The 60,948-nt window shown below is 36.9% G+C and overlaps 6 protein-coding genes, 1 non-coding gene and 3 pseudogenes across 9 annotated transcripts in view; 1 reads left to right on the top strand and 9 right to left on the bottom strand.

Annotated features, from left to right (window-relative positions):
* Positions 1 to 410: 410 nt before the first annotated feature.
* On the top strand, positions 411 to 2,344 carry LOC103332865 (putative xyloglucan galactosyltransferase GT17). Its single transcript, XM_008235633.3, has one exon. It carries the CDS (start codon positions 625 to 627, stop codon positions 2,095 to 2,097), a length of 1,473 nt encoding a protein of 490 aa, XP_008233855.2. The 5' UTR covers positions 411 to 624; the 3' UTR covers positions 2,098 to 2,344.
* Positions 2,345 to 2,730: 386 nt separating this feature from the next.
* Positions 2,731 to 3,360, bottom strand: LOC148920944 (protein CYSTEINE-RICH TRANSMEMBRANE MODULE 9 pseudogene; annotated as a pseudogene).
* Positions 3,361 to 11,072: 7,712 nt separating this feature from the next.
* Positions 11,073 to 11,541, bottom strand: LOC148920943 (protein CYSTEINE-RICH TRANSMEMBRANE MODULE 9 pseudogene; annotated as a pseudogene).
* A 4,598-nt stretch (positions 11,542 to 16,139) lies between these two features.
* On the bottom strand, positions 16,140 to 17,358 carry LOC148920942 (uncharacterized). The gene is made up of 2 exons (XM_089047505.1): positions 17,167 to 17,358; positions 16,140 to 17,057 (listed from the first exon to the last, which is right to left on the bottom strand). The coding sequence occupies exons 1-2, from the start codon at positions 17,356 to 17,358 to the stop codon at positions 16,140 to 16,142; spliced, it is 1,110 nt and encodes a 369-aa protein (XP_088903631.1).
* A 2,931-nt stretch (positions 17,359 to 20,289) lies between these two features.
* LOC148920941 (protein CYSTEINE-RICH TRANSMEMBRANE MODULE 9 pseudogene) lies at positions 20,290 to 20,685 on the bottom strand (annotated as a pseudogene).
* Positions 20,686 to 23,633: 2,948 nt separating this feature from the next.
* Positions 23,634 to 24,305, bottom strand: LOC148920940 (protein CYSTEINE-RICH TRANSMEMBRANE MODULE 6-like). Its single transcript, XM_089044093.1, has one exon. The coding sequence runs from the start codon at positions 24,086 to 24,088 to the stop codon at positions 23,864 to 23,866; it is 225 nt and encodes a 74-aa protein (XP_088900219.1). The 5' UTR covers positions 24,089 to 24,305; the 3' UTR covers positions 23,634 to 23,863.
* A 15,622-nt stretch (positions 24,306 to 39,927) lies between these two features.
* On the bottom strand, positions 39,928 to 45,386 carry LOC103332799 (uncharacterized). 3 transcript variants are annotated; one of them, XM_008235557.2, is made up of 4 exons: positions 45,100 to 45,386; positions 43,049 to 44,089; positions 41,612 to 42,527; positions 39,928 to 40,409 (listed from the first exon to the last, which is right to left on the bottom strand). In XM_008235557.2, exons 2-4 carry the CDS (start codon positions 44,039 to 44,041, stop codon positions 40,363 to 40,365), a joined length of 1,956 nt encoding a protein of 651 aa, XP_008233779.1. In that variant the 5' UTR covers positions 44,042 to 44,089; positions 45,100 to 45,386; the 3' UTR covers positions 39,928 to 40,362. The 3 variants fall into 3 exon arrangements, with proteins under 3 accessions (XP_008233779.1, XP_008233786.1, XP_088899157.1); XM_008235564.2 differs by having other exon boundaries at positions 39,928 to 40,383; positions 45,100 to 45,328; XM_089043031.1 differs by having other exon boundaries at positions 39,928 to 40,383; positions 43,049 to 43,983; positions 45,100 to 45,275.
* A 4,556-nt stretch (positions 45,387 to 49,942) lies between these two features.
* LOC103332789 (uncharacterized) lies at positions 49,943 to 51,811 on the bottom strand. The gene has a single exon (XM_008235545.3). It carries the CDS (start codon positions 51,504 to 51,506, stop codon positions 50,172 to 50,174), a length of 1,335 nt encoding a protein of 444 aa, XP_008233767.1. The 5' UTR covers positions 51,507 to 51,811; the 3' UTR covers positions 49,943 to 50,171.
* Positions 51,812 to 57,579: 5,768 nt separating this feature from the next.
* Positions 57,580 to 57,664, bottom strand: TRNAM-CAU (transfer RNA methionine (anticodon CAU)). The gene is given in 2 exon segments: positions 57,580 to 57,615; positions 57,627 to 57,664. It is a non-coding gene; the product is annotated as a tRNA-Met (tRNA).
* Positions 57,665 to 60,131: 2,467 nt separating this feature from the next.
* LOC148920938 (cysteine-rich receptor-like protein kinase 26) overlaps positions 60,132 to 60,948 on the bottom strand; it is a 1,030-nt gene continuing 213 nt past the window's right edge. The window contains exons 1-2 of the mRNA XM_089047490.1: positions 60,348 to 60,948; positions 60,132 to 60,139 (exon numbers count right to left, since the gene is read on the bottom strand). The exon at positions 60,348 to 60,948 is cut by the window's right edge and continues 213 nt beyond it. Coding sequence (XP_088903616.1) covers positions 60,132 to 60,139; positions 60,348 to 60,948 — 609 coding nt within the window. The remainder of the gene's footprint in view (positions 60,140 to 60,347) is intronic.

Raw genomic sequence — 60,948 nt, 5'->3', positions numbered from 1 at the left:
AGTAACCGCTCTCACAAGATTAGGACACGTAGACGCATGCATGTGCTTTAAGTCGTTGCCTTTTGTCTCATTCAAGTTGGTGCGTTATACCAAAGTTGGTGCTGCCACACCACAGCTTCTTAAAATTCTTCTATTGCGATAGGACATAAATGCCCTTGCACCACCGTCAAACACAATGTATGCTATGTATTGTGAAAGTAAACAATCACTTAAAAAAAAAAAAGTAAAAGAATTGTTTTACCATGAATAAAGGCGTTTTCCCAAGAAGGGTAAAATAGTGCCAAAATTTGAGGGTGTAGGCAACAAATTATATGTGTCTTTCTCTCTGACGGAAACGGAACAATAGAGAACCTTCATTGTCCGTTCGGCCCCGCCACTTGACCTTTCTTAATTAATTTCTTGCTAAATTTCTCACCAAGATTGCTGACCACTTTGCCACTTTGTGCCCATGCACCAAGCCAATCACATACCTCTGATGCTTCTCCTTCTTTTTTCCTTTTTCCTTTTCCTTTTATTTTATTGAAACGCAGTCTCTTCTCTCTCTCACTGCTACTTAGTATTCACCAAGTCTCTCTCTCTCTCTAAAATTCTAAGTATTGCCATACCTTGTTCTTCTTCTTCTTCATGTTTTCAAGAAAGCAAATCTCGCCTCCAAATACTCCATTGGAGGAGGAGAAAGACAAGTACTATTATTCAAAATATAAAGAAACCCAATTCTCCCTCAACAATCCCAATTTAAAGTTTGCTGCCTTAGTTTTTATCTTCCTATCTTCTTGGCTGCTTCTTCTTCTCTTTTGGTTCCCACGCAAAACCACAAACAATGTCGCTGTTCTCCATCTCGCTCACAAAACTCAAAACCCCGAAACCATCAATCTCACCACCGCCGCCGCCACAAAATCGCCGTTTGAGGTTCCCACGTGCGACCCAGGCGTCGCAGTTTACGTGTACCCTCTGCCGCCCAAGTTCAACACCGGGCTCTTGAGCCGCTGCAAAACCCTCAACGTGTACACCGACATGTGTCCCCACGTGGCAAATCGCGGCCTCGGCCAGCCCCTTCCCAAGCTTGGCTCCCCCGCCGACTGGTTCGCCACCCACCAGTTCATCGCCGAGATGATCTTCCACGCACGTGTGGAGAACCACCCCTGTCGCACCCTCGACCCCGCACGTGCCGCCCTCTTCTACGTCCCCTTCTACGGCGGCCTCCACGCCTCCAGCATGTTCAAGGAGGCCAACCTCACCGCCCGCGACGAGCTTGCCGTTGACCTCGTTGACCACCTCCAGGCGCAACCCTGGTGGGCGAGGAATAGCGGTAGGGACCACTTCATCGCCCTGGGGAGGACCGCGTGGGATTTCATGAGGGCCACCGACGGTCCGGATTTCGGCGCCAACTCCCTCCTCAACTTGCCAGCTGTCAAAAACATGTCGGTGCTGACCGTGGAGCGGCACCCCTGGCAAGGCTCAAACCAGCACGGCATACCCTACCCTTCCTACTTCCACCCCTCCACGTGGCAGGAGATGCTGACGTGGCAAAACAAAGTGCGGGAGATGAAGCGGCCAAACCTGTTCTCCTTCATCGGCGGGCCCCGCAAGGGGTTGGAGAAGGCGGCGATCCGGAACGAGTTCATACGGCAATGCGGCGAGTCGACTCGGTGTTTGCTCATGAACTGTGGGCCCAGTGGGGCCAGCAAGTGCCACGAGCCCGGCGAGGTCTTGAACGTTATGACCGAGTCGACGTTCTGCCTGCAGGCGCCCGGCGACTCGTTCACTCGTCGGTCAACGTTTGACTCGGTGTTGGCGGGCTGCATACCGGTGTTCTTTTCGCCGCACACGGCGTACACGCAGTATAAATGGTTTTTACCGGAGGAGGTAAAAACGTACTCAGTCTATATCGACGAGAAGAGCCCCGCGAGTAGAAAGATAGAGGACGAGTTGTTGAAGATATCGGGAGAGAAGGTGAAGGCGATGCGCGAGAAGCTCGTGGATTTGATACCGAGTCTTACCTACGCACATCCGAACGCCACAGATGTTGGGTTCGGAGACGCCGTCGACGTGGCGCTTGCGTCGCTGGCCAACCACGTGAGAAAAATGATGAATTAATTCAATTAAATTTTTGGAGCTGCGAATTGGATTGTGTGCGTGTTGAGTTTGGGAGAGATGAACAGTATTGGGACGTAGAAGGTGGAGGTTCAATGAATTAATTGCTTTATGAGTTGGACCATTAGACCTTCCTTTTTGGCCTGCCGACACTCCAGTTCTCCCTTACTCACCGTCTTTTTCTTATTTTGTAAAGAACATTTCTATTTATTTCTTCATAAATAAATAAAAAGAATTAATTTTTTTTTAATTAGTCACATATTTGTATTGATTGTGAGACACAATACTTTCTTATCAACCGATTATATTGTTGAAGTACAATTTTAGAGCTTGATCAAGCAATTATATTGTAGAAGTACAATTTTAATGACGAATTTGATGACATGACTTCGAGTGTCTGAATGTATTTTTCTTGAGCTACAAATCTTTTGCATTTGTTGTTTTCGTTTAGAAGCTAAGTGTTTGAATGTATTTTTCTTGAACAAAATGAGTCTGTTGGCATTCGGTCTATATTTGCATTTTGATAAATTATATTTACATATGTCCCAAACTGTGATTCGGAGAAAAAATGAATACTTGTTTATTGGGAAGGACTACGTGAAACAGTTAAAAAATTAGTAAGGGAATCAAGTGAAATACAGGAGGCAACAAATGAAGGTATTTTATTATAACAAAATAGTTATACGACAAAGAATTGGACGGTAGCTAGGATCTCTATTTTATCATACAAAATAAAAAGAATAATGGGCGGCGACAAACGTGGCCCCTCCCTTCCACATATAATAAACTAAAGTCAGAAATCGAAAAACGTGTGTAAAATATAATTCACAAATGAAAGAATATATATATATATATATATATGTGGATTATTCGGCTCGCAATTCAAGAATCTCCTGGATGATGTTCAAAATCAAAAACATGCATCCAAAACGCAACAGCAGCACAAGGCAGCACAGCATCCCTTCCAGAAGCCATCACCTTTTGACTTCGTTTCTACGGCTCCATGTCCATGGGGATTTGGGCCATCTCTTGTTGGATAACCAGCAGGTGGTGGGGCCTGCACATAATAAGGACCTCGAGCTGTGGAATGAGGTGGGGGAGGATACGCTGCGCCGGAGTTATTAGCTGATGAACTCATGATCTTTGAATAATAATATTCTAAGGCTCTTTGAAAAAAAACCGATCAGACAGAGAAGAAAATAATGAAATTAAGCTAGAGAAGTATTTGGGTTTTGGTTATTTGGGATGGATAGTTGATGAGATGAAGCGCAGTTTATATAGCCAGAAAAGCAGATGAGAATTGTTGGAGTGGTTGTTTCTTGGAAGCTCGATTGACACGGCGTAGCTTTGTTTATGTGGCGAAGAAAAATCACAGCACAAGATTGGCACACGGCAAAAGCCTACTATAAGGCTTCTAGAAGTATTCTGTGTTCATATTTGCCTTTTGGACAGGAAGGTCAAGGTACCTACGTAGGAAAGATGAGTACAGACACTTTCGGAAAACAAAAACGGATCCTAGCACTACATTTTGTACACAAGTTTTGACATTGATTTGATCAATCTGAGACAAGGCAAAGGGCTTTATTATAAAGCTACCACAACTATATTCTTGCTCAAATAGGTACCAACTCTTGAAAATAATGGAAATTGGGGTTTAACACAAGCATTTTTGTTAGATATCAAATGATGCCTACTCATGTGTATAGACTGTACAGAAGTTTAAAGTAGTAGTATACCTACCTACTTTACTACTTATACAGTTGGCAGATTTTCAAACCACACTCAAAAGTGTGCATGCTCTAGTTTTAGAGTAAGTGCAGCGGTAGGGCCCTGCCATGGCAACAAGGCCCGCCCCCTTCTCCCCCTCTCCTCGGGGGCCACAATTTTACAAACCCAGTCCGGGCAAGTCATGGGACCCATCAGCCTAGGCAAGTACGGGCAAAACTAGACTGGGCTCTTGCCCGAAGGCGCCGTTGACATCAACAATCCAAAATCAATTTTTTTTTTTTTATTTTTATCATTGACGCGTGAATTTGATTTTGGCTTGCTGACATTAGCATGACATCACGACTAACAGGCCTCAACGAGAAGATGTCACATGGCGCTTCTCGGATGCTCCAATCGAATTTTGTCCAGAAATCTGATGGCCTTTATTTTTTTGGCTTAAAAAATTTGAAAAACAAAAATAGAAATTTTTAAAACAAAATTATGGATTTTTTTCCCTATAAATACCTAACAATTTTATTCACTTTCCACACCAAATCTTCATATAAACTTTTCTCCTTCCAATATTTTTTACTTTTCACTCACATTTTTCTACTACTTTCCATTTATATAAAGAAAAAACAAATGGTCTCTTCCATCGAAGCCGGAGGGTCGTGGAAAAACGTTTGAAGAGATCAAAATCTTGGCGACGAGGTAGAAAAGAATTAATTGTTGTTTATTCAATTTAATGTATTTTAAAAAAATATATATATTTCTTGCATTTCCAATTTCATTTTTGTAATAGATTATTCAAGGCAAAAGAAAAAATAGGAAAACCATTACACATGGCTTCTCAAGTGAACAATGCTTGCAGTGATTCCAGTGGTGTGTTCCGTGTAAGAAATAATGGCACTATTACGTCCTCCGAAGGAAAATACTCTCCCATATCGTGATCCGGTGGAACCGCCTCCGCCAATGATTGAGTCGTTCTTGTACTCGATTGTGTTAGACTATGAGGACCGAGAGTATTTAAATTGTATGATGAGTGAGTAGGTATTTCAATCATATGATGAGTGAGATGTGAATTTTATAATAAATATGGACGCGTGGCAACAGAAAATTTAATTCGAAAATTTAATCTGAAAATGTTATCTGAAATTTTAGGTGAGAAATTTATAATAAATAGTGACACGTGGCAACCGAAAATATTATTTGAAAATCTTATCAAAATTAGTGGTTTAAGTATAAAAAATAGAAAATAAATTAAAGTGAATAGTATTTGCCCTTGCCCTTACCCTTTGGGGTGGAACCAAAAAAGGCAAGGCTGCCACTATTCACGTGAATAGTGTCAAACCTTGCCTTGCCTTTGCCTTGCCCTTGCCATTTGGGGTGGTTGTGCTCTTAAAGTGTAGTACTAGTCAATCCACATCCATGATGACCCACACAAGACTGAATAGGGACTATTTTTCAATCAAGGGAAGGAGATTCAAACTTAGGCCTTCTTTCAACTTTGAGAACATTGAAAAAATAGTGTTTGAATTAAATCCCTTCTTTTTGTGATTTAATTCATTTGTTCAGTTTGAATTTTTGACTTTATTGTATGGTCCATTAATTGCCACATAGGTGGTTGAAAATTTATCTATGGTTTGACAAGTCTCAAGCTTTTCTCTTAGAATAATGCTACTCTTATCATATTTGTATATCACATTCTCATACCAACTTATGTGGCAAATGAGATGGACAACTATATCAATTAAAATTAATTTAACATTTTCTTTTCTTTTATGATTTATTGACACTTTTTAATTGATGTGGTTGTACACTTCATCTACCAAGGAATGTGGTATACAAATATAGTAAGATTAGCATTATTCTTTCTCTTAAGAAAAGAATCTAAGAAATATCAAAATATATTTAAGGGCCATCTCCAACCTAGCATGTCAAACCTAAAATTCTAAATTTGAGCTCAATTCCTCTCCCAACCCAAGAAAAGTAAAGGGCTGAAATTTGGGAAAACTCAAAATCGAGGAGGAATACCAGTCTAGCTATTGCCTTGACTGGAATTTTTTTTTTTCGTGGAGCCCATTGAGCCATGACACAACCCATGTGTAAGGAGGAAACAATGGGGCATGTCGCGGTGTGCTGCAGAAGCTGTCACGCTACGTGTCTAAAGCTGGTGATATTGTTGTTGGAATCCAACGACACAATTCAAACATCTCCTTTATTTATTTATTTCAACAGTAACCCAAATCAATGATACATATTAAATCTAACTGTCAAAATAATATTTTTAATTAGTATAAATCAGATCCAACCCCAAAACTCACTCCGAACTCTATAAATACCCACCCATTTCTCAAATATTCTACCAAAAATATTTGTTCTATTTCTCAATTTATTTTTCCTTTCTCAATTTCATCTATCTCCTTTCATTCTTGTTGGAGATGTCCACAAAATCTATTTTCAAAGAGTACCATTGGTTTTCAAACACATCATCTTCTTCATTCTCATACTTTTCATCTCATTTCAAGCTTTCAATGGATAACCGTGGCAAGGTCATCTTTTTCCTTATGTTTGATGATGATTTCAATGATGAGGAACATCATCACAGAGTGATACAAGCTATTGTCCACCATATTTCACTAGAGAATGAAGCCGATCACCTCCCTAAACATGGTAGGTCAGTAGTCAGTCATGAGTATAAGAACCGTGAGAGGGAAGATCACCATTGCAGTCTAATATCCGACTACTTCATTGAAAGGCCACATTTACGGACTTTCGTAGGAAATTTTGAATGCCAAAAGAGTTGTTTTATTGCATCTTGAATGATGTTGTCAACCACTAGCCATACTTTCACTAGAAAAAGACAAGGGCTATCCCCTGAACAGAAGTTAACCGCTCTCTTTTGTATGCTTGCATAAGGATGCTTGGCTGACGCGACCGATGAGTACTGGAAATTGGGTGAAAGCACAGCTCTTGAATCACTCCATAAGTTTGTTTTGTTGCCATGTATGGTACCTCATGTCTCCAAATCTAGCTAACCTTTACAGACTCTTGCACAAGGCGAGCCGTCTAGGCTTCCTAGGCATGTTAGGAAGTCTTGCCTACGTGCATTGGGAATGGAAGAATTGTGCATGATGCTTGGGCATGCTAGTTTACCAGTCACAAAAAAATGCCCAATGTTGTGCTAGAGGTTGTGGCCTTGTATGAAACATGGATACAACATGCCTTTTTTGAAGTCGTTGAATCCAACAATGGTATCAACATTTTAGCTCGTTCCTCATTGTTCAATGATATGGTGCATGGAATGCTTCCCAGGTTGAATATATTGTCAATAGAAATCAATATCATTAAGGCTACTATTTGGCATATGGGATCTACCACCGTTGGGCTACTTTGGTGAAGACTATTTCTTCTCCTGATAACCCAAATAAGAGACTTTTTGTACAAATGCAAGAAGCATACATGAAGGATGTTGAAAGAGCATTTGGAATACTACATGCTCAATGGGCTATTGTTTGAGGCCCTGCACGTATGTGGTGCAAGGATAACCTCCACTCAATCATGACAATGTGCATAATTTTGCACAACATGATTGTGAATGATGAGTACAAATATATTGAAGAGGAATCTGATGATGGGGATACGTGTACCCAACGATCCATGAGGGTCAAGGCAAGATAATATGAGCTGGAGCCAAGCATTACATATGAGTACGACCAAGATATATACTCTTTCTTATTACAAGATTCATCATAATAGAGTTCGATCTCCATATGTGCACCTAAGTTTCCGACATGATTTGATCAATCACCTTTGGAGGAGGTTTGGAGATAGTGAATGAGGTCGACGGTTGTTTTAATCCTATTTTTTGTTTCAATTATGTTGTGTGTTTTCTTTTGGAATAAAATTATATTTGTGAAATTTCAAATTTTTTTAGGTCAAATTGTTCAAAAAAATAAATAAATTATGAAGTTATTTAAAAAGATTAATTGAAAAAAAGTTATCCATGAAAAAATATATATATACATTTAAACTATTTTTAAACAATTTAATAAAATTGCATACTTAAAATTTGAGTGTGGAAGTTTTGGGGAAAATACAGTTTGAGTGCGGGCAAAACCCAAATAGTTACTTTTTTAAGGGGGGGAATTTGGGTTTAGGACCAAATGGGTTAGAGAAGGCCTAAGTAACTTTTTCCCCCCTGTTTCATAAAGAAAGAAAAAAAAAGATATCTAAGTACTTGCACGGTAGATCTATGAGGGATGGCCCTGACTTTTGGGTGGCTCTAGGTGATAAATTAAATAGAAATTTAGATATATACCCAATCTTAGACATAGTCTTATAAAGAAACCCTATACTATTTAAAAACTATAAACATACCCAAAAAAAACCCAAAAATTGACTGTCAATTTTTTCAATTTAATAGCTGTTTTTTAGTTTATTTGTGTGTGTATATTGCCCTTGTATTATGTATTTGAGAGAGAAAAATCAGATCTGCCAAAAACCCAGATCTACCAAAAAAACCAAATCTGCAAAAAAAACCAAATCTGCCAAAAAACCAAATCAGATTTATTTTCTTCTTTCTTGTTGGTACTTTCTCTGGTGTTGGAGCAAGAGGAGCTTCCATTGAAGCCTAGTCTCAGGTCCAACTATATTCTTCATCTTAATCTACAATTTTCAATATTTCACCTTCGATTTCTTGTTCTAAAATCTCGCTTCTGTTCAAGACCTCGAACGAACCTTGATCAAATGCTCTTAGCTCTACTCCTCTTCGCCACGTCGTCGTCGTCATTGTCGTCATCATTGTCATCGTTGTTGTTTGGTTTGGACTTGAGATTTTTGATCTTTTGCTTCAATTATGTGTTTTTCTTTGGATTTTAGTTGATTTTCGAAATGTATTTTAAGATTTGATGATTGATTTATCTTTTATTACTATTTCAGTTATGGATCTTATTTTTGTTTAACAATGTACTTCTATGACAGAGTATTAACAATGTACTTCTATTACAGAGTATTAACAACATACTTCTATGACATAATAGTATTAACAATTTGGGCTCAACTCGTTTTGAGTTGGTCTGGTTTGTTCTTTCATCATTTTTTCTTTGTTGTACATGTATTAGAAATAGCAACATGACAAGCATTAATTAACATGATAGTAAAATTGCAGTGTTATTACTCTAGATTGGGACATTACAGGGGTAAACATGCATTAGAAATAGGATGTCATATGAAACTATCAGTGTTATTACCCTATACTGGAACATTACAAGGGTAGACATGCATTAGAAATAGGATGACATAGGAAACTAGTAATGTTATTACTCTAGACGAGAACATTACAGGGGTTAGACATACATTAGAAATAGAATTTCATAGGAAATTAGTAGTGTTATTATCCTAGACTAGAACATTACAGTCATTAATTAACATGACAGTAAACTAGTAATGTTATTACCATAGATTGGAACATTATAAAGGTATACATGCATTAGAAATAGGATGTCATATGAAACTAGAAGTTTTATTACCCTACACTGGAATATTATAGGAGTAGACCTGCATTAAAAATAAGATATCATAGGAAAATATCAGTGTTATTACACATTACAGTCATTAATCAATATGACAATAAAGGTGTGGAATATCACAGTCATTAATCAACATGACACATTAATGAAGTTATGGTTTTCAAGATGTTTTTTTTGTTAATGAATTGTTTAGTTTTTTTATTTTATAAAATTGGGCTGGGTTTGTTTTGGGTGCTATTTAAACTTTTTGTGTTGGACTTCTTTTTTAAGTTGATCAGTGGCAATCACATAATTTATAGAAACTTAAACACAAATTTCTTATGTAGTAAATGAGTTTTGGGTGTGTTTCTAAAGTGCATTCTATGTGAGATTTTTTTTTTTAATTTCAGCCCCTATTTTGGATATATTAGTGAAGCTCCCTAAATTAAATGAGGCCCCTTCCTTATTATACAATAAAGCTTAATATGAAAGGATGTTATTTTATTTTTGCTCATTCATTCTTTTTTATTTAAACATAGTAATGATCATTCTAATAAAGCAAAAGTACATGAATCATAAAAAAAAAAAATCATATTTGATAGCTTCTAACATTCAACAAAACAACTTATTCTTTGACAATAAGTTCTCAAGTGTCTTTTTTTTTTAGGGCCGAAAGGTTCTAATTAAACCAATAAAGAGAATTAACAAACCACCTAACAAAAGATAAAGGCCAAGCCACAACAACAAAAAGCAAGAACAAAATCCAACAGAGACCAGCATATAGGGTTTAGGGTGGGAAAAAATAGTTTGCTGGATAGGAAAAAAATATAAAGAAAAATTCATAAATATGATTACCTTTTTAAATTCTCATGTTCCTCTCCTCTTGATTACCATCAATCTCAAAGACGAAGATCAAAAAAGAAAAATTGTAAGCTTTTCAATGAGAGATCGATTCTTAAGATTACAATATGAAAAAAGAGGGATGAGAGAAACTGAAAATAATGGATGGATTGAAGAGAGATTGGAACATAAAATAATATAGTGGTGGATTAAATAGAGACTATGTTCTTCCATGGAGAAACTAGGAGTAGGCGCGTGGGAAAAGTGAAAGCGTGTTGGGATTTCTTCTCGGAAGACGAATTGTGTTTCCTCATTTAATTTCACCGTGTGTGTGTGTTTTTTTAAGTTGGACGCTTGTATAAAATATATACATACATATATAATGAGTGGTGATTTACTCCTTTTTCTCCTATTTTATCACTTACACTCCTTTATAACTAAAAAGGAGTGTAAGTGGATAAAATAGAGTGGGGAAATCATTGCCCTATATAATATATATAAAAATTTGGAGCCCCCTTAATTGGACGCTGATTACAATGCTACTTTTGGCTACAATTATGTTTTGTTTTTATTATGTACTTCAAGCAAGATACAAAAGCTCATATTTAAGCAAGGCATAGAACTTCCTAGAACAATAATTAAATGCTAACCACCAGCTGCTATCTAACTCTTAAACAAACATTAACATAGCAGATGTCTTTTCTAGAAATTTTAAAACTAGTTATGGAATTTTCAAAATTAATTATCAACACTCTATTGTGTTTGTTTATCAATTGTGGTATCGGATGATTGTATGCTCCCACATAATCAACTCATGACAATATGTATTTGCCATACAGCTAGCTTATACCAATTTGAACCATTCATCAACTGAATACAGGAATGCGCGGTGCTACATGTCAAGCTATTTAACACTTAATAAAACTTGAAGTTCTCTTTTTATTTGAACAAATGAAGGAATTTTACTATAAGAATAATTCACAAACGAATAAAGAAATATATGATTATTGGACTGAATTCAAGAAGAATCCCCTTGGGAAGATGATGTTCAAAAACAAGCATCCAAGAGACAACAACAACACAAGGCAGCACAGCATCCTTTCCAGAAGCCATCACCCTTGGACTTGGTTTCTACAGGTCCATGATGAGCAGCAGCAGGATTTGGAGCATCTCTTGTGGGATAACCAGCAGGTGGCGGAGCCTGCACGTAAGAAGTTCCCGGTGCCAGTGCTGTCGAATAAGGTTGGGGATGAGGGTATGCTGCTGCTGCTGCTGAATTAGTCGACGATCCCATCTTAGTTGAAAAATAAGCCAAATAATTGTAGTTTGGGTTTGGTTTTGTTGGATGGTTTAGTTTGATGAATGAAGCACCATTTTATAGATGAAGAAAAGCATATGGGAATTGGTTTCGTTTCCTAGAAGGTTAATAAGTCTAGTGTGTCTTAACGCGGGAAGCCACCCGCGTCAAATCCTATATGCATATGGAAAAGAAAAATACAAAATGTTCTTTGTTTTCGTTACTTTTGGACTTGGGGTAGGGTCGAATGGAAGCTACATAGGAAAGAGCACATTATATAGTCAATTCGTGAGACGATATCCAAGATATTATATAAAATTTAATTTTAAGTTTTTTTTGCCGTCGCATTTTTATCAGTAATTAATTTTATTCATGTTTTATAATTATCTAAGGTTCAGGAGAGTGAAAAAAGGATCTTGACTTACCCTGTGTGTTTTGATATTTTATTAGACGTATGTATACCTTATTAGGGTACCAAAATATCGAAGTGTGTATGAAGAACAAAAGCAAGACGTTCTGATAGAATATATTCTTTCTCAAATTAGGCCTTGTATATTTTGTAGGCAATTGAATATATCTAGGCCCATGTCTCCCCAGTTTCACATCAAACTAATCTGTACAACTTACATAAATACAAGTCCATTAGCTAGATCAATATACTTAGATTGGACCTAATTATTTATAGGACATCCAAATCACTTGCAACAGACAACCAGTAACTTCCAATCTCCCTTTAAACTGAAGAAAAAAAAAAAGAAAATAATATCAGTGGTATCTGGACCTGACCTCCTCCATAATACTAATACTCAGAGCCCCTGGCCCAGGCCCAAAACTGTGGGGGGCACAAAAATATGGTTTTTCAGCCTATATATTTGAAGTTTCGAGTTGAAGAAAAAAAATGCTCAAAATCCAAATTTTATTATTCTTTGTTCATTAGTTTTATTGTTATTGTTCGTGTTTTTATAAAAATTAAAAATTGTTACCTAATAAAATTAATTTGTTGATAAATTTTTTTTTGTAATTTTAGTTTTTAATTTGTCTAAAAGGGCACTCTCTAGAAATTTGCCCTAGGCCTTAGAAAACCCAGGACCAGCTCTGCTAATACTACAAAACATCCCAGCAGTGGAGAAGAAATAAAGGCACCAGAGTGTCGTGGTTGGGGTGAGGGATGGAACATCTTGGCCTAAAAACAAACATACCCCGAATGAAACTACCGAACAAGACATCTTCCAAATGAACCAGTCTCGTAGGGGATAAGGAGGATCTGATCGATATCGCAGGAGATCCCAGCCCCTACGCAGTCTGCTGTACTCCACAACTAAGTGAGAAATAAAAGTTAGGAAAGCACAAAGGATAAATAATGACAAATGGGTTCGAGATTGAAGGATTGACTGTATATGACATGCATGCAAGCATCAGCAGCCCGAAAAGGGATGCGCAGCAAGTTGTCCAGAAGAACTCATCAGTACTAGGCGGTGGAGGCTCTGTTAGTGTTTTTGTGAATCTGTGTGTGAGTTTTGATAAGAAGAGAAAAGAGAGAGAGAGCAAGATGAAATCAGAAATCTCCTCTGCTATACGTGTAGCAGAGAGAACACACTTCTTCTATTAGACTGCTAGCATTTTGTACAGTATCGCTCACACTCTTGGTGTGAGAGTATATCCGTTATACTGTGCCAGCTGGATGCATTACATCACAATGCAATCTCAGCCTTCCATTAAACTAACCAATCAATCTATGCCACTTGGATTAAAACCAGAAAATACAAATAAACAGAAAACTACTAATTATGAAATCAGCTTGAGCACTTATAATTCAACACTCCCCTTTAAGTCTTGAGCTGATTTCACTCCAAGCATCTCTCTGAGATAATTGAATCTATCTTTGGCCAAAGGTTTGGTGAATATGTCAGCCAGTTGCTCATTCGTGGGACAATATTCCAGATTAATAACTCCTTCTTGCAAAGCATCCTTTATGAAATGGTATCTCTTGTCAATGTGCTTTGTCTTCTGATGGAATACAGGATTCTTAGTGATTGCTATTGCTGAGATGTTATCACAATGCAATGGAGTAGCTTCAGTTTGAAGCTCTCCAAAATCCTCTAGCACAAATCGAAGCCAAATGGCTCGAGTAGTGGCTTCACCAGACCGATGTACTTTGGGACAGTGCAACAGTTCTGCTTCACGAGGCCCAAGAAAACACTCCACTTCCAAAAGTAAAAGCATACCTCGATGTGCTTTTGCTATCACCAACTGATCCTCCCCAATCACTATCACAGAGCCGATCGTAACTGATTTCCCTTTCACATACTCTGCCGTAGTCTAGAGTTCCTTGACATATCTCAAAACACGTTTAGCTGTTCCATAATGCCTGTTTGTAGGACAGTGCATGAATCTGGCTAGCAGACTTGAAACATACATGATGTCGGGTCTTGTAGCAGTTAAGTACAGCATACTACCAACAATGCTTCTGTAGTGTTCTTCATTTGCAGCTTCACTCCCATCATCCTTAGCTAGTTTCTCAGTGGCAACAAGAGGTGTGGTTACAGATTTGCATTCAGTCAAGCCAAATTTGTTCAACAAGGTGCTAGCATACTTCTTTTGATGTAGAAATATACTAGACTCAGATTGAATAACTCCCATGCCAAGAAAATGATGAAGTAGGCCCAAGTCAGTCATCTCATACTTAGCCATCATATCTTCTTTGAATTCAGCTAACAGTGTTTGACTGCTCCCTGTATACACAATATCGTCTACATAGATAGACACAATTAGGATCTCCGTATCTCCCTTACCTTGGTGTACAAGGTTGCTTCACTTAAGCTTCTCTCAAAACCACATTGAGAGAAATAGTTATCTATCTCTCCATACCAGGCCCTAGGTGCTTGTTTCAAACCATATAGAGCCTTATGTAGCTTATATACCTTGTCTTCTTGACCTTGAATCACAAAACCATCCGGCTGATCAATGTAGACTTCTTCTTGTAATACTCCATTAAGGAAAGCAGACTTCACATCAAGTTGGTACAATTTCCAGTTCTTTTGGGCAGCAAGAGTAATAAGTGTTCTGATGGTATCCAATCTAGCTACAGGTGCATATGTTTCATTGTAATCCAGTCCAGGCTTCTGAGCATATCCCTTGGCAACTAACCTTGCTTTATTCCTTTAAACTGAACCATCCAAATTTAGCTTTGTCTTGTAAACCCATTTAACTCCAATCACTGGTTTTTCAGATGGTCTTTCCACCAATTCCCATGTTCCATTCTTTTCAATCATGTACAATTCATCTTGCATTGCCTTAAGCCAAGATTCATCCTATGCAGCATCAGCATAGTTTTCTGGTTCCACGATGCACAAGTTACATTGTGCCAACACATCATCTAGTCTCCTCCACTTTAATGGAGAATGATCATAGGCTTGAGTTCTCCTTTCTTCACTGCTTATATCACTTGGAGTGTGATGAGTAGATGACAAATTTCCTTCTTGCAGATTCTGAGTTAGAGGTGTAGCTGCACCATTGTCACCTGAATTTCTAGAATTGACATCAAACTCTACTTGATTTTCAACTGAGTATGTTGGCATATCTGAACCATGGTTATCAGTCCAATTCCAAACACCTTCCTCATCGAATGTCACATCCCTTGACAATATCAGCTTGTTAGAGATTGGATCAAAAACTCTATAGCCTTTTTCACAAGTGGCATATCCCACAAACACTCCCTTTGTACTCTTAGGATCCAACTTGTGCCTCAATTCAGCTGGTACATGAACATAACACAGAGAACCGAAAACTTTCAGATGTGCAATCCCAGGCTTCCTTCCACTATATGATTCAAAAGGGGTAATGTTATGGAGAGCTTTGGTAGGACATCTGCTCAGCAAATAAACAGCTGTATGCACTGCTTCTGCCCATAGGAAATAAGGCATTCCCTTATCATGTAACATTGATTTTGCCATCTCAATGACAGTCCTATTCTTTCTCTCTACCACTCCATTTTGCTGAGGAGTATAGGCCATTGTAAGCTGCCTTTGAATGCCGTGAGCTTCACAAAACTCCACAAATTCAGTAGATAGAAACTCTCCACCTCTGTCACTTTTATGCATTTCACTTGGTGTCCAGTTTGTAATTCAGTCATAGACTTGAACTTCTTGAAACATTGAAAGCTTCTGATTTGTTTCTTAAGAAATATACCCAAATCATTCTTGTGAAATCATCTATAATCAGCATGAAATATTTGTTCCTTGCAACTGATTCATTTTTCATAGGACCACAAAGATCTATATGCACCAATTCAAGTGCCTTGCTTGCTCTTTGAGCTTGTTCCTTTGGAAACACAACCCTGTGTTGTTTTCCCAATTGGCACCCTTCACACACACCACTTTGTTCTTCCAATTGTGGTAAACCATGCACCATGTCTTTCTCTCTTAACTGTTTCAGACCTTTAAAGTGCAAGTGACCTAGTCTCTTATGCCACATCCATGTGCATTGAGTGAAACTGGTTTTCATGAGTAGCTGGTTGTCAGCAAGAAAAGATACTGGATAGCATCTATTACTCTTCATTGGTACTTTGATGATTAGATAATCCATAGATGGACTATCAAACACCCTGCACATTCCTTCTCCAAACACCAGACAATATCCATGTTGATCCATCGTCCAACACTCAGCAAGTTTTCCTTTAACCCGGCAGTACATTACTTCTCGATGTATTTCCTACCCTTTTCTGTGTCAATCATCAGTGAACCAATGCCAGCAACATTTACAAGTGTACATGTTGGAATTTGTACCTTCCCTGTCACATTAGTTCTCACATCAACCAGCAGTTTTAAATCTCCTGTCATATGATTGCTACAGCCACTATCAACATACCATTCTCCATTGGTTTTGATCTCAGTGGTTGTGCAATTGGCATAAAACAGATTCCCTGTCACATCTATTTGGTTTACATAGTTTGCCTTCTGCACATTTTTATTCACAGTACAGTCCCTAGCAAAATGTCCAAACCTATCACAGTTATAACATTTTGGTTTCCCCTTGTATCTACACTCACCAAAATGATGCTTTGAACACACCTTGCATTGAGGTTTTGCATTCTCCTGATTTGTAGAATTGACATTCTGTGCAGGATAACTGTTCTGCTGTGACTTGCCTTTTGACTCCCATGGCTTTCCTTTAGAATGCCAATTTCCCTGTGACTTGGATGAACCAGACTGAGATCCATTTTTATTCTGACCTTTGGGATTCACAGTGAATGAGGCAAATGCCTTCTCAATTGTATCAACATTATGCATTTCAAGTCTTTGTTCTTGACTCTTTAAAATGGCAATCACTTCCTGCAACTCCACAGTTTCTAGAGTCTTTGTGTTTTCAATCACAAGACATATAGGATCATACCTCTTACTAAGACTAATTAACACCTTCTGAACCTGCCTCTCATTTGACAGAACTTCACCAAATGTTTTCATTTGGTTGATCAATTTATTTAGTCTAGTAAGATAATCAGATAAGGTTTCATTATCACGCATCCTAGTGTACTCAAATTCACGTCTGAGGTTTTGAAGTTTTACCGATCTAACATGCTCTCCACCATGATATTCTGAGTACAGCAGATCCTAAGCCATCTTTGCAGAGTCAGCATTTGCAATCCTAGGAAAAATCTGATCAGAAACTACATTTTGGATAATTCCAAGAGCTTTCGCATCCCTCATGAGAATGGCATGCTTTCTCATCAACTTCTTCTCCTGAAACATCCTCAGATTCTTTCTTCTTTGAATCTGGGATTGTAAACCCCTTCTCTACCAAAACCCATAAACCATATGATTTGAATATGGTAACCATCTTAATCCTCCAAAACTCATAGTTCTCACCAGAGAAAATTGAGATTCTAGCCTCTGAGCTTCCAGATCCAGCCATTTCGAATTTGTAAGCACTGAAACGAGTTGTTTTCAGATTCAGCAATTGATCGAGCTCAATCGAGCCGTGAGCTATGATTGAGCTTAACTTCGAACGATTTTCTTCCCAGAATAAACGCTTCAGATAATCCAACCTGGCTCTGAGGCCATGTTAGTGTTTTTGTGAATCTGTGTGTGAGTTTTGATAAGAAGAGAAAAAAGAGAGAGAGCAAGATGAAATCAGAAATCTCCTCTGCTATACGTGTAGCAGAGAGAACACACTTCTTCTATTAGACTGCTAGCATTTTGTATAGACGCTACACTCTTGGTGTGAGAGTATATCCGTATATCATGCTGGATGCATTACATCACAATGCAATCTCAGCCTTCCATTAAACTAACCAATCAATCTATGCCACTTGGATTAAAACCAGAAAATACAAATAAATAGAAAACTACTAATTATGAAATCAGCTTGAGCACTTATAATTCAACAGCTCCAGTTCCAGTGCCGTGGAATGTAGAGGACCGTGTCTGCTCAGAACACATCTTTGAACAAGCTATGAATAGTAAAGCCTCTTCAGAAAGTACTGATCCGGAGTATATATGCAAAACCAGAAGTATGCAATGGAGAAGAAGAAGATGATGAAGATATTGGAAAGAATAACAAATCAAATACTTAAATAGCAGTTTTCGGTCATTGACTTTTATCGTACGTAGGTAACAAGAAATAGACGATCGATTAGCACAAAGCTGACCACGGTCTCTACTAGACTACTACACAAAGATTTTAAATTTTTTATAAGAGCATCTCCAACCCAAAAGGCTAAGGCTCAGGCAAGGACAAGGCAAGGGCTGCCACTATTCATGTGAATAGTGATAGCCTTGCCATTTGTGGTTTCACCCCAAAAGGCTAAGGCTAAGGCAATTACTATTCACTTAAATTTATTTTTTTATTTTTTATACTTAAACCATTGATTTTGATAAGCTTTTCGGATTAGATTTTCAATTCCCAAGTGTTAATATTTATCATAAAATTCTCACCTAAAAATCAAGATAACATTTTCGGATAAAATTTTGAAATTGAATTTGGTGTGGAAAGTGAATAATATTGGTAGGTATGTATAGAAAAAATTTCCAGAATTTTTTGATATTTTTTTCAATTTTTTTTAGCCAAAAGTTGGACAACCGTTGGATTGTGCAAGATTTTTTGATCAGAGGCTCCAGGAGAAGCCACATGGTTTGTAACCATTGGGCAATGTGGGCTGGTGGGTTCAACAGTAAAAAAATATTTGAAAATCACCGCCGACGCCAAGAGGCGACAACCTAGTCAATTTCTGCCTGTGAACTTGCCCGAGCTGATGGGTCCCATGCCTTGCCCTGGCTGGATTTCCTACACTAGAGTATGAAACTGGGCTTGGGAGGGCCTGTTGCCAGAGCAAAGCTCTAGCGCTAGAGATACTCTAATACAAAACAAATTACCTACGTTTCTCATACAATCATACATTTCGTGTTGCACACACTCTTGCTAACTTTGCTTTGAGGTGTAACGACATTACTATTTGGGAGGAGGAGGTTCGTTCTTGGTTGGAGACTCAACTTCATGATGATTTGGTGTGGAAACCCTTTCCTGATAAGTAATTGCTTCGTCTACCCCAAAAAAAAAAAAAAGGTTGGCCGAGAACAAGAAAAATTACAAACCTATAAATTACATGCTTCCTAGTACAGTTATTTTTCCTTAGTCTCAAGGAACCCAACCCATCAGCTACCTTGTTGTGACCTAAAACCATAGAGAACAAATGGAACGTACACCTATAGAAAATCATTATTTCCCAATACCAAATCATGACAATAACCAAATTCTGGGATTTCTATAATTAATTTTTAGGCTTATTTGTTGAAATGTTTTATGTGGTTTTCAAATAGTCTCAGTCTGTCTCTTGATGTTTTAAATGACTCAATCACCCCCTTGAACTTGCATTATGTGACCAAGGTTGCCTCATTTATTTAGTTTTCAACTAAAAATCGTTAAATCAGCTGACATGACATGAGTATTTTGATAAATTTAACTATTAAAAATTAAATTTTCAAATTAAAAATTAAAATGCTTGAATTATTTAAAATAAAAATAAATTAAGAATAACTTTTTAACAATACCCAACAGTCCTTCCCAACCCCAAAACTCAATGGTCACGTTAAACCCCTCATATTCTCTCTCTTCCCACCAACTCTCTCTCTCTCTCTCTCTCTCTCTCTCTCTCTCTCTCTCTCTCTCCATTTGCTCCCCTGTTATCTTTCTCATCTCTCCCTCTATTTCCCTGCAACTCAGGAGGATAGAGTGACGTAGGAGAAATATCTCCCCCAAAATGTACCACGTTCTTCCACATAACCGAAGCCAATCCAAAGTCCACCACTTCCAAAATTTACAGAACTCCCCAATAAATAACTCAATAAAATTAAAAATAAAAAGGGAGAGAAATAAATACCTAGTATGTGGGTGATGAATGATGAGTGATTGAAGAGGAAAAGAGGAAGGGGTGTGTGTGGGGAGAGGGGGAGAGAGAGAGAGAGAGATTTTATTTTTATTTTTATTTTTTATTTAAATAATTAATTAAATCATGTTTATTTATTTAATAATATATGTGGACCATGTGGCATTATATGAGTGAGTCTACGTGGTACATTTGTTGCCACGCCAGCTAATGTAAAGACTAACGACATGTATGAAAGTTAAAAGAAAATAAATGAAACGAAAAAAATTTGATGAATCGAACTCTAAAAGTCGGTAAACTTTACTGTAGTAAAGTGAAAATTACCCAACTATTTAATACTCACAAAAACTTCTTTCTTTTATTTGAACAAATTAAAGAATTTTACTATACGAATAATGCAACAACAAGAATTACATAATCGAATAATAATGTAAAAGTTACAAAAAGTGAGGAAAACATAATTCACAAACGAATAAAGAAATATATGATTACTGGGCTGAATTCAAGAATCACATAGGATGATGATGTTCAAAAACAAGCATCCAAGAGACAACAACAACACAAGGCAGCACAACATCCCTTCCAGAAGCCATCACCCTTGGACTTGGTTTCTACAGGCCCATGATGAGCAGAAGCAGGATTTGGAGCATCTCTTGTGGGATAACCAGCAGGTGGCGGAGCCTGCACGTAATAAGGTCCGGGCGCCATCGAGTAAGGCTGGGGATGAGGAGGGTATGCTGCTGCGGAATTAGTCGACGAACTCATCTTAGTTGAAAAATAATACGCTGATTGTTTGTAGTTTGGGTTTGGTTTGTTGGATGGTTTGATTTGATGAATGAAGCCCCATTTTATATATACATGAAGAAAACCAGATGGGAATTGGAGTGATTGTTCATTTCCTAGAGGTCAATAATTAGTGTCTTAACGCGGGTGGCAACACTACACCGCGTGCAAATCCAAAATGTATGTGGAGCAGAAAAATACAAAATGTTATTGTTCTTATTACTTTTGGACTAGCCAATGGAAGGTTCGTAGGAAGGAGCAAATCATATTTATCCAACTCGTTAGAGGATATCAAACATAGTTGACTTGGAAAAAAGCTTTGGCTCCTCCTAGGAATAAATGGGTTTTTGACACTTGTCATTTTCATTTCATTTTTATTATTTGTGAAATTCTTTTAACTTTTTTCATTTTGAAATTTGACAAGTGTCAAAATCCCATTTGTTTTGAGGATAAGCTCCTTCTTCGTTTTAAAAAGCCAAGCTTTGTGCGTCTCGCTTTCTAGAAGTATTCTTCAAGATGGTAACCTCCTTCGTTGTTTGTAGGTTAAAGCCAAAACAACTTAGCAGTTACTTGATATTTATCCTTTACAAATAAATTACAATTTCACACGTGGATAAAAAAAATTTATATTAAATTTTTTAGTTTCATTTTTTGCCATCACATTTGCATCAATGATTTCATTCACGTTTTATAGTTATATAACACTAGTGCAAGCAGCTTAGCAAGTTAGTTAGAGCAGATGTGCTCCCTATTCTGCACTCAAGTTCAAATCTCCCTCCTTATAATTTAAATTAGATTGAAATAGATTATCACTTGTATAAAAAATAACAATAGTGCACACGTGGACACGTGACTTTTATTATACCTTTTGCAATTGTATTTGTCCAAAAAAATTTCCATATCTCTATAATGAGATTTTAATACTCTATCAAACTGAAGAGCACATATAAGAGCATCTCCAATGCAAATATGTAAAAATAAGGATGTAAGTGACACTTTTACATCTTCGGTGGTATCTTGATTGGAATATTCCAAGATGTAAAACCAATTTGCTCCAGAGGGAAATGTAAAATCTTGGGATGTTAAATATGCATTTTCAACCTGAAATTTACATTCTCCCACTAGAGAGGTAAAATGTCAAAAAGTGTATATTATATTTTTTGGACCGTCGGATTTTTTTTTTCTATTGAATTTAATTAATGTTATGTTTAATTTTAATTTTCTAACGTCATAAAGCTTTTCTATTTACTTTTTGCATTGGAATTCATCTGACATATTAAGGAAATGAAACATCAGTCATTGTTTTTTGTTTCGTATTATACTAGTTAAGATTGTTGGGTTAAGCGATATGTCCCACATTGGGAACGTAAGCCTCTATAAAAAAAAATAAGTAAATTTAGGTTTTAGCAAAAAAAAAAATTTCACTTTTGGAAAAAGCCAAAACTTTTTCAAAAAAGACAGAAAAACCTCTCAACTTTCAAATCAAAGACATACAAATGTAAAGGATTCCTTAGAAATCCAAAAATAAATAAAGCGATTTTGTCTATTTTGGCTTCTTTACCAACCCAAAAATAAAGGCCTCTATAAAATATCTTTTTATACCGTGACCAATGCCCCAGTTGGTTCTATACATGTGACCCACTATCAGGAAAAATGAAGTGCAATAACTAAATGATGGTGTGAGTCAGCCATGACCTTCAGTTACTAGATCTAATCCTCTACAAAAAGTAAAAAATTCCACATATTTTGACCAATTCAAGGTGAAAAATGGAGTTGCTCCCTCAGTAGAACTAAGATAAAGTTGAGCCAAAAGATCCCGATTCAAGATAAATTCATGAATGATTTCCTTATATTAGCTGCAAATGAAGAAATTTTATTATAAGAATCATTATACAATAAAAAGAATTGGACAATCGGTACGTAGGATGGGTTTGGGTCTTTCAGTTCTCCAATTAATGAAATCCATTTTTGTAACCATTTCAATTTTTACTGCAACTTACATGAAGAATATAGAAATGCATTAAACAATAAATAAACAAACAGTGCCTAATTGATTGATTAACAAGTTGCTTATCTTGCATTGTTGAATTTGGTGAATACCAAGTTGGATCTCAGATTGCATTGGTGAATACCAAGGTGGCGACCGCTCTGCTGGTCTTAGGATATGGCTATGGAATTAGGAGAAAGTTAGTGAGATGGTGTGTTTTGAGGGGTTAGCTTTAGTCCGATACAGAAACAGAGGGGGAGAGAGAAGGATGGAAAGAGTTGGAGAGAAGGAGAGGTCGGGATGGGGATGCGACGGCTGGGGATGAGCTCAGGGAAGGCTACAATAGGGGTGGGGGTGTACGCTGCTCTGGCTTTGTTTGTTTTTTAATTATATTTTGTTTATATGTAGTTTTTTATGTTTAATTATGTTTTTATCTGTGTGGAGATAGGCTCCACTTGCCACGTCACCCATTTAATTGGTGAGTAATGATCCATATATATGAAATTATAAAAATACTCTTGCCACGTCATCTAAGTTAGCAGAGTTTTGGATGGAGTTGACGGCAGGGGGCAAAATGGATCACCAAATCTCAGTTAAAGGATGAAAGTGAGTTATTTTAAGTTTTAGAGGGTAAAGTGGGATTTAACAAAAGTTTCAGGGGCATTAGTGTTATTAAGCCGTAAGGAAATGAAACATCAGTCATTGTTTTTTGTTTCGTATTATACGTTAAGATTGTTGGGTTAAGTGATATGTCCCACACTGGGAATGTAAGCCTCTATAAAATATCTTTTATACCATGATCAATGCCGCAGTTGGTTCTATACATGGGACCCGCTATCAAGGAAAAAGAATTGCAATAACTAAATGATGGTTTGAGTCAGCCATGACCTCCAGTTACTGAATCTAATCCTCCACTAGAAGTAAAAAATTCCACATATTTTGACCAATTCAAGGTGAAAAATGGAGTTGCTCCCTCAGTAGAACTGAGATAAAGTTGAGCCAAAAGATCCCGATTCAAGATAAATTTATGGATGGTTTCTTTATATTAGCTGCAAATGAAGAAATTTTATTATAAGAATCATTATACAGTAAAAAGAATTGGACAGTCGGTACATAGGATCACTAAATGGGAAATCGACATGGTCCCTTCCTCATGGAAGTATAACAACAGAAAAACTGAAATAAATGTGTGTAAAATAAAATTCACAAACGAAATATATATGTGGATTATTGGGCTCTCAATTCAAGAATCTCCTGGATGATGTTCAAAAACATGCATCCAAAACGCAACAGCAGCACAAGGCAGCACAGCATCCCTTCCAGAAGCCATCACCTTTTGACTTTGTTTCTACAGCTCCATGTCCATGGGGATTTGGAGCATCTCTTGTTGGATAACCAGCAGGTGGTGGAGCCTGCACATGATAAGGACCCGGCGCTGTAGAACAAGGTGGGGGAGGGTATGCTGCTCCAGAGTTAGTTGATGAACTCATCTTTGAATAATATTTCGAAGGGCCTTCAAAGTATTCTATGGAGGTAGAAGAAGAAAATAATGAAAACAGTAAAGAGAAATGCTAAACTGGGTTTGGTTTATTGCAAAAGTATTGGATGTGAAACACTTAGCTGGGTTTGGTTTGTTGGGTAGATGATAGATGAGGCGCAATTTATAGATCAAGAAAAGCAGATGACAATTGTTGGAGTGGTTGTTTCTGGGAAGATATGTATTTGATATCTTCTTAGTGTCTCTTACGCGGGTGGCTACAGTGTACACCGTGTACACCTATGCGGGGCAGTTCAGACCCGAAAAAGAAGAAATAAGAAAGAAAGGGAAAAAAAAAAAACAGACTACTAAGCAAAACGCAATGGGCCCTATTCTGTGCTCATAATTACTTTTGGAGTGGACAAACTACGTAGGAAAGCCGAAAGAGCAATTATATTACGGAAAATACATCCCACCATTCTCCGTAAGAAGTTCTGATATTTATGTTAATGACAATTTGATATGTGTGCAGAAGATTTTTTTATTTTATGTTTTTTATGAATTATTTTCATACATATGTCAAACTGTGATTTGCAAAAAAATATATATATATATCTTCTCTCGGTTTCTAGAAGTAATCTTTTTAATATAATCCTGGTTGTAGAAATCAAATGATGCTCATGAGGTGGGAAGAAAAGCATTCCTCAAGAGTGTAAATCACTCACTAATCTCCTGATGAAGATTTTGATAAGCAAGCATTTAATATGTCACGACCCGATTCAAAAATAAAGAATATTCTAGAATAATGGGTATAATAATCTTACAAGTGTACAAAATATAAATAAAAGTTTATCACTCTAAACTAATCCAACTTCTTTGGTTTCAGCTTTGTCTTGCTCACTAATTGATCTGAAAAACAAAATATGTGAGAGATGAGCAAACCACCACTCAATGAGTAAATTATGTAATATGTCAGTCAAGCAATGTCATTTTACACATTTTAGAAAAATATAATAAAAATATACACAATCCAAATCATATCACATCATTACTTCATATATTGGCTATCCTTCACAAATTGTACCCAATACATGACCCTTATCGGCCTCACTGCCCTATGTCCCTGTCTGGTACATTTTTCCTTTGGATACCCTATCACTGAAGTTCTCATGTTCCATGAATAATACATACTTCACAAAAACTCCAAATAATATATATTGTGTGAAATATTGCACAAATTAGACATGCTTAACTTGAAAATAGAGAGAGATTTGTAAATATAATAAACCCATGTTTTTCACATTTATCACAAAATAAGAACTTTTAGAACATATTACATAACCCACTCACATGATAAGTATGAAATATTGCAAGACAAACACACACGCTCTTCATCTTGTTTCTTTTTCTTCCTTATCTCTCTCTCTCTCTCTCTAACACAGCTTCATGGTAGAAATCTATCTTAAATGATTGGAATGAACTATTGAAGTAAGGAAGCATGATACTTATAGGAGAGGCTATGGATGCATCCAAATAATATTTATATATACAATATTTTAAACCATCAAAAGATAAGATAAAAAAGTAAGGGAATAATGTGACTCATCTCCCTTTAGCCAATGATATCACAACACCACTACCAAAAGATAAGATAGAAAGGTAATGAATAATATAACTCATCCCCCTTTAGCCAATGATATCACAACACCACCACCAAAAGATAAGGTAGAAATTTAAGAAATAATGTGAGTCATCCACCTTTAACCAATGATATCACAACATCACTTGTTAAAGATTCTCACCTTTAATATATATATATATATATTTTACAGGTTCTCACATAAAAATACCAAATTCTTGGCTTATGTTCATACGAAAAATTGAAGATGAATGATGCGTCAGATTGAAGCTCATGATGAGCACTGGGTGCTTTCCGTCTCATCAGACCTCATCTCAGAGGCTATTAGCACATCTCACATCAATTAAAGCTCTTGTGGTATTTTCAGTACCTTAACATACTCATTAGATAAGCACCTAATTGTCATCTATATACTACATTATGATAAGATAGGATATGCGCACATAACTTACAATTTATCTTCAAAGTAGTGTTTATCCCAAAATTCCCCTAGCAATAGGCCGAAAGGTTGTATTAGTTGCGAGCGTTCCACTATTAGTACGAAAGAAAGTATAATAGAAAGATAAATAAAAGGAACCAGAATTCAAAGGAATCAGACCTTATTAGAATCCAACCCGAGATTAGGTAGCAGATTAACTAAAAGAGAATATATGACAAAATAGGCCAGGACATGGAGATCAAATTAACATCATCAACTGAGGGAACTGATATGACAGCAAGGTGAATTAATTCGAAACCATTCATCATGTAAAAAAGAAAAACCAAGTAATAGTAAAATAGAAACTCAAATTACATATAGATGAAGTTCAAAAGCAAGCATCCAACAGACAGCAGCAACACAAGGCAGCAGCACATCCCTTCCAGAAGTCATCACCCTTGGACTTGGTTTCTACAGGTCCATGAGCTGCAGAAGGAGGATTTTGGTCTTCTCTTGTGGGATACCCAGCTGGTGGTGGTGGGGCCTGTACATAATAAGGTGCAGGGTGTGCTACTGTGGTCTGAGTAGTAGCTGAACTCATTATCACTAAAGTAGACGATGGAGAGAAGAAAATCAAAGTGATGAAGGGAATGAACAGGTCAATACTAATTAATTGAGAAGATGGCAGATGATGAATTTATATAGAGAGAAATTAAATAAAGCAGCTGAGAATCGGAGTGGTTTGCTACTTAGAACTCAGAAGGCCGGTAATATTTTTGGTTGCTTTTACCGGGCGGCAACATCGCGTACGTACGCAGGGAAGAAAAAATAATAGGACGATTACAACAAGGCAAAGGACTGCCGCTTTGTTCAATGGGCTTCGATGTGTAACCAATCAAGGGCCACAACCCCCAAATTCCCTTTCTTTTCTGACTCCATCTGAATTATATTTATAGGTATAAAAAGAGATGGTGATGTATGAGAAATTCCGTGACACCACCCCCAGAGTTTTATAATCAAATTCACTCATGTTATAATGGATTGGCCTCTCAACTTGAACTCTCACAGAAAATACTTTAGCGCGAATGCATATCACCAGGTGCTACTAGTCATATTTGAACCACATAAAAAAAGTACATATTAACAAGCTTTGTGCATCTAAACCGGATTATTTGTGTTTAACACTAGCTCGGCAAGTTTATTATCCTTATTAGTCAAGTACTGTATAGATCAACCCTAACATATACGTACCAACTTCATATTGATCAATTCGAGTTGTGTACTTACAACGTCATGCTGAAATTATCGCGACTTTCATGGCAACCTCTAAACTATGGTGGGTGTTCTAGCAGCCAAACCTTAAAAAATAAATAAAGACATTGATAACTCTTAACAAGAAGAAGAGGATGAGATTTAGGGATTTCCATAGAAGAAGGTAGAGAGGAAGCAAGAAGGAAAATAGCTGTATATTCTGTATTTCAGATCTTGATTAATAGGAATTATAAAAGCTCAGCTTTAGTACAGTACTTATCTCCTAACATCACGCTAACAGACTTAACAAATACAGCTAACTCTCACTAACAGACTTAACAGAGAGCACGTGAGCTGCACATGATGACTTAACAATTTCTTAACTGAAACACATGGTTAACATTTTCCCTACCCAGCTGAACTCCTCAGTCTAAGATGAAGACAGTGTTGTAAGAAAATGGGACTATGTAACCCCTTTGTAAAAACATCTGCTATTTGTTCTTCAGTAGGTATATACTGGACAATAAGATCCTTTCTTTGTACCTTCTCTCTTACAAAGTGAAAGTCTATATCCAAATGCTTAATTCGAGAATGGTAAACTGGGTTTGAGCTTAAAGCCAGTGCTGATAAGTTGTCACAATACATAAGAGGAGCATTTGGCAGAAACATCTTCAGATCCAAGAGAACCTGTCGAATCCATGACAAGTCAGCAGCTGTGTTTGCTAAGGCCCTCAGATTCTGCCTCCATTGAACTCCTAGACACGTAACCTTGCTTCTTGGACTGCCAGGAGATAGGATTACTACCCAAGAATACCACAGATCCGGTTGTAGATCTTCTAGTATTGATATCCCCTGCCCAATCTGCATCACTGTATGCATTAAGTCTGCCAAGGACCCTTTGTAAAACGATTCCATATTCTAATGTACCGTACATATCTCGAGAATACGCTTCACCAAAAAATAGTGAACCTCAAGAGGATTATTCATATATTGACACACATGATTCACAAGCATAGGCCGATCAGGTCTTGTAAATGTTAGATATCGTAAAGCACCTACTAGACTGCGAAACATAGTGGGATCTGCCAAGGGCTCACCATCAGTCTGTAACACTTGAGTGTGTGGCTTACAAGGTGTTGCACAAGCTCTACATGAACTCATGCCAGCTTTATGTAGTAGATCCTTGGCATACTTAGTTTGACTCACGAATATGTCACCAGAGGAATTATAGGAAATTTGCAGACCTAAGAAAAAGGTGAGCTGCCCCATATCTTTCATTTCAAACACCTCACTTAAGTCTGTAACCACTCTTTGAATCAACTGATCACTAGAACCTGTTATAATGATATCATCAACATATAGGAGTAGAATGATAATATCATTCCCAGTATGCTGCACAAATAGACTTGGATCGAATGTGAAGATTTAAAGCCAAGAGTAGGTAAGTAACCTGTGAATTTGGCATTCCATGCCCTTGGAGCCTGTTTAAGACCATACAAAGATTTTTTCAGTTTACATACAAACTGTGGATGAGTAGAATCTTCAAAACCAAGAGGCTGTTTCATAAAAACTTCTTCTTCAAGATCGCCATGTAGGAAAGCGTTCTTGACATCAAGTTGTCGTAGTTTCCACTTGTTCATAGCAGCTATGCTTAATACTAACCTCACTGTTGTGTGTCTAACAACAGGATCTGAAGGTTTCCCCAAAGTCAAAACCAGGCTCTTGACTGAACCCCTGAGCAACAAGTCTAGCCTTATATCTACCCACTGTACCATCTGGATTTCTCTTTATTTTATAAACCCACTTACTGCCAATAATATTTTTATCACCTGGATTAGGAACTAAAAGCCATGTGCCTTGCATATGAAGAGCATCAATCTCCTCTTTCATAGCCTGCCTCCACTCAGAAGAAAACGAGGCCACCTTAAAACTAGAAGGCTCATCTAATTCAGGAATAGCATGAAGACATGTAAAATAACCTTGATAATCTGGAAACTGTTTGTTTTGAACTATACCATTTTTGGCCCGAGTAATCATGGAATGATTATTGATAGGAAATAAAGAAACCGATGAGTCTTGAGTACTAACAGAAGAAGAGGAAGCATTAGAAATTGATTTGTCCTGAGTGCTAACAGAAGAAGAGGAAGCATCGAGACCTCAAACGGAAACATAACCTGTAATTGTTGTTCATTCAACACAGGTACAGTAACCTGTAGAAGCCACCAGAATATCATCCAACGATGCTTGATGTTGGATGGGAGATAAAGACTCATGAGTAGATGAGATGGACTGAGACTGAGAAGTAGATACTTGTGTATCAGAGGCTAGAGACGATGGATCTTGAGCATTAAGAGAAGCTTGATAAGGCCTTGAAGGCAGAGAAATAATGACAGGAGCCACGATGCAGTAGAAGAAAACTGAGAAGACTGCCCACATATACCAGGGTTAATTTGCTTAAAAGGAAATATAGCTTCATCATGAAGAACATGCCTTGAGATTACACATTTTGCAGTAATTCGATTGTAGCAAATAACTCCCTTGTAACTAGGTGAATATCCCAAGAACACGCACTGAGTGGTTCGCGGTTGTAACTTATGCACATTATAATGTCTCTGATACGGATATACCGCAGTACCAAATATTCTCAAAGAAGCAAGATCAGGATGATGGCCAAATAAACGAAAATAAGGAGACTGATTATGTAAAACATAGCTGGGCATTCGATTGTATAAGATACACAGCATGAGCAGTGGAATGAAACCAAAATTGACTGCAAGGCTGCTGCAAGCAGGTAATGGCTGATTCAATAATATGCCTATTCTTCCGCTCTGCCACCCATTCTCACTGGAGTATAAGGGCAGGACAAACGACGCACAATTCCCTTAGAAGCCAAAAAATCTGTAAAAACCTTGCTAAGAAACTCACCACCACCATCACTCTGAAAACACTTAATAGCAACACTGAATTGATTTTGTATCAAAGCATGAAACTGTAGGAATTTGGAGAAAACTTCTGATTTATTGAAAAGGGGATAAACCCACAAATATCCGGTACATTCATCAAGGAAGGAAACAAAATATCTGTAACCCTCAACAGATTTGTAATGAGAAGGTCCCCATACGTTGCTATGAACTGTATGAAAAGGAATTTCAGACCTACTATGTCTAATAGGAAATGGAAGCCGATGCATCTTCCCTTGAAGACAAGCCTGAACACAAGGGATTCGAATTCGAATTTGAAGAGTCATTTGCACACTGCAAACCAGAGGCTTTAAGCATTGATTGCACCACTTCATTCGTTGGATGGCCAAGTCTGTGATGCCAAATGGAAGACTTAACATGTTGACCAAGCAAAGCTACTTTCTTGGACAAGCAATGAGAGGATACAGCAGAGGGAATTGGATACAATCCATTGTTACTCCGACCTTTTAGGAGGATTGTCTTGGTGACTCGATCCTGTATCACAAAACCGAAGCATCAAAGCTGATAACACAATTATTATCTTTGCACAAGCTGATGCACAGACAAAAGATTAGCAGATAATGGAACATGAAATACCTGATGGCAGTTTAAGAGAAGTAGAAGCACAGGCAATGGCAGTAGTACCAATGTGTTTAATTTTCAAACCTTCTCCATTACCAACAATCACTTGCTCTATAGATTCACAAGGAGCAACATGATTTAATGAGGAAATATCAGACACCATGTGATGAGACGCCCCACTATCTGCAATCGGACTTGATCAGGCACATAGGAAGTTTGGGCATCATAGCAGAAAGGTTGGAAGGAGGAGCTTGACCCTGATAGACATAGTTGGATCTATGGAAACAATCCAAGGCTCCATGACCCTTCTTACCACATATTTGACGTTCAATAACCTGATTCCCATGCCTAGAAGAGCTTGCCTCATGGAGAAAATAACAATTAGCAGCCGTGTGACCCCGTTTGCTACATATCTGACATTCAGGAACAACTGCAGATTTCTGAGAAGAATTGGAACCAAATTGATTTCCTGAGAAAGATGAAGGAGAGGCTCTGCTTTGAAATCTACCTCTTCCGTAACTGAATGATTAGGAAAACCAGAAAAACCTCCGTGCTGGCTATTGCCAATACCGTGATGTTGATGATCGTTAAAACGACTAAAACCACCATTGTTACCAAGAACAGGTCTTGAACCAAAATTGCGATCTAATGAAGGCAGAATGCAGACCGATCATAGGACCCCATATAGGCAACTGGTAAAGAAGATGGAGTAGGCAATAAACCCATACCAGAATTAGAAAGGCCCATAGCATTCACAGAAGCATATGACGAAGACGACGGAGTAACAAACATCGCAGAGTGAGGAACCAATCGAGCTTCTGCAGTTTGCTCTGCAGCTAGCAATTGAGCGCGAAAATCCTTCAAGGAAATTGGAGTATCCCTTGCAATCAAAACCGTCTTGATCATGTCATATTCCTGAGGGAGACCATTAAGAGTAGCAATCATAAAGTCATCGTCAGAACCCTTAACCCCAGCTTGAACTAATTGGTCACGGACCGTTTTCAAACGCAAGAGAAAGCGCTCGATCGAGTCTCCACCCTTCTGGGCCGTCTCAGTAATTCAGTCTTCAAATGATTGATTCGCCTCTAGAAATCGACGATAACGATCGGGAAAAGACTTAGCCAAAGGCCACGAGCAGTCTTGGTGCCAATAACATACTCTATGGCCTCATCAGAGAGAGTGGCAATGAGCAAACTGAGTAAAGCCTTATCTGTGCGAATCCAATCCTTGTAAGCAGCAGTAACTTCAGATGTAACATACTCTATTGTCTAGGTTTACTATAACGGTGAACAGTTCAAGATCAATTATATCCACTGCGTCATCAAGTAAATCCGATATGTTTTCACTAGGGTAAGTTCAAGTCCAAAAGACACTTTTCCTGATGTATATAACATCTGTTTCCTCTCAAATGCATTACATACATTTAGCAGTAAAAGTATCACATTTCAAATGTGGGGTCTAGAATTTCGATTCAAATGTGGGGTATTGTTGGAAGTTTGAATTAAATTCAAGAACCTTTGTCCCACATTGATAGAAAGTAGAAAGAGTGAGGTCCTTATAAGTGTGGAAGTGCCACACTTAGTAAATGGAAGTAGGCCAAGTGGAAGCAATTTGGGCTTCAAAATCGATTTGGGCTTTGAATATTATATAAAAATATATAATATTTAATAGTCAAAAAGATGGGCCTTGGGCCTTGGGGCACTTGGGCACTTTCAAATTTAAAATTATTTTTTGGTTTTGAATTAATAATTTTTTATTAATTCGGATTAGTTTTATTAACTGTTTTCTAACAGTTGTGACTCTTCTGATAAGGTTTCAGAAGTTTATTTAAATCAAATAAGGCCTCATACGTTGAACACAGAAAAAGCATTCTACAAGCATTTCATATTGTCTGAGAGGAAAACAAACAACGTTCGCCAGATTCTAAGTCCGAGTGCTAGGGCTTAGAATACAGATAGTTGAATCCGGGGAGGCACACCTGTAGAACTTCAAGCACCGAGAAGGGGTGAAATTACTGTCTTTAGGACATTGCATCAAATCTGCAAGCCTCTATCTCAAATTCAAGTCAGTTTTATTTATTGTTCATATACTGTATTCTGTGTTACAGATTGTTATAAATTCTGTTTATATAATTGTTTTAATCACTCATTGATAATTGTTATTTCTAACAATCTAAAGACAGTAAGATGAATTCACAATCATCAGTGACTGTGAACGGGGTGACTAAGAATCCTCATGACGAGAAGCCTGAGAAGTTCAAGGGAATTGACTTCAAGAGATGGCAACAGAAGATGTTGTTTTATCTCACAACCATGAATCTGGCACATGTTGTCAGAGAGGAGGCTCCCAAATCAGGAGAAAATCCAATGTCTAAGGAAACAATGATGACCATTGAGGCTTGGAAACAATCTGATTTCCTGTGCAGAAACTACATCCTTAACAGGCTTGATGATACTCAGTATGACATTTATTCGTCATACAATTCTGCAAAGGAAGTTTGGGAATTATTTGAGAAAAAATACAAAACAGTAAGATGCTGGTGCCAAAAAGTTCGTGATTGGCAAATTTCTCAAGTATGCCATGGTTGATTCGAAGACTGTTATTAAACAGGTTGAAGAACTTCAAATTCTGATCCATGATTTGCTTGCAGAGGGGTGCTCTATTAATGAACACTTCCAGGTTGGAGCAATCATAGAGAAACTGCCTCCATCATGGAAAGACTTCAAAATTTATTTGAAGCACAAGCGCAGAGAGATGTCTATGGAGGATCTGATTTTGAGGCTTCGAGTTGAGGAGGATCACAGGAAAGGTGACAAGGGTGAAGTGCCTGTCATGGAAGCCAAAGCCAATGTCGTTGAGACATCAAAGCCAAAATTCCAGAATAACAAGGGCAAGAAAGTTGCAAAGAACTATGGCAAAACTCATGCACCAAAAGGCAAGGATTTCAAGAAAATCAAAGGTGCTTGCTGGGTATGTGGAAAACCAGGGCATAAAGCACAAGATTGCCGCCACCGAAGAGACCAAAATCCAACCAATCCTCAAGCCAATGTGACTGAAGTCAATGAACATTTTAGGTAGTGTCCAAACCAATCTGCTTCGGACACTAAGGACGTGGGTTGATACAAAGCTACTAGGCACATTTGTGGTGACAGAAATCTGCTCACCGACACGAACAGAATTTTGGTGGTGAGAAACTCAGACATGGGAAATGCCTCTGATTCTAGCTGAAGGCAAAGGCGCAGTGTCGTCAAGTTCACTGGGAAGGTTTTAACCCTTTTGGATGTGCTACATGTTCCTGAAATTAGGAAGAACTTAGTGTCTGGGCCTATTCTTAGTAAGAAGGGTTTCAAACTTGTATTTGAATCTGACAAGTTCATCCTAACCAAAGGAGGGCTGTTTGTAGGAAAGGGTTACCTTGCTGACGGTTTGTTCAAACTCAATGTAACTGGCAATGATGCTTTTAATAATAATATAAATAAGGTTTCCGTTTACTTTGCTGAGTCTTCTAATATTTGGCATGCTAGATTAGGTCATGTAAATTATCAATCTATGCATAGAATGATGCATCTAGGTTTATTGCCTAAAATTGATATTGACTTTGATAATAAGTGTGAAACTTGTACAGAATCTAAGTTTTCTAGGCAAACCTTTAAATCTGTTCAAGGAAGATCAAATGAATTACTTGGATTAATTCATAGTGACTTTGTGACTTTAAATCTACACCAACTCGTGGTGGGAAAAATTATTATATAACATTTATAGATGATTGCAGTAAGTATTGTTATGTATACTTAATACATAGCAAGGATGAAGCCTTACAGATGTTTAAGACATACAAGGCAGAAGTTGAGAATCAACTTGATAGGAAAGTGAAAGTACTTAGATCAGATAGAGGTGGAGAATATGAGTCCACTGCATTTTCTGATTTTTGTGCAACTCATGGAATTATACATCAAACCACTGCACCATATACACCGCAACAAAACGGTGTAGCAGAAAGGAAAAATAGAACTTTCAAGGATATGATAAATTCCATGTTGAATAGTTCTGGGCTTCCACACAATCTGTGGGGTGAAGCCTTACTTACTGCAAATCACATCTTGAACAGAATTCCACATAAGAAGAGTAAACAATCTCCTTATGAAATGTGGAAAGAACGGATTCCTACATACAAGACACTGAAAGTGTGGGGTTGCCTAGCTAAAGTACAAGTACCCTTACCAAAAAGGGTAAAACTTGGACCTAAAACTATTGATTGTGTTTTCATAGGTTTTGCTAACACAAGTGCTGCATATAGATTTTTAGTTATTAAATCTGATATTTCTGATATACATGTTAACACAATTATAGAATCTGTTGATGCTGATTTCTTTGAGGAAATTTTTCCTTACAAAGAAAAGAGGTCCGGTTCAAACAAAAGGAAAGTACATGATGGAAATCCTGATGAACCATCCTCTTCAGGTGTCCAAGAAAAGGAAGTGGAACCTAGAAGAGGAAAGAGGACTAAAACACCAAAAAGTTTTGGACCAGATTTTGTAAGTTTCCTGATTGAAGAAGAACCACAAACTTATAAGGAAGCTATGGCTTCACCTGAGGCTCCTTTATGGAAGGAAGCTGTTAATAGCGAAGTAGAATCCATTATGCAGAACCATACGTGGGAATTGGTTGATTTGCCACCTGGTAACAAACCAATTGGATATAAATGGATTTTTAAAAGAAAGCTAAAAGCCGATGGTACTATTGATAAATACAAGGCACGTTTAGTTGCTAAAGGGTATCGGCAAAAGGAATGGTTGGATTATTTCGACACTTATTCTCCAGTATCAAGAATTACATCTATAAGGATGTTAATTGCTATAGCTGCAATACACAATATGGACATACATCAATTGGATGTAAAAACAGCTTTCTTGAATGGGGAATTAGATGAAGAAACATACATGGAACAACCAGAAGGTTTTGTGGTAAAAGGTCAAGAAACTAAAGTCTGTAAACTTGTTAAGTCTTTATATGGACTTAAACAAGCACCAAAATAATGGCATCAAAAGTTTGATCATACAATGATGTCACACGGATTTAAGATCAATGAATGTGACAAGTGTGTTTACATAAAAAACAATAAGAATTCTTGTGTTCTTGTATGTTTATATGTTGATGACATGCTCATAATGGGAACAAGTAAGGATGCGATAAATTCTACAAAGAAGATGTTGAATTCAAGTTTTGACATGAAAGACTTAGGTCAAGCTGATGTCATATTGGGAATTCAAATCAAAAGAAATAATGATGGGTATACTCTTACTCAATCCCATTATGCAGAAAAATTTTTAAGAAAGTTTGGTCAATTTGACTGCAAACCTCTGTGACTCCTTTTGATGTAAACTGCAAGTTAAAAAGAATAGTGAAGATGCAATTTCCCAATTGGAGTATTCCCAAGTAATTGGGAGCTTAATGTATTTAATGAATTCTACTAGGCCAGACTTAGCTTATTCAGTAAGCAGGCTTAGTAGATACACAAGCAATCCTGGACATGATCATTGGGAGGCACTAATCAAGGTGCTAAGATATTTGAAATACACCCAAGACTATGGATTGCACTACACTAGATATCCACCAGTTCTAGAAGGCTATAGTGATGCAAATTGGATTTCTGACAGTACAGAAACCAAATCAACTAGTGGATATGTATTTACATTAGGTGGAGCTGCAGTATCTTGGAAATCCTCTAAACAGACGTGTATAGCACGCTCTACAATGGAATCAGAGTTTGTAGCCTTAGATAAAGCTGCTGAAGAAGCAGAATGGCTGAGAAACTTCCTAGAGGACATTCCAATGTGGCCTAAGCCTGTGACAGCGATTTGTATACATTGTGATAGTATGGCAGCACAAGCAAGAGCCAAGAGTGGTGTATACAATGGAAAGTCAAGACATATCAGGCGTAGGCATAATACAATTAGACAATTGCTCTCAAATGGAATTATATCCATTGACTATGTGAAGTCAAAGGAAAATATTGCAGATCCTTTGACAAAAGGCCTACCAAGAGAGCAAATCAAATTTACATCGAGGGGAATGGGATTGAAGCCAATCCAATGAATCAAACCTGACGGAAACCTAACCTAGTTGATTGGAGATCCCATGGTCTAGGTTCAATAGGCAAACTGGTTGGGTAAGATTCAAAAGTTGAACACACAATTTAACTCATTCCTATGATGATTAGTGTGTTGTCTGTTGATGTGAAGGTTATGCTTTGCATTTAATGACACTAATATCTTATTAAGAGGAGTTTAGGCAGAAAACTCTTAATTGGTGTCACCTATATGGGAGTAAATGTGGGGTCGCATTTATGAGAACGGAAAATTAAAAGGCTAAGTTCTCTAAAGCTCTCATGAAACCTGGGATATGTTCAGGACCAAAATGAACAAAAACGTATGAACTAACGTTTGTTAAGATGTTATATGTGTGAGACATATTGTCTAGGTTTACTATAACGGTGAACAGTTCAAGATCAATTATATCCACCTGCGCCATCAAGTAAACCGATATGTTTTCACTAGGGTAAGTTCAAGTCCAAAAGACACTTTTCCTGATGTATATAACATCTGTTTCCTCTCAAATGCATTACATACATTTAGCAGTAAAAGTATCACATTTCAAATGTGGGGTCTAGAATTTCGATTCAAATGTGGGGTATTGTTGGAAGTTTGAATTAAATTCAAGAACTTTGTCCCACATTGATAGAAAGTAGAAAGAGTGAGGTCCTTATAAGTGTGGAAGTGCCACACTTAGTAAATGGAAGTAGGTCAAGTGGATTAGTTTTATTAACTGTTTTCTAACAGTTTTGACTCTTCTGATAAGGTTTCAGAAGTTTATTTAAATCAAATAAGGCCTCATACGTTGAACACAGAAAAAGCATTCTATAAGCATTTCATATTGTCTGAGAGGAAAACAAACAACGTTCGCAGATTCTAAGTCCGAGTGCTAGGCTTAGAATACGATAGTTGAATCTGGAAGGCACACCTGTAGAACTTCAAGCACCGAGAAGGGGTGAAATTACTGTCTTTAGGACATTGCATCAAATCTGCAAGCTTCTATCTCAAATTCAAGTCAGTTTTATTTATTGTTCATATATCGTATTCTGTGTTACTGATTGTTATAAATTCTGTTTATATAATTGTTTTAATCACTCACTGATAATTGTTATTTCTAACAAATAGTGTGTGGAGGATACCTTCCAATTTCATCATTCTTAGGAGGTTAGTCAAATAAGAAATTTTACAAATTCTATAACTCTAAATTTTCTTGGTATGTACTTTCAAATTTCTCATCCAAACCCCATATAACCATGAAGTCAAAATTCAAGCACTAGACATATATGCATTAGAAGAATCGAGTACTATGAGTGCAAGGTGCTGACAACTAGGTAAAGTACTTCTGTAACTATTTTTCGTGAAATAAAGAACAATCACACTAACGATAAAAAAGTTTGACAAGTAGTAGCATCTAATGAGCATCATCCCAAACCCTAAATCCGAAAACAAACAAAAAAGAAAGAACGACGGATGTATATGATATTGGAGTGAACGATGGGGTTTAAAAACAGCAGCAGCAACAGAAGCCAGCAAACCAACGCTTCCAGAATCCCCATCCTTCGTCTTGGTGTCGGTAGGTCGATGAGGAGGAGGGGAAGGAGGATTTGAGGCTGCTGTTTTGGGACAACGAGCAGGTTGTTTTTTTGAAGCCCACAAGTACATAGGCTTTGGTGGTGTAGCCCACTTGTAATAAGAAGGTTCCGGGTATGCTACTGTGGACGCGGTACTTGAACTCATCTTTGAACAACAGGAAGAGGCTCTTCAAAACCCGATAGGTCTGATCTGATCAAAACAATGGAAAGAATATTGAGAAAATACTAATTAACGTGCTGGGTGATTGGGTTATTGGTGGGATGAATTTATAGACAGAGACGAATTAAAGGAGGTGAGAATTGGTGCCTTTTAACGCGTCTACTTGCTTGGGGGAGAAGTAAGTCAAGATTTCAAGTACCACTAGGACAAGGAATTCTACTACTATAACTATATTGGTACTTTTTGTTTTGGTTTTGTGTGTGTGTGTGGATGTTCTAGAATTACTCTTCTTTTTTTTTAATATAATCGAGAATTTAATATACAGAAATTGAGGGTTCTAACTTTAGTATAAGGGGCGGATTTACTATCCTGACCAACTGACCTAACCCACGTATACATGTACTGGAATTACTTTTGTACACATAAAACCAGTAAAAAGGCCACTATCCAGTAATTAATCTTCCTATTTTACTCTATCGTGTGAAAAAACGAGATGGTGTGATTAGTGAAGGGACTACTTCATCTAATTTCAAAATGTTTTTTAATTGATTTTTTTTAATTATTCATATTAATAATTTTCTGAATTATTTATTAATAAAATTTTTAATTACAACTTTATCCTTGTATAAATTACTTAAAATGTTCGACCAAAAAACAAAAATACTTAAAATGACTGACAAAAGAAATTGGCAACCTCAAAAACTTTTTTCACAGTTAAAAAACCTAAAAATAAAAGCTAAGGAAATGTATTTTTATGATGATGAGTTTTGAGTGAGAAGCTAAAACTCAACAAGGATGCCCTTATTGGTCTGTTGATGAGTAATAAATGGTCTATCCCTTCTGTCTCGGAACACTAGAAGAAGAAGATTGTTGAGCATTTTTCTTTCTGAGGCCTACGATCTGCTTGTTCAAATGTTTCCTCGTTCCTAGAGTTGAAAGTTCAGACTCTCACTTCCATAATGCAGATGACACCAATAAGTCTGTAATACCTCACACAAAGTTGTTTCTGTGCTTCTTGTTGCAAAGCTCCAACTTATCACTCGTAATATTTTCCTTGGAATAGATTATAGATGCATATGGAGACCAACATGAAAATACACCCAAAAAAAATAAGGTTTCGAACATTTGATTAACTCAAAATGGTGTAGGATAAAGAGGTAGCAGAAGAAAATCACAATTGCCATTCAAATGCTGATGGATGGTAGTTCAAAAGTCAAAACAAAAACCCCTGAAGTTTTATATACACAACCCTCTTAAATCACTCAAAGCTCCACACTTTCTAAACTCAACTTTCTCTCTAGACTTTAAAACCTTATCATTTCTACACTTGAAATTTTACACCCAAAAAAAAAATTGAGAGTAACATTTAAAATAAGCACATAACAACCTTAAATATTTGACACAAATTGACCAGAATATGTTTCCTTTTTCGGCATTCTTTCAAGATAGATGGTGAAAATTGCGGTTGAAACCTCTGTAAGGCTAGGTGATCCTGAAAATGAAATCACTTCAATCAAAGCTTCGTCCAAGTTTCCATTCTGTTGCTGTCGCTGCATTGTGCTCACGTTTGATTGGTGATCACCACATCCAAATTCATGGCTCATCTTCCGCAAGCTGCACATTGTATCCATGCTTTAGGTCTGTAACAAGTCAAGGTTTCCATGTAAAATGTTTAGACATTCAAAGATCCAATATGCCGCATTAAAATACAAGATGGTTTTGCACATGTTAACTAAATCTTAAGAAGGAAAATATAAAAGGTTGACAAAAGAGTATATGACAGTCACAATAGGGAGTCAAGATCAGCTAACAATGGAAAGTTGAAAACAACTCAATACCATCAGGAATTGACTGAACTTTATGACTCCAAGGTGAACTCTTTCACAGCGTAAAATTTTAAGTAACAGGTTTAAGTTTGACCAATTAATGGATATGGAAATACAAATTCTGATAAGTTTACAACTATTTATACATAATATTCTATCATGACATAATCTCAAAGACTAAACTTTATCAAATATCTATCCAGTATTACATAGATATGAACAAACTATTATCAACTAGAACTACTCGCAAGTTCCCATTCACCTACAAGCAAGATTACAAGAAATTTGTCCTCCTTCGATTTTCTTTAATCTAAGAGAGAAATCATGATTTACTTGTACTTCAGAAATAATATGAAAAAATTGAGGTTCCTACTGTTAGACAACCTGTAGCTCCAAAAGCTTAAGCTGTCAAAGAATGGGCCAACAATGTATATCAAGCTCACAACTACAAGATCCAAAAGTATAGATAGATAGAGATATACATATCCCTCAATATAAGGGGCAATTCACAGGAGAAATTGGAGAGAGAATTAAGCCCTGGCTTTTATCTCCTCACAAGATCAGCAAGAGAGGCAGAATGAGGGAGAGAATGTGTGTGTGTATGCTGACCCCTTGTGGACATAAGTTTGTGCGTGTGCGTGTGGCATAGTACAGCTTAATTATTTTTCTTCTTTATTTTCAAAGGGGGGCTTCGTGGTAAAATCAATGTGGGTATGAGTTGGATACGATATACACATGTATAGTTTACTAACCAATTTGGCTGGCCAATTACACCATCTACACAAAAATCACTGAATGCGTAAAGGAAGCTTCATTGAAGAGATGGTCTAGGCACTAGAAGGGATAAAGCAAGAATGCAACTCATATATTACCAGGACCAGGGAAATGAAGGAACTAATAAAATAAAGGGGTTAGGCGGTGGAATATTTACTCCAACGTGATGATTGTATTCCACCAATACTATACAAAAACAGATTAAATGTTTTATACCAAGTATTGAATATGTTTAATGATACCTTTCATTGAAGACTTATCATATTTCTCTTTCCTCTCATCATCATTCTTCCATTTACTATCATCATCATTCTTCCATTCACTATCATCATCATCCTCATCATCATCATCATCATTGCCCATTTCATCTCTTCCATCATTTCCTATATCGCTCTCACTTGCTGTCTCCCATTCGGAATCATCGGTCTCTCGGCCATAGATGTCACCAGCATCACCCTCACAGTGGACACCCCCATGTTTGATAGCTGCCTCTCTAAATAACCAAGCTGCACGCATCTGCTTTTTAACCAATCGCTCCGCATAGTCAGGAACTTTATTTTGCCTCAATGAGAGATCAGGATCATTTGACTGAGAGCACTCGTTTATGAACAGAATGGCATCTAACAAACTCTCTTTTGCAAGCCCAAGCATGTCATAAGCCTGTGCTCTTCTCCAAAGACTTTTGGCATGACGGTTCAGTGGGTTGTGAAGACAAAGTGCACGAGTAGCATCACTAATAGCTGCCAAGGGCTGTTGCAACAGAAGATGACACTGTGCTCGATTACTGTAAAGAACAACTCTCTCCTTTTTGGATCTCATTGGACACAATGCCAACGCTTCTGAGTACTTTGATGCAGCTCCAGATATATTTCCTGATGAAAATAATGAATTTCCTTCGAGCTTGACCACTAGAGCTGCTGCCTGTTTAATATGGAGATCCTCTTTAGGCATATTCTTTTCCCATTTCAATCTCTGTCTGGAATTCAACAGTTCCTCAATCAATTCCTTTGTTCTGTTACTGAAAGAGTTGCGTCCTGTCCCTTGTGACTGGACACATTCCTCAAGAACATTAACAATGGAATCTCCAAGCTTCTTGTGATCACCCAGAGTTGTAATCTCCGCAAGGTCAACAAGTGCAGGTACAGCCTTATCAATCACCTATATAATGGTTCCAGTAGCATTAGGTATGTATACATTATGATGTCATACCAGATATACATACTACAATAATAGGTTAGTTTATGAAGTGAAGTATTCTGAACTCGTGCATACAAAATGTAATAGGGCAATATTTACAAAGTCTTTTCAAAGAAGATGATCATAATTACTCAAATTGGAGAGAAACTCAGTGGACATCTCTTCCACCAATGAGATTTACAAAAACTTAAACAGGACAATGCAGATCTACATAAATTCCGCTCCGAACCGGGTGGTAATATATATGATGCATCAAAGCATTCGTGAAGGAAAAAAACACTTGATATGATATGACAAATAAAACAGTTAAATCACTGGATAACATTAAGGAATATCAATCAGAGAAGTTGAATTTTCCATTACAAAAAGGGCTCATCAAAGGCATACCAGTATCATGACGTGCATGTAATAAGAAAACTAAAAGAAACAGTAGTGTATGCACTATGCAGGACCAGATGAAGAACCACTAATGTGGAAGATACCTTATGACATGTACTAGGGTCTTGAAGCAACCAAAGAAGACAATCAATAGTCATATACTGCCAATCATCTGATGACCGAGCAATATTACACAATGATTCGATAATACCAGGACAGCTAGCAACAGGTCCTCTACCCAACTTATGATGGCAGACTGTTCTTAATAAACCAATACCAGCTGGTGAGTTTTCATTAACAAGCCCACCCCACATGCCAGGTAGTTTTGTTAAGAATTCAGGCTTGCATATGGTAGGAAGAAACTCCGGTTTAAAGGCAAAGCAGTTAATAAGCTGGAGGGACCAGCATTGTAACTGACTTGCCCATTCTTCTGCCTTTCTGGACTCCATTTCAACACCTCCCATACCGCGGGTGAGCAGATCACAATGATAGCTTAACCTTCTGTCAACATACTGGTAAAAATGAGAATAAACAATTTCTAGTGAGCTCATTGCTAGTTGAATGGAAAGCTCAAGTATTTCACCATGACTTGCTACAGCAGGAAAAGTGCTGGCATAGGTAGCCAAGTGCCCTAAAGCTCGAACTGCAACTCTCTGTTCAACCCAAGTTAACCTTCCTCTCAAAAGTTCAACTAAAGGAGGGATTACCCCAGCATGCACAGCACTTTCTGCAAATTCTTCCATGTTCATGGTGTATGACCCAATAATATGGGCTGCATAATAAGGAATGTATATATTCTGGTCATGAGAAAGCCAGCGACGATTCTTTAGACCCTTCCATATTAGTGCAGCCATACATTCAAAGATGCCAAGCTCGATGAACTCAGGATCATTTGGATGTGCCATGGCAGTGTTCCAAAGGCCACTGATAGGGAGAACTTGTCCATCGTCATCCTGTGCAGGAAGCTCTCTAAAGAATTTCAGAATGCTTGCTCTTCGCTTGCTTGGATTCCCTTCCTTCATGACACAAAAGAAGCATCCTGGGTATGGACAGTCAGAAGACACTTTATCCATGTTTGGATTACAACTTAATATCATACAAAGCAGGGCAGGTCAACCCTTCATCTCTTAGCTGAATCAAATTAACTACACGAACAGAGAACATAATTAACATGTTAGCTTGGCATCGATCGGAAAACATATAGCAAGCATAATATTAAATCATAAAATAATTACTGCAGCAGCGAGGAGAGGTTATGTCAGTCAAATAACTCACTTGTTCAGGTTGGTGCATTTTAAGTCTTCGTTAAACATGACCAAACTATCTGAAACAATTTTTCCTCATCTCATTTCAATTGGAATAGTATCTCGATTCCTAATTCCTAAGTCTATCTTTCTCCATATTGTTGTTCATTAAAATTTGCATCTTGGTTAAACTTTTGCAAACCATTTACCGCCCCACATTTAATTCTAAACCCTAAAGCATAACCACAAGACTATCGCACTTCAACTCCAAGGAATTCCACTGTACCATTAACCATTCCACTCACTCTTCTGTTCCACCCATCCTGTTAACCATTCACCGCCCTTATTCTTATTAACTCACAATACCAAGCCAACAAAAAATATATATATATATATATATATATATAAAATAAAATAAAATCCAACAACAATCTGAGATGGCAAAAGCAATCAATTTTAGCAATGAGTAGTGAGTATTGATTCTGAGAACACCCTGGTCACATTTCTCAATGTTTCCAACCTGACATTTAAATATTTGATATATACTCAGTCTTGATCCTACTAAACCTAAAACCCCTTAGCCCTGTAGGCCTCTCTGAAAACCAATAATTAACATGCTACTAAAACCTATATAGCCTTTGCTTGTTGTACTTGAAAAGTAAATGTAAACCACTTTATGCCTTATTAAAGTAATGAATTTCGAAGTCCAAATTCAGAATCAAGTTACAGAGTGACAATTCCAGCACAAACAATCAGCAAAGGTACAGCCTTTTGGTAAACAAATAGATCTAAAACGAAAAACAAATGGCAATTTCAAATTGTTTAATGAGATCCCAACTCTAGAAATGCCCCAATCATAAGGAAAACAACATACGGAAGCAAAAACAAAGGAGGAGGAGGAAAATAGATACCTCTGAGAAAACCTGTTCGGTAGAGATGAGTGAACACCTTAAAAATGAAGTAGTGATCCTGAGCTACAATGAGAAAATGGGTAAGAAAAAGAATCCCAAAATGATCTTTGGGTTTCGAAAAAGCCGATTGCTTTTGCTCTTCTTTTTCTACTTCCGCTGTAGGCTAGCCGAAACACGAAGAGAAGAAGAAGAAAGGGAGAGAGAGTGGAGAAGAGTGGAGCTGGGAAATGAAAACGACGCTGTTTTGGAAAGGGGTTTTGATTCGGACAGCGAAGAAGACTGATTGCACTGTTTCAAACTTCTACTCCATTAATAAATCCAATTCACCCGAAAATATTTTGACTTCCAAATTGAAATGGAATGAAAACGTATCGGCTTCGACCACGCGCGCTGTTTGTGGAGGGTAGGGCCAGTTGAGAGGCTTTAGAAAGAGCGCGTGAAGATGGCAACCACATTTCGCTCGAGTGTTAATAGTGCGGCAAGAAGACAGAAGTGGAGGCAAAAGACTGAAAGAGTAACAGAGTAAACGTGGAGGTGGGACGGTACATTAGATTTTTGCTTTCATTTTATTTGGTGGGGTGTGCTGCTGGTCCCATCTCCTTCCACGCCTGTCCTTTTTGCCATTGTTTTTTTTTAATTCTTAAGGATTCAAACATTGACGACACCCGAATTTATCAAAATACATGTATCATGTTTACTTATCTAGAATGGAAGAGGTCGTATGAATGATGAAAGTTAAAAAGGGTAATTAAGAAATGAGAATGGGATCAAATACTCTCTAGTTAATCTTATTCCTAATTTTGAGGATATTTAATTATGGATTTTAACATGAAACTCACATGTTTTAATTTCATATGAGAAGTAAGGAATCGAAATCATTTCAAGACCCATGTTAACGTAAACGCATGAGAAGCAGGAATTAGAACCATTCTAATACATATTCATAATAAGTAAACATGTGTGAGAGTGTGATTGTATTAGGATAGGCAAAAAGTGCACTATATAACTAAACTAGGGTTGAGCAACCAAACCGAACCACAACTATAAGTCTGGAATTGCACACCCCACCAACCTCAACAATGTGTTGTTTTTTTATCGACACAAAACTGACGAATGCTTCAACCGACTATGATCGATTCATTGGGAAATTGGTTCGGTTTGTTCATTTTGGACGAGCAGTGACGACAGAGAAATGAGGCAGAGAGGAGAGCAAGCAAGATTCGATTAAATTAGGAGTCTCCTCTCCAATTCTAACACACAGAGAGAGAGAGAGAGAGTGGAAGAAGAAGAAGAAGAAGAAGAATACGAGAAGGCCAATCGACAAAGAAACATGAAGATAAGGCGTAGAGTATTAGAGAGATACGGTGGGATGTTATAGTGTTGAAGGTGTATGGTTTGTGATCTAGGAATGCAAATAGGGAGATGCAACGTTGAGAAGGTAGGTTTTTTTGGAAAAAAGTGAGGTGTGGTTCGGTTCAATTATACCACTGAATTTGAATCGAAATTGAACCGATTTATAGAAATATTTAAAACAAAAAATCACACTAAATCAAATCGGCCAATTCAATTCTATGAGTTTTCTCAATTTATCAGTCTCAGCGCCGAGCTCTAATCTAAACCATCAAATTTAACTGTCATATGTTTCTTAAAATTTCTTAATGTTTTACTATAATAAGTTTTTCAACTATAAATTTACGATAAAATGTTCCATTTGATGTGTACACACACCCACACACAAAATGTGTTGGGGAAATTACAATCAAGAAAGTTTAAAAAAAATTATTTTCTCTTCCAAGAAGCGCTTAGATATATAATTAGGTTAAAGCACATATATCTCACTCTCTTTAAGGAGATTCAAGCTCATTGCGGTTTGGCAAAGACCAAGAACTGGTGTGTCAGTATATGGAAAAGATTAGGCAAAGATTCTCAATGGTGATTTTAGTTGTAAGAGCATCTCTAACCGGTATGTCAAACGTGCAACATAGACATTTAACAGTTAAAAATGACATCTCACATCACTCCAACTGATATGTCAAAACTGATGTGGAATGAAGGCTAGAAGTTGAGATATTATTTTTGACATCCCAAAAGCAAGATGTTAAATGAATATTTTATTTTATTTTTTTCTTTTCTTTTTAATTAAAAATGAATCAACACTAAAATGTAATAAAATAATAATTTAATTTGACATATTGGGTGGAGTGTAGAGCTGTGTAAGATGTTAAAATGCCACATCAGCTATCAAATTTAAATTTGATATTTGGTATTTGACATCTCCTTTGGAGATGCTTTGATATTTGGTATTTGACATCTCCTTTGGAGATGCTCTAAGGTGAAGGTGGTCTTACCATTAGAACACCGAGCAACAACACGGTTACATCAAATGAATAACATAATTTAACACGCCTGTCCTTTATTTAGAGTCTTCTACGAAGGAACTGCTCATTGAGATGTGTTGACCGATTTGATTGGAATTAAATTACTCCATCTTAGGAAAAGCAATAATGGTGAAAGATAGAACACGTGATGCATAACTTTACAATTTTTGGTGTGAGACTCCTTTATGTTCACGAGAGCGGGCATTTATAAAATTCAGATAATTGGCCAGCAAAGTAACCTAGGTCTGCAGTTAACTTCCTATTCAGAATTGATTACTTCACAACATAAAACTTTTCTTATGCTCTAAAACATCCAATTTTCCTTCTCTCATACAAATCTTGAAAGAAAAAAAAAATTAGACAAATTGAAAACCATTTCGATATTAAGTTGTGACCAAAAAAACAAAAAACACTGCTTTTATCAAGTTACAATGGATCTAGCCTGAAAATGCCGAATATGGGTCTTCAGTTCGAATCACCACGACATTATAGTTATGTGTGTGTGAGAATTCTCCCCTGTAATTTAGACTATCACTTGTACTAAAAAAAAAACACTTAAGTTACAACAATTAATTGAGTTGTCAAATATTCAAAGTCAAGTGATTTTTTACATAAATAATTTTTAAAGAAATATCTAAAAAATAAATAGTTTGAATTTTTGAAATACAATGTGGATTGAGTCCACGAAGTTGTCCCTCCCTCAACTAAAGCTTTACGTTTAATGATTGCAGCAAAAAACCAAATTTCAAATACTCCAAATCTCCATCAATTCAACTGTGTCTAATGGAGATTTGGAGTTATCCTCATGATTATCACCCAGGCACTGGGCTGAAGAAAGATTTGGGCCAAACTAAAAACCTCAGTGAATGGGCTTTTCATATTCCACCTTTCTCCTTTAAGACTAGTCAACAATCTTAAAAACCCTTTTTTCCCAAAAATATCATATAAGAGTATGCACAATGGGCTCTTTATATTACATTTTTAGACAAATTTTAGGGAGAAATTCAAAAAATACAACTCCAACTATGCTCCTTATCCACCTCCAAAAATATGAGATTTCTGAGCTCCTAAATTTAAGGAAAGAGAAAGAACTCCTAGTGACTTTCTATAATTTAATGCTGCTTTATTTAATAAATATTTCAAACTTTTAATTAATGCTAACTATTTTTTATATTATTTTTTAATAGAGATTGACCAATTAAAAAAGAGTTATAGTGTTTATGACTTCCTAAACTAGATAGCATAATTGGAGTTTAAATTTTATAGAGAGCTCCTAAAATAATTTTTACATGTTTTTAGCAAAAATTTAACCAAAAAAATAGAGGACATGATTGTGGATGCTCTAAACTTGTTACCCAAATAGTGACAGGAAATATAAAAACAATGGACGCTAGCTCTCAACAAACAATGTCTTAATTATATGAATTCAAAGTCAACGGGGTTTAACCCAATGAAAAAGAACTTTAATTTGCAGATTATAGGTCTCATATTCAAATTCTCACAGATCATAATGTGAGAAAAATCTTCTCCTTTATAATTTAAACTATCACTTATACTATTTGGCCTTGAATGATATCATGTTGTGCTTCTGATGATAACAAACAAACAAACAAAAAGTATGTGACAAATGAAATAAATAAAAGGGCTCTTAGGAAGGTGCAAGGTGAAAATGACCAGGAGCTTTTGCCACATGATGTCAATGGAATTTAGGTATGTGGTGGAAAATAGTAGTTGGCAGGCAGTCGCTAGCTTTCAAATACTCCAAATCTCCATCAATTGAATTTCAGGCAACTCCACCCTTGACTCGACGAGGATACAACGGAGACTTATTACCTATAAATGTACAGGACAAAATATTAGGATAAAATTACAGCAGCAAAAATGTCGGTTGTCCACTAGGCCATGCAGCCACCGACACCTACCTCAATCCAGTCGGTGCAGGAATTCATTGTGCCTAATAAATATCGGGGAAATTACGAATCAGAACAAATGTATATTAACAGGTATTGGGAAAGTCAAAAATGGGAATAATTTCAATACCATTTTAGTTAAAGAAACACGTCCCCTGACCTAAAAAAACAAAAAGAAACACTTCATTTAGCATTCCTCAATTTTTGAGGAGATGTGACAAGAAACCTCCCATGGAAAATTCACATGTTCCCAAATTAAGTACACATGGAGATGTGTATCAATTAGAATTTAAAAACAAACTTCCAACAAATTTTGTTTATGGTAATTGATCAGAATAGTAAGTCCGTCTTTTTATACTCAAGTTCAAATCCGTCTTTTTATACTCAAATTCAAATCCGTCTTTTTACAATAATTTAGACTATTACGGTACAATTATATAACATCATAACTAAATTAGTTGAATTTAACTTAGGGCAATGCTACTACCACTTTTCAAATGCAGAATTACATGTAAATAGCAACAACATTAAAAAAAAATGAAGCAATATGACAAGTTTGTCCCAATTGCACAATTTATTTCATAACATAACACCATGGTTGCACTTGCTTGGCCAATGGTATTAAATGCCACCAGAGCTTATGGCAGGATAAATAATAAATTCTTCCTAAATCTAAAAAAATAAAAACAAAAACTAAAAGAGAGGTGAAAATAGGAGGTGATTTTTCATTTTGTATACCAAGAATTTGATTGGTTTTTAACCCACTCATTTTTATTCCACAAAATTAGCTCTTCTTGCCCTCTTCACCCCCCTCTTCCAAGTAAGCCTTCTTCCTCCTCTCAACTGTAGCAAACAGGCAAATCACAAGATAACACGTGGCGTAAATCCCATGCACCTTCCAGTTGGTCTTGGGTGGCTGCCTCAGCACGGCTCTATGAAATACCGACATATAGTAATGAAGCCCAACAGACAAGCCCACGAAGGTCTGGCCCAGGCCCAACATTTTCGAGCCCAGCCCAGAATCCGTCGAGAAAACCAGGATCAAATACATCAAAAGTAGCAACAGATACAGCACGTAGCCGAGCGTCTGCAGCACCTGAAGGCAAACGTAGGTGGACTGCGAAGTAGCGTAGAAAAACTTGAGGGGCTCGAGCCCAGTGACGAGGGAGGAGAGGCAGAGGATGGAGAAGTAGATGGAGAGGTAGACTTGGATGAAGATCAAGAGCTTCTGGAGAGAGAAATAGGCTTTGATGCGGTTGAAGAGGAGAGAGACTAAGAGTAGAGGGATCAAGAGGAAGGCACAGGAGACTATGGAGGCAATTGTGGCAGCATATTTGTTGCCAACAATGGGCTTGAACTGGTTTGTCATTTGCTTGTTGGCTTTGTTGAGATAAATCTTTGAAGTGGTTGAGATTCTCTCTAAATCTGGAATCAAGGTTTGCTGGAATTTTCCAGGCAAATCAGTGAAATCTGAGACAAAATCAGTGTCATCTTCTTGATCAATCCAGCTGGGCTCAATTGGCTTTTTGGGTTTTTGTTGGGTGGGTTTCTTCTCTGTTTTTGGTGGGTTTTGGGATTGTTTTGTGGTGGTGGTGGGTTTGGTTGTTTTGTTCTTGGGAGTGCTTGGCTTGGTTAGATCTGAGATTTTCTTACTAGAAATTGAATTGGGTTTGACAGAGTTTGAGGATTTTGATGTGGAATTGAGCTTTTTGAGCTCAATATTCTTGGTGGGGGATGATGAGGATGTCTTGGTGGAATTGGAACTGGATTTGATAAGCTTGGTTTGGTTCTTGAAGGAGAGGTTGGGTTTGAGGAGCTTGGTTTGGTTTTTAGAGGATAGGCTAGATTTGATCAGCTTGGTCTGGTTCTTGGAGGAAGACAAGGTGGGCTTGATAAGCTTGGTTTGGTTTTTGGAGGAAAGGGAATTGGTAGGCTTGATTTTCTTAGGCTGGTTTTGAACTTTTTCTACCTCTAACATTTTCCTTGTACCAAGAGACTCTGACGAGCTCTCAAATTGAGGCTCTGAGCAGGCAGAAAGGAGAAGAGTAGAAAAGAGGAACATAATAACAAGAGAAAGCAAAAGTACCTTTCTGAAACTCAAGTACATGAGTGGAGCCATTTCTGAAACCAAGATCTCTGATGAGGGCTTCAAAGATCTAGAACTATATATATATATACAAGACAGAGTGAGAGAGAGAGAGAGAGTGAAAGATTAGCAAGGATTGGATTTATATATATGGCTTGGTGGGTGTACTGTACATAGAGAGAAGTGAAGAGAGGAAGAGGGAGACTTTAATGGGAAGGCAGCAAGTAATGAGATCGGTCACATGGTGCAAGCAGGCAGTGGAGAGTGGAGGAGAGAGCTCTCTCTCTACAACAACACGCGGTTTTACCGGGGGTCCCTCTGCTGGATTACTGGGTGTGAGAGCAATTTTGTTATAAATTAAACCACTATATATATTCTTTGCTTGGTGGATTTATTATTTTAGTGTCATCCATTTATGATATTTTGAGTTAATGACAAATTTTTTCAGACAATGACTTCAATTTCAATGGTCAATAATTACAATTAAAGTCTGCCCACTTTTGTTTTGTCAGTTTTTTAATTGGCCATTAGAAAGACGAAAAGGGTTATCAGAAACCTCATCCTACTTTTGAGTTTACATGTTTTTTGACTTTTTTCACCCCATCAACTTTTAAATCACAAGTCTTTTAAGTTTGATTTCCCATCGTTGATTTTTTAGGCTCAAGTGATTAATAATATTTATTTTTGCACATGAGGTTCTAGGTTCGGTTTTTCCTCTTCAATATCGCTTGTATTCAACAAAACAACAAAACATTGCTTCAAAGAAGACCACAAGCTTAAGGAGTTCGTATATATCTTAAACAACAGAGTTTGGCGCAAATTATGCTTGTTTGTTGAACTTTTTGAAAGAAAACAACAAAAACATGTTATATGGTGTGACACTAGTCTAGTGTCGACCAAAGTAGGTGAGTTTATTGTCGTCATAAATAGAACCCAATCCTCAAGTAGGCGAGTTTATTATTATCGTAATAGGCTTAATATCACAAAACATCTTTAAGGTTTATGAAACTATCATATTGTATCTTTATTTATTTATTTATGTCATTTGTGGTCATCAAGGTTATTATATGTGCTCACAAATGGTCCATGCCGTCAAGTTTCGTCAAAAATTATGTTAGTTTATTGACGTGGTATTTATATATATATATATATATATATATATCACAAAACATCCTTGAGATTCACAGTCACAAATGTCCTTGTGAAAATTTTTGGTTTTTTCATTTAAATTCATAAAATTTAAAAATTTAAAAAACCGAAATTGTATGCATTTTAAATGAAAAACCAAGGGTTTAGGGTTTAGTGATATAAAGCCTTCATAAAATTTAAAAATGAAAAAACTACATCTCCAATAATATAGTGCCATGTGTATTTAAAATACCATATATATATTTCTTAAAATAATTTAAAATTCATAAAATGTTGGTTTTTTCATTTTTAAATTTTATGAATTTTAAATTGTTAAAAAAAAAAAACTCCATTAGTTTGTTGATGTGGCATATATGTGGAATGTGGCATATATGTGGAGCCTACATCTCCAATAAATAATTTAAGATTCATAAAATTTAAGAAAGAAAACCAAAATTTTATGAATTTTAAATGAAAAAATCAAAATTTTCGCATGATAGGTGCGCGAACCTCAGGAATGTTTTGTGATATATATATATATATGTCAGCAAACTACCGAAGTTTTTGACGGAACTTGACGGTATTGACCATTTGTGAGCACACATCTAATCTTGAGGACCACGAATAACAAATAATAATAATAATAATAATGATGCAATATGATAGTTTCGTAAACCTTAAGAACGTTTTGTGATATTAAGCCTATCATAATATTGTGTTTGACCATTAGAGCTACAAGCTTCACAAAAAGCATAATCCCTAATACATAAAAATAAAAAAATAAAAGTGACATTGATCCACAAAGTAGGTTTAATATAACCCTTTATTATACCTCACTTAATCAGATGATAATAGAAGTTTGTAAAAGGTTTGTAGCGGTTACTAAAACTATTCTAATACTACGGAAAAATCTAAAACTAATATAAAGAAAAACTTCATTATTTTTTATGTCCCGTTAATTAGCTGATGTGATATACATACATGTAGTTTTAAGAACACACATATTTAGAATTTTGTTATATCTAAATTAGTTGATTCCAATGCAAAGTTCCAATAGAGAAAATCCATCACATAGTGGGAAAAGAAAAAAGAGAAACATAGTGGGGTTCGATCTTCTTCAGATAGGTTGTCGGTAACAAGTCCGGTTCTTTGCAATAGTTACAATTATTTTAATGGAGCCCAAAAATTCCCCATTATTATGCCTTGGGAAATTCAATGCTGGGATTTTGACTTCAATCAGTTTTCCAAGTCCTAACCCTAATAAATAATAAATTTAAAAACAGTTCCACGTCCTTGTACAGTATGGGGGCATTTGACTTGGTGCTCCACCTTAGTCTTCACAGCCGTCAGATCTGCGATCTGGGAAAGCATGGCGTGAGACCGAGGGTTGAAATAGTTGACTTCCGTGCTCCCTCCTTCTTCAAGTTGTAGTCAGTTTATTTAGCTTCTCTTGCGTTAATGCTGTCCCATCTGCGACTGAGACTGGGAGAGACTGGGGGAATCAAGAATATAATTAACACTGTAGGGTAGGGCCATGACACGTATGTCCCTGCATGAGGCCACGTTGTGAGCACAAGGATTGATGGGACCCAGATGTGAGTATCCTAAGCAATAGCTCCCATTGCTTAGCCTACCATAGTGAAATCAATTTAAACAGTTTATATGCATCAGAGCATCTTTAATTGATGTGTCATAAATATTTAATAGCTAAAAATAACATCTTACATTTTTCCAACTAATGTGTCAAAGATTTATATAGAATGAAGGATGGAGGTTGAGATATTATTTTTGACATTTCAAAAGCAAAATGTCAAATGAATATTTTATTATTTTTAAAAGATAACTGGCTGTTACTTTCATTTATTATTTTCCTTTTTATTTATTATTTTCTTCTTTATCTTAAATGATTTGATTGTTACAATAATTATTTATTTGACATATCGGATGGAGTGTAAAACGGTCTAAATGTCAAATTGCGACATCAACAATCAAATTTAAATTTGATGTTTGGTATTTGACTCAGACGGTAAAACATTAAAAAAATATGCTACTTGCCTCTTTATCAATAAGAAAATACTCCTCATTTCTACAAATAACAGTTTGACATATACATAAAACATAATTAAGCAAAAACATAAAAGAATTTTTTTTGCACACATATCACACTGTTATTAACAAAAATGTATGATTTCCTACTTACCTAATAAAGAGGGAAGTATTTTCCTTAAAATCCTGAAAATACATCACACTCTAATATAAAACGGACGCGTTAAAGTAAAATATTTTTAATACTGAACATAAGAATTCATAAATCAGTACGAAGTTAAAGCCCTAGTCCTAATATTTTTTTAAAAATCAATTGGTGTTGAATTTATGACATGAAATTCCTTTGATATAGACAAGATAATATAATATATTTGTTTCTTTTTTGGGTCTGGAAAATTCTTGTTTCGTCCTCTGGATTCCATTCTAGGTTTAAAACTGACCTGTGTGGGAACATTAAATATTAATGAATATTGACGCACAAAGTAGTCGGTGACTATGTAATTCCTCAACTGACCCCAAGTTAATATGATAAGAGAGGGAAGGGACCCATGAAACAAGGGCAGGTGACTATTGTAATCATCTTGTGATTCCGAGCCAGTCTTAAGGTGAGCACATCAATCATTGGCAACGTCCCATTCCTTTTTAACTAATTTCTCAAGAGATTTTTTCTTCTTTTATGTGGCTGTCCCTTAGGGATGAATAGTAGTGACTTTTTATGCATTTTCATGAAAGTTTCTCCTAAATTCTCTCCGACCACTACTACTATAACAATCGAGGGCAAAGCTAGAAATTTACTCAGGATTAGGTTAGAATTTTTTTCTTCCGTCTATTATGCGTGACTGATGACTGAGTGCTTTTGTACAAGGAGTTATTCGGATGCGGTCGAGCTAATTCTTGTTGGAATGAGGTTGAATAATTTTCAATTCATAGAATGAATTTTCTAAAAAATTAACACAAGATTGCTATATTTGAACACTTGCACTCGATTGGAGCTTAGCCCAATTTAAAAGTGACTTTGTTCTTGATTGAAATCACGATTGTATATCACATTAAGAACTATATTCTGTCGTATTTTTTACATCACTTTCACATAATGTGATTACAAATATAGTATCAAATAGAGTCCCTTTTGACGTTATTGCAATCTTCAAAAGTTTCAATGTGCCTAACCTCTTGACCACAAAAACTTCGGTCCTTGAGCAGCATATATTAATGGTAGCGCCTAACCTCTTGAAAACAACAGAGAAAATTTCGGTCCAAAACCATATGTATGTATATGCCACATGAAAAGGGAAGTCGGTATAAGAGTGATCGGTATCATTTGTATATTCTTAAGAGTGCTTCTATATTATGAATATATCATATTTCCTAATAAAACAAAAAAAAAAGTATGATACTTCGCGCCCTATGTACACATGACCTTTTCTCTTTTGACATGGGAGGGGTAATGCTTCTATTTTGAATTCATGATTCAAATATGAGATTTGGCTAAGACAAGAGGGTCAGTTATCCACTACAAGAAAAAATAATTAATAGTCACTTGGCACAAGAGGATGGCTTACGAGTTTTTGTGTTCATTATTTTTAGTCACCTTATCATGTGTCATGGATGTCAGTGACTATATATAATGTTGTTTTCTTCTACTGTCACGTGGATGTTTTAAGGTTGATGATTAGTGGATTAGGTATCTACAATTTGGTATAATCCCATTCTAAGAAATTTGAATTTCACCTTCTTTTAAATATAGGAGCCTGTTGAAATTAAAGTAGACAATAGAGAAGTATTTGCAGACTATTCCCAATTTCTCCTATTTTACATCATTAAATATTTTTTCTTGTTGAAACAATTGATATTGGGGAGTAGGAAATCAAACCTAAGACCTCGAGTGCAGTTATAAATGCTTTTAATCACTTGAGTTACAAGCCCCTTGCAAAGAATTGAACTCATTAAATATCACATAATGGTTTTGAAGCAAAAAAATCACATAAAAATTATTAATATTTGAATAAGAGACAATATTTTCCATAGTATAAACAAAAAGTGAGCCCGCAATAATATTTGATTGGATTTCAAGTGCATGATATAAAGGCCCAATTTGAGATTGTTGTCACTTTTTAAAAATGTTGCTTTTGTTGTACCTTGAAAATAATTAGTTCTAAAGTAAAACTGTTTCATGTTTGGTAAACAATATTTTAAAGTGCAGTTAGTATAAAAAACAATGTCAAAACTATTTGGTAAGTTTTAATATAGAATTGTTGTAATTGTGAATAATGACTAAAATAGAGTTGATGTTAAAAGTGTTATGTGCTAACCATATGGTGGTTGTGGGTGGTGGTGTGTTGTGTTGGTGGAGGTGGATATGGTGATGACACCTTGACAAAGCGCGTGTGTGAGAAAATTCCCCTCTCCCTTCCCAACGCTGGCCCCATTTGTGCTTCCACCACTCCTCATTCCATACCATTTCAATCCCATGACAACTCTTATTCCCAACAACTATACATCAAGCTTCCCACTGGATGCTTTCGAGGGAACATTTCTTGGATTGATCACATGAAGAAAGTCATGTGAAAAAGGCCATGCAAAAGCAAAGCAACTAAAGGAACAAAAGGAAAAAAAGTGAAAGGCCACTACTTTTTTTGTTCCCTTCTTTTTTCATCTTTTTGTACGTGGATCAAAACATGGCCCTCTGTTCAGGTTGGGTCATATGCCTTCTCATTATTTAGTTGTCTATGCAAGCCCATGTGATATTATTAACAGAAGGTTACAAAGGACTGGAGGGGCTTCCTGTGTTCCTGGACTGCTGGAATCCCAGAATGCCCACAAAATCTCCTTTCCCATTTCTCAGAGTGCCATGTCCAAAATGGTAAAAGCCAACCACTTCTTTGGGTAATTGGGTGGGTGAAAAATTTAATTTAAAATTGTAAAATATTGTTGGGGTGAGAGAGGCTCGAACTCTCGACCTCAGGATAACTCAGAAGCTATGAGACCTACGCGCTAGCCAACTGCGCCACCACCCCGATGTTGATAATATCCTTGACTTTTTATATATTAACATAGGCCGTCTACACTAATAAAATAATGACTTTTCATATAGGGTCTCTCATATTTTACATTATCTTAGATACTAACAACATAAAAAAGGACATAGTAGATCAAGGATATGTAATTGTAAATTGCTGGACTGTTCCAGGAAGTGAAGCATCCCATAATGAACAAGACCAGCCCATGCCCTAGCCTGAATGATGACTTTTTAGTTGCTGGAATGTTCCAGGAAGTGAAGCATCCCACAATGAACAAGACCAGCCTATGCCTCAGCCTGAATGATGACTCATCAGGCAACACCAGCAACAACTGCTAAAGGAATGGTTGAACCGGAGCTCATCAGCAATGTCATAAAAATATAATAAATTACACTCTGGTTTGATTCACATTGATCCAGATCCAGAAAATCAACAGACTTGGATAATTTTCTCCACAAATCCATCAGAAGTAAATGCTTTGCTATATAGCACTTCCTCTGTTATTGTATCAAGAATGTGAAGCCTTATTCAGAACCCTACTTGAACAATTACTGAACGAACCACAACATATAGAATTTAGATAAGAAAGAATTAAAATCGAATCAAAAGGGATCGATCTTCAACCACTAGCGAGGATGTGGTTCAGTAAAAGTCTCATATTCCATTACTATGACAGAGTTACTCTTGGATCGATCTGACCTTGTTGCCCCTGAATTATATTCAGATCGTAACGACATGTCCAATCCAATGCTGCTATGCAAATAAAATGCAGGTTGGGAGGGCACTGGGAGAGTGAGGGAGTAGCTATTCATCATGAGAATAACAGATGCCATGGTTGGCCTATCAGCTACATTTTCTTGCACACATAATAATCCAATGTGGATGCATCTCATTATTTCATTTCTTGAACCAGTCTTCAATGTGGGATCTATTAGATTTGAAGCTGTCCCTTCCCTCCAACTTCTCCAGGCCTGAAATGATTTGTGAATTTGATCAGAGATAAGTTTTCTTTCTTTGATTCGTTGCACTAAATTGTATTGAGATACCAAAACTATATTATATTTTCACTTACGAAGCTTAGAAGATCCTCGCATTTTCTCCATGCTTGAAGCCACTATTTTTTTGTCCACTGACTATCTCTAGAACTAACACACCAAAACTGTAGACATCGGACTTAACAGAAAAGTGCCCACGCATTGCATACTCTGGAGCCATATACCCACTGCATATCAACAAAAAGAATGTCCGCGTTCACCAACACATTTGGAAAGGAAATTGTTGACATAACAGACATAAGCCCACAGGCAGTTAAGTGCATATTCTTACAAGGTCCCAACAATCCGACTAGTATTGCCTTGCGTTTGATCAGGCACGAACAACCTTGCCATGCCAAAATCTGAAATTTTGGGATTCATTTCTGCATCTATCAAGATGTTACTAGCTTTGAGATCACGATGAATAATTTTAAGGCGAGACTCTTCGTGGAGGTAAAGAAGGCCTCGAGCAGTGCCTACTATGATTTTGTAGCGCCTCACCCAATCTAGTTGTGCACGCTTTGTTGGGTCTGCAAATATATTAATGCAAAATCAAGACTTCAATTACAATGTTTGTTTGCATACATGTCACAAAATTGGAATTTTATAATAAACATTTGAAGTCGAACGAAAACAATGCATAATTCCAGACATACCAAATATGATGTGATCGAGACTTGCATTAGGGACATATTCATAGATAAGAAGCCTTTCATTTCCTTCCAAGCAGAAACCTAAGAGTGTAACTAAATTCCGGTGTTGAAGTTTAGCCACTAGTAAGACCTCATTTTTGAATTCTAAATCTCCTTGCCCCGAATTTGTAGAGAGCCTTTTTACAGCTATATCTTTTCCATTGAGAAGCCTACCCTGAAAAAATATATAGGTACGGAATGAAAAAACAGAAATGAGATAAGTTGTATTCAAGAAATATCAAAGTTATAAGTTCTTGTTATTAACTTGTCATTACCCTGTAAACAGATCCAAATCCGCCTCTCCAAGTTTATTTGCTTCAGAAAAGTCATCTGTGGAAACTCTAATGGTGGCCAAGTCAAATTGCAAGGATTCTGCAGATCCAATTTCATCTGTATCGTCGCTGCCTGAGGAACAATTGAAATTCTAAAAATGCCTATAAAAGTGGTAGTACTTGGCTTCCTCCCTATCAAATGGAATAATATGATTAATTAATGTTCACTGGAGTTGCGTCCTTACCTGGAATTAACTTCCTATTTTCAAGTTTTTTCTTTGTCCTCCTTACTCTTAAACAAATGCAGAAGAATATAACTATTAGTACCACAGAAACAACAATTGGTACAACAATAATGATGACAGTATGAGATCTGTTACTCTTTGATCCTGCAAAAATAAGAAATCTCATTTGCATTAATTTGAATGCATACATACATCCGTATATGAACCTAACAAAATATGCATTAGAAATCTATTCAACCCAAAATTGGTGTAGTGTAGTGTCAATGATAGCAATGGTCCATGAACTTGTACACGAGACAACTACATCAACTAAAAATTGAATTGAGGGACTAAAATATAACTCGTCTACAAATTCCTGGACAATTGCTCTAGTTAAGCCAACTTTATTTCTTCAAAGCATAATATACTGGGATGTAAATATATATATATATATGTACCTCCTGTACTGGTTGACGGTGGAGGAGGACTAGACAGTGGCGGCGGAGAAGACGGCAATGGTGGGACAGTTGTAGGGTCAACGAACCGATAGATCTCATACCTAAGATCACAGCTGGGTTTACTAATTCTAGCACCTACCTTCCCCTGACAACATTCTGGGATATCTGCCAAAGATCTACCCAAGCAATCACTGCAGATCTGCTCGGTCAAATCCGGCGTACACTGCGCAAGTCCATAGATTGTTTGGAAGTTGTTAGCGGTTGCGGTCCCTGCCGCAAATTTTCGAAGTGAACCGTTCCCTGCAGCTTGACCCCTTAGGTCCTGCAGTAGCGTACTCAGCTCTGGAAAAAACCCGTCGACGTCGTAGGACACGTTCTGTATGTTATACAACATTAAATTAGGGACAATTTCCATGGCTCCGTAGATGGAGCGGCTGGCGTAGCGAAGCGTGCACTGGTCAAATACAACGAAAGCTTCCTTTTGATTGGGACAGGACTGTGTGAGCAATTGTGTGGCGTTGCTGAGGCAGTAACGGCAAGGGTTCCCCGTGACATCCCCTCGACATAGCCCGATTGCGTAAACCTGGTCAGGGTTTTCCCC

The sequence above is a fragment of the Prunus mume genome, linkage group LG1 (genome assembly GCF_029339155.1).
Source record: "Prunus mume cultivar Tortuosa linkage group LG1, ASM2933915v1, whole genome shotgun sequence".
NCBI classification, from domain to species: domain Eukaryota; kingdom Viridiplantae; phylum Streptophyta; class Magnoliopsida; order Rosales; family Rosaceae; genus Prunus; species Prunus mume.
Note: the sequence above shows the minus strand (reverse complement) of the source record. Positions and strands in the feature narration are given on the sequence as shown.

Bases quoted from the DNA above. Each gene is read 5' to 3' on its own strand.
- LOC103332865 (XM_008235633.3), top strand. From the start codon at position 625: ATGTTTTCAAGAAAGCAAATCTCGCCTCCAAATACTCCATTGGAGGAG.
- LOC148920942 (XM_089047505.1), bottom strand. From the start codon at position 17,358: ATGGCTGGATCTGGAAGCTCAGAGGCTAGAATCTCAATTTTCTCTGGT. The intron at 17,058-17,166 runs GCATGCCATTCT...AAGATGGCTTAG, and splicing joins GAGAAGAAGTTGATGAGAAA to GATCTGCTGTACTCAGAATA.
- LOC148920940 (XM_089044093.1), bottom strand. From the start codon at position 24,088: ATGAGTTCATCAACTAACTCTGGAGCAGCATACCCTCCCCCACCTTGT.
- LOC103332799 (XM_008235557.2), bottom strand. From the start codon at position 44,041: ATGATATTAAGTTGTAATCCAAACATGGATAAAGTGTCTTCTGACTGT. The intron at 42,528-43,048 runs GTATCTTCCACA...ACCATTATATAG, and splicing joins ACCCTAGTACATGTCATAAG to GTGATTGATAAGGCTGTACC. The intron at 40,410-41,611 runs GTATCATTAAAC...GACTTGTTACAG, and splicing joins TGATAAGTCTTCAATGAAAG to ACCTAAAGCATGGATACAAT.
- LOC103332789 (XM_008235545.3), bottom strand. From the start codon at position 51,506: ATGGCTCCACTCATGTACTTGAGTTTCAGAAAGGTACTTTTGCTTTCT.